The sequence below is a fragment of the Podarcis pityusensis genome (genome assembly GCF_964106645.2).
Source record: "Podarcis pityusensis genome assembly, chromosome: 8".
NCBI lineage: Eukaryota > Metazoa > Chordata > Lepidosauria > Squamata > Lacertidae > Podarcis > Podarcis pityusensis.
In genome coordinates this window covers 76738428-76807896 of record NC_138033.1, presented here as the reverse complement: position 1 = coordinate 76807896, position 69469 = coordinate 76738428, and the positions used below count along the sequence as shown (strand labels likewise).

Below are 69469 nucleotides of genomic sequence, written 5' to 3'. Positions count from 1 at the left end.
TTTTGGGGCTCAGCATTCGCCAGCAGCCCCTCTCCACAAGGTGAAGACACCCAATGCTTTGCGCCCAGGAGGGTGGGCTGCGTCATTCCTCCTGGGGTGAACGACACCCCCACCGTAGGAAAGAGGCAGTGCACCCGCACAAGCGAAGGCAGTCAAACGCACAGAGCCTGACAGGTTCCATGTGCTTGGCTATTGCTGCTAGGTTAGTCTTCGGGAGTGGGAGATGAGCGGGCAAGATAGCTCGCCTGCCCCCAATGCCAGCAAAGGCAGAGGCAGCTTGGGTCCTTGTGCTCCAGCACGAGCGACAGGCATGTCAGGGCTGGCTCCACCAGGGGCAGTTGTTCTCCCACCCCCAGCAGAGCCAGGTCAAGGGCCTCAGAGCTGGCTCCACTGCGGGCAGGAGTCGTTCCGCCCTCCAGCTGAGCAGCAGGTCAGGGCCAGCTGTATTGGCCCCAGCCCGCAAGGCGCTGTACTGAAAATGCCCGCGGTGCTTTGAATCCACTGCTTCTTTCACGTAGTGAAGCTGCATTGCTGTTGCCGGAGAGCGCTGACTTTTTCCTGTGGACAATTGGACTTTAAACATTTACTCATGAGTAAAACGGAAAATTGGATTCTTAAATACTTTAATTCGGCACTGAAACGGGAAGGTTATAAACAGGAAGTCCGCCTCCCGTTTTTGTAAATAGATTGAAGCAAAGACGTTACAAGTTAAAGCCTTTGAAAGCTTTTGGCAAAGGATCAAATTTCCACCGGTTTAAAATACAAAACCCCCCTTGGAAGCAGGAGAAGAAGGGGGAATTTTGGATCTAGTGAGCCTGCAGGAGAGAGTGAAAAAATCATTACCACTGCTCTGAACCTGGGAACGGGCTGCCAGATGACGTTTGGAGAGAGTGCTTTTGACAGAACGGATTTGACAGCTAGCTAAATAGGAGTAAGATACTGTTTCCATTGTCCTTTTCTGCGTTTAAAAAAGAGGAAAAGTAACTGAAAATTTATCTTTAATGCTTGAGTTGCGCTTGAAAAAACTGATACAAGTGGAGACTGTTTCCCTCTAGAGGGAGCTTTTGAAACTGTTACAGGAGTATAACTGGGGGATTTCCAGTTGCAGATAAGGATTCTGAGAACCAGAGAGCGACCTTGGACTATTTAAAAATGTTGACAGGAGAGGCCATTGTGACTGTTTTATGCAAGATAAGCTGTTCGCTGGGACAGCTTCACAAGAAGATGGATGACATGACTTTCAAAGTTGATAATTTGGAGCAGAAAGTGACCAACTTGAGTCAAAAAGCAAACACCAACACAGAAATAATTCAGGACTTGGTACAGGAACCCATTTTGGCAGGACAAATGGTGGAGGAGGAGGAGAATGCTGCTGTTGTTGAACATAAAATAATACAAGTGAGATCTGTGGTTTTACAGAAGCAAATTGAGGACTATAAGTTGAGGCCTTCTATGATTGAATCTAGGAAAAGTCAGACTCCGAGGAATGGATCCCGGCTTGGATTAAAGAAGGAAAGCTGGAAAGAGCCCTCTATGCAGGGATTAACTGACTTTTGGGACATGGACTCGGGCCTGGAGGAGATTGAAGTTTTGGGGGCCTTTGGAATTGGAGGAATTTTGAAATATACCCGGAAATACTTTATGGACTGTAGCTTTAACTATGGAAATTTAGCTGATCTGTTCAGAAGGAGGAAAAGGATTGACAGGCTGGAGTTTCCCCGAGATTTGCTCTTTAGCATTAAAGAAAATGAAGAAGACCTGCAGAAGGGACTTGGAAAAGAGTTAAGAGCCTCGGACATAAGATCACCAGGTTGATGGACTTTATGGAATTGACGGAAAGGACTGGCAGAATCCGAAACCTGGGAGGGGAGATGGTGGAAGAAGATTGGAAAATTTAAAGTTTATATATAGACTTATGGTAAAACTAATGAGTGATGGAAAAATGGTGGAATGATTTTTTTTGTTGTTTTTTATGGGCTTAACAGAAATGTTATAAGGAGTTAAGCACATATAAGTATTTTAGTTTTAATGGAAAATAAGGTTAAAAAATACGTTATTTACAACATCACAGAAAATGGAGAAAGATGGAAAGGATTTGCTGAAACAATTAATAGAAGTGGAACACAAAAAGGGAGGTGTGAGGAGGTCGAGGAAATAAGGGAATGAAAGATAGAGTATGGAAAAGAGACGATGTATGTTTTTAAATTGTTTTTGTTTTGTTCTATTCAGGGTTAAGGTTAGGGAGTGGGGTTTGTTTAGTTTAATGTGTTTAGGTTGTGTTTTGTATTGTTTATATATTGCATTGTATTGTTTTTTCTTTTTGTTTTTCTCCTTTGTTTTTTCTTCTGTTTTTTTCTTTTTTGCTTTCTTCTCTCTTTTTGTAATCTATAAAAGTAATAAATATTATTTTTTAAAAAAAGAAAATGCCTCAGCTCCCGCAATGAGATCTGTGGTGTTTTCACCCGGCACCTCACCGGCTGGGCCGATGCAGCTTTTTTCAACATTGCGGTATATCGCCAAACCTCGATGTTTGGCTGGCGATGCACCGCGATGTCGAAAACCCAGCATTGCTCGGCCTTGTTCCCCATCATTCACAGCAAAGTGCCTTCCAAAAAAGGTAAAGGACCCCTGACAGTTAAGTCCAGTCACAGACAACTCTGGGGCTGCGGCGCTCATCTCCCTTTACAGGCCGAGGGAGCTGGCGTTTGTCTGCAGACAGTTTTTCCGGGTCATGTGGCCAGCATGACTAAGCTGCTTCTGGCGCAACGGAACACTGAGACCAGAGCAGCGCACAGAAATGCCATTTACCTTCCCACCGCAGCGGTACCTATTTATCTACTTGCACTTTTTGGCGTGCTTTCGAACTGCTAGGTTGGCAGGAGCAGGGACTGAGCAACGGGAGCTCACCCCGTCAGGATTTGAACCACCGACCTTCTAATTGGGAAGCCCAAGAGGCTCAGTGGTTTAGACCACAGCGCCACCCGCCTTCCAAACGGGTCATACAAATCATTTGTCGGACTGCGACCATTTCCCTTTCCTTATTTATTAAATTTTTATACTGCCCTTCGTCTGTAGATCATGGGGATGTAAAAATGCAAGGTAACGAATACAAAATACATAATAAAAACAAAGAACAGAAACCAAGCAATAACCCCCTCCTCCCCATTTCTCCCCCAGCTGAACAGGGATGCACCTTTGCCGCAAGGATTCTTGATTAAGTTCTTCTCCCTGTGGGAGTAAATGAAGAAGGCCTTCGACTCTTGGGTCTCGGGTCCGCTCTTTCGCTGGAACTTAATTTTCCACAGCTTGGGGTCGTCCACCAGGCGTCGCCACTGGGAGCAAACCAGCCGGCAGTTGCAAAGCAGGTTCCTGGCTGGTACCCGGGCCAGCACCTCCAGCAGGACATGTTCAGGCAAGTCTCCGATAGTCAGCATCTTTCTTCAAAGTGGTCTTTTGGCCGCTTCCAGGGAAGAACCACAAGAGGGCGAGAATGAGAGAGAGAAACCCCACAAGAACGGCAGCAGTGGGAAATAGTTGTAAAGAGGAACGCTGCAACAAAATGTTGTAGCCACGTGCTTCATTCCTTTCCTGCTTCTTCCCCCTGGTTTCTTTCTCTGCTCTAAGAGCCAGTTAAACATTCTGTGCTCTATCTACATCTATCTGTTGCCCCCTTTCATTCTTAGCTTTCCTTCTGAGTTTTGTGCTGGCCGTCAGGCAATGGCCTTTTCTACCTGCCCTGGCCCACCCTCCAGACCTAGGAGGAGCCTTTCCCAGACCATGCAGAAGCAGCTGGGAAGAGAGGAGTTCAGGGATATTTTTTATTTTTTATTTATAAATTGTGTGTCTTTGCTTCTCAGTTTGTATTGTGTTATTTTATGCACTGTTATTTTTATTGATTATAGTTTAGAAACTGTTTATTGTAATTGTTAAGAGTGAATTTGTGCTTAATTCTTATTTGCTGATATTTAATTTCACTGTGCACTACTATATCCCAATGGGTTATCGAAGAACGCTTTATTGGATATAAGTTGTTCATTTTAAAGATGTGTTTTTATTATGACATAACTTTTGTATGTCATAATTCTGGATTGGATCAGATTGTTCGAAGGTGCACGATCTTTTGTCATTTCTTCAGCCTGTGTATAGTGATACAGAAAGGTGGGATACAAATTAAAAGTGAACTGAAATTAAATGAAGTGAAATGAAATCCAAAAATCCAAAATTAGCATATTACATTTAGAAACCATTTAAATCAGCCCCACTCCCCAAATAAAACAGCACCCACCCAAGTTAAAACCCCATCCCCCGTTAAAATGTTAATTTGTTGTTGTTGTTTAGTCGTTTCTGACTCTTCATGACCCCATGGACCAGAGCACGCCAGGCACTTTAAGCAGGGTTATTATCGGGTTATATCCAACATCAGTTGCCTTCAGAGATGACCCATTAAAATGAGTGAAACTGGCTAACGTAGGCCCATTCATTTCAATGGGCCTATTCTGAGCAGCCCATTACTAACTATTGCATTTCACTGTTCTGTACTGACATGCAGAACCCATTGGCTGTGGGTCTAACAGGGATCCTCTGGATAGCCCAATAAATTTAATTCTGAGCATGCCCACGGACCCCAAAACGCAATTACTCCATGCACGTGGCAACACTTCATAGCGAGGGGAGGGACTCCCATCACAAGTTCACACATATCTGAAACCCTGGAAAAAAACACACGAACTTATACTTAGAGGGAAGAAAAGAAGGAGGGGTCGCTCTGCACATGCCCAGAGGCCATGCCATCACTTCTCCTACCGCAAACAGGTCCGGAGGGCAGGAGAGGGCGGACCCCCCTCATACAAACTGAACCTCGCAGGCTCCACAACGTCCCCTCCCTCCAAAACAAACAAACAGGCTTACCGGGGCTGGAAAATGCGCAACAGCCACGCGGGAGCCACGCGGTACCCCAAGACACTCAACAGCCTCGCAGGAAAAAGAAACCGAATGTGAACATGGGCGAGGGCGCAGGAAACTCTCGGGGAGGGTCCCCCAAGGGAGCACCACCCCTTGGAGGCCGGGCGAGCAGGGGATTCGTGCCTTTGCGCACGATGATGCGCTTCTCGGATTGAGCTCGCCCCGGTCAAGGGCACAGGCTCTTCTCCAAAGAGCAACTGCAATTCCCAAGTCCCCTTTTTCCTGAGTTTCCCGGAAAGGAAGCCTATCTGCCTGAGCTCAAGGAGGCTGACTTCCAGAGCACAGTTGCAGGAGGACCCTATACAGCCTTCGCTACCAGGATGGAGAGCCCCGGTTTAAAAAAGAAGCACTATTATCATAAATACTGTAGCTTCCAAAAAATCCATGCACGCGTCCAAGGCGCGATCCCCAAGTCAGGCTCATTTGCATAATATGACGAGATTGTCCTGTCGCCCCGCCCCGGATTAAATGAAGCCCTGGTGGCCAGAATCAGCTTGGAACCGAAGCGTTGCGCGCGTCTCTGAGCTTTGCATCTGGAGGCGCCTTAAACTATCAAACGATTAAAGGGAGAGGGGAGGGACGGGGTTCCTTTGAAGGAGCCAGCTGACGTCGAAGGGGTGTCATCGTATGCAAATGAGCCAGGATTCCCCTCCTCTAGGCGGAGATTGGGTGGTGTTATCTGATATCATAGCAGTTTCACTTCCTCCTTGCCTTCTGGGCACAGACGACTCTTTTCCCCACGGAGGTGAGGTGGGGCTTCCAGGTACCGTAAGCTGGAACCAGGTACCGTGTTGTGGTAGATCCGTGGGAGGGTTTAATTAACAACACTTTAAAAAAAAAAAAAGGAATGGGGAAAAAATAAGTAAAATTTATAATTTCTCTTAAAAACAATTGTAAACAGTTACAATCGTTAGTAGCATTGCAATAACACTTGTAGCTTAATGGTGAATTTGGGATATAATGGAGATGTAAATGATCTGGATTATTATAAAAGATGCAGGGGGAAATGACTAAAGATAGGACCCACAAGGGAGAGAAGAGAAGTCCAGGAGATTCTTTGTAATCTTGTCTTTATGATGTATGTTGGATAAAAAGGTAAAGGGACCCCTGACCATTAGGTCCAGTCGTGGCCGACTCTGGGCTTGTGGCGCTCATCTCACTTTATTGGCCGAGAGAGCAGGAGTACAGCTTTCGGGTCATGTGGCCAGCATGACTAAGCCGCTTCTGGCGAACCAGAGCAGCACACAGAAACACTGTTTACCTTCCCGCTGGAGCAGTAACTATTTATCTACTTGCACTTTGACGTGCTTTCGAACTGCTAGGTTGGCAGGAGCAGGGACCGAGCAATGGGAGCTCACCCCGTCGTGGGGATTCGAACCGCAGACCTTCTGATTGGCAAGTTCTAGGCTCTGTGGTTTAACCCACAACGCCTCCTGCGTCCCGTATGTTGGATATGTGAGTGTAAAATGTTAATTCGAAAAACCAAATAAATAAATTTACAAAAATAATAATAAAGCACTTTTATTGGGGGGGGGGGGGAAACCAACCAAAATGTTATTGTTATCTAAGTAAGCAAGCTTGCATTTCTGAGGGCAAGCTGAAAATAACTATTTAGGATAAGTCAGTAATAAGCACCCGCATCAGAAATGGTCTCCGAGAGCACAAGTGGCCACAGTGTCTCTGAGCAGGGAAAGAAGGAACTTCCCCCATGATCAGAAAATGAGAAGCAGTGATGGCCACCAACAGTGGAAGGCTGTGGACTCTCCTTCCTTGGAGGTTTTTAAGCAGAGCTTGGATGGCCATGGATGCTTTCGCTGCGATTCATTCCTGCCTTGCAGGGGGTTGAACTCGATGACCCTCAGGGTCCCTTCCAGCTCTAGGTAAAGATAAAGGGACCAGAGGTACCTATTTATCTACTTGCACTTTGACGTGCTTTTGAACTGCTAGGTTGGCAGGAGCAGGGACCGAACAACGGGAGCTCACCCCGTCACGGGGATTCGAACCGCCGACCTTCTGATCAGCAAGTCCTAGGCTCTGTGGTTTAACCCTCAACGCCAATCGCGTTCCCAGCATCTTCCAGCTCTATGATTCCATAATAACTTGGATGGCTTTAAAAGAGGATTGGGGAAACTCGAGGAAGAAGATGAGGAGATCCGTGGCTGCTAGCCCGGATCGCTGTGCTTTGCCTTCACAGCTGGAGGCAGCTATACTTCTGCATGTCAGTTGCTGGATGTGCTGGGCCCGGGGGTAACCCGAGAACCGTGGTCTAGGTCCGGTCCAGAATCTGTAGGTTCCACTAGGAGTCAGTCCAACAGGGTCAAGGCAGGACACGAGACAGGAACCCAGGCAAGGACAGGTACAGGATCTCAGGCAGGGTCTGGCATACAGCAATGTTGCTCCCGCAACCTGGGGCAGGATCCGACAGCCTTTTATCTTTGTCAGGGTAGCAGCCGGTCCTGATCCCCTGGTGACTCACCTCCCTGTCTCGCCCGAAGGTGACCACTCCTCCTGCGAGTACTCAGGTCTCTCCTTCTCTCAGACCTGAGTCTCTGCAGCTCGGGAGATGTTGGTGGGTTACTAGACCCAGAGGCTGCCTCAGCCTCCCCTGACCCAACCAGTAGTGGAGCAGCTGTAAGTGATGGCCCAGCTGAAGGCAACGAGGTCATCCCCGCATCTGGAGCCAGGGCAGGCTCAGGCCCCTGACTCGGCCCAGCTGGTGTTTGTTGCAGGGGAACCTGTGCAGACTGGGACCCTTCAGGATCAGGACTTATTTCAGATGATGCCTGAGGCAAAGGATCCAGTGCAGACTGAGACTCCTCTGGTTCCAGGTCTGAGCCCGAGTCCCAGGCCATCACATTGGAAACCACAGATGGTTCTCTGGCTTGTGGGCTTCTTTTGGAGGCATCTGTGAGAACAGGATGCTGGACTAGATGGACCATTGGCCTGATCCAACAGGCTCTTCTCATGTCTCCATTACCTTGTTTAATCCTTATTTATTTATTTTTAAATTTATTTATTTGGTTTTTCAAATTAAAAATTCACAGTCACATATCCAACGTACAACATAAAAACAAAATTCCAAGGAATCTCTTGGACTTCCCTCCTCCCCTTTGTGGGTCCTATTGTTAATCATTTCCTCCAGCATCTCTTACGATAATCCAAAATCTTTTTTACCTCTCCACTGTGTCCAAAATTCACCATTAAACTACAAGTGATATTCCAATCCTACTAATGACTGTTTACAATGGTTTTTATGGTAAGTTATAAGTTTTACCCATTCCCTATTAAAATTTTGGTCTTCCTGATTTCTGACTCTTCTGGTCATTTTGGCCATTTCGGCATCAACTGGATCTGCCATTCTTCTCTGGCGGGGACTTTATCTTCTTTCCATCTCTGTCTAATCCTCTTTTAAAGCCATCCGAATCAGTGGTCGGTTGTTGCTGCTTCTCGCGGGAGCGAATCCCAGAGTTTGAGATGCTTTCTCTTCCATTTCTTCCCCCGCCTCGTGGCCGCCCTCAGACATTTCCCGAAAGAAGATGGTGAATATTGAGGACCTTCCCAAGGAGATGCTGCTGGAGGTCTTCCTTCGGCTCCCTTCCTGGTTCCTCCTTCGCAGTTGCCGTCTGGTTTGCTCTGGGTGGCGAGACATGGTGGACACTCTGAACATGGGATGGAAAGAGAAGTGTGAGCAGGCCGGCTACCCACTTGGGGTGTTGACTGGCGCTCTCCCTGACTGGAAGACTTTCTACTTTCTCTGCAGAATGAAGAAGAACCTCATCAGGAATCCCTGCGGCGAAGGTGGGGAGCAAGAACTTATTTCAGACTTCTCCCGCACCATAAATCTTAATAATATAATAATAATTTATACCCCGCCCTTCCCGGTTCAAAAACCGGGCTCAGGGCGGCTAACAACAAATTTAAAACATTTAATTATAAAAGCAGCATAAAATACAGTATAAAAACATGAATAACCATAAAATTCAAAATTCAAAAAATAAGCATTAGATAGGGACGCGGGTGGTGCTGTGGGTTAAACCACAGAGCCTAGGACTTGCTGATCAGAAGGTCGGCGGTTCGAATCCCCGGGACGGGGTGAGCTCCCGTTGCTCGGTCCCTGCTCCTGCCAACCTAGCAGTTTGAAAGCACGTCAAAGTGCAAGTAGATAAATAGGTACCACTCTGGCAGGAAGGAAATAGTTTTGGTTGCCTCGGGTGATTACCTTTATCTGGAGACAGTGTTCGTGTGTAGGGAGTGCAGAAATCCCAGGTTCAATATCTGTATGTATCCTTTCCTTTCACTGTCCTTTTCTTTCTGGATTCGCCACAGAGGGCCTGAACTCCTGGCAAATTGGGCCAGATCAAGAAGAGGCCTGGGATGTAGCGAAGCTATCAAGGGATGACTCTCCCTTTGAGGATGGAACATGGTGCTTTGGTGCATTTAGCGGGTAAGGAGCACATTCCCAATCAAATGAATTTGGGGCGGTGGTGGTATGTGTTTAATAATAATAATAATAATAATAATAATAATAATTTTATATATATCCCGCCCACCCCAGCCGAAGCTGGGCTCAAGGCAGCTAACAACAATAAAATAATACAACATTCTAAAATCATTTCATTATAAAATTAATTCAAATCAAATTAATGGCAACCACTGGGCTAGAGTTCTGTGAAGATTGCCAAAGGAGGAAGTCAGGCTGTGCCTTGGCCAAAGGCCTGGTGGAACAGCTCTGTCCAGCAGGCCCTGCAGAAAGATGTCAAGTCCCACAGGGCCCTAGTCTCTTGTGACAGAGCATTCCACCAGATCGGAGCCACAGCCGAAAAAGCCCTGGCTCTGGTTGAGGCCAGCCTAACCTCTCTGTGGCCTGGGACCTCCAAGATGTTTTTGTTTGAAGACCGTAAGTTCCTCTGTGGGACATACCAGGAGAGGTGGTCCCGTAGGTACGAGGGTCCTAGGCCGCATAGGGCTTTAAAGGTCAAAACCAGCACCTTAAACCTGATCCTGTACTCCACCGGGAGCCAGTGCAGCTGGTATAGCACCGGGTGAATGTGATCCCGCAGCGAGGACCCCGTAAGGAGTCTCGCTGCGGCATTCTGCACCCGCTGGAGTTTCTGGGTCAGTTTCAAGGGCAGCCCCACGTAGAGCGAGTTACAATAATCCAGTCTGGAGGTGACCGTCGCGTGGATCACGTAGCTAGGTCAGGGCGAGAGAGGTAAGGAGCTTAGCAGTTACTTAATTGTCCAGTGGGAGTTTGCTATGGGGAGTTGAAACTTTGCATGCTTTCGTGGAGGGTAAAAGCTTCTGAGTTGGGTCGTTGAGTTTGTCAAAGTCAGTAGGGCATGGGGTCGGGAAGGGGTTGCAGCCTGGGCCAGACAGAGAGGTTGGGAGGGCTGCAGTAGGTGCTGGGGCCTGAGATTTCCCACCAGTGCTCTCCAACCCAATATCAATGGGTCCACGTGGGTGATGGTGATAATGGCTTTGATCTCTTTTTCAGGCCCTCACCCAAAAGCCAGGTCATCGTCTTAAAGGATCATGGCTACTGGGATGAGCTGATGGATGAAGTCAAGCCTGATATTGTTGTGAAAGACTGGTGAGTGCCGGAGCCGACGAAACCAGGGGTTGCGGGCTGGGTAGTCCTCCTTGATAGCAGAAGCAAAACGAACCCCTACCGTTGGGGTTCCTCGTCTGCCATGATTTCTGGGCAAAGTGAGGAACGCAATAGATAGCGAGGAACGCAATAGATAGCAGAACTCAGCTTAATTTGGAATCAACAAGTTCCTAGTCCTCAGGGCTTCGAAGATCTCAGGGCTTCACCTCCTTCCCCTGAATTGTGCCAGCTGGTCCCTATAGGTACAACTGTTTAGAAACTGGTGCCCATGTTTTGATTTTCCTCTTCCTTCCTTGTCCCTTTTCTCTCCTGTGTGGTGCAGATTGCAAGCAAGTGCTGCAGATTGCAAGCCTGTGAGAAGGGGTGGTCTAGTTTTCAGTTTCAGTTCTGTGTAAGCTGATCTGGGGGCCTTTTTGGCTTAAAAGCAGGGGACAGATACCCTTTGTTGTTGTTTAGTCGTTACTCGTGTCTGACTCTTCGTGACCCCATGGACCAGAGCACGCCAGGCACTCCTATCTTCCACTGCCTCCTGCAGTTTGATCAAACTCATGCTGGTAGCTTCGAGAACACTGTCCAGCCATCTCGTCCTCTGTCCTCCCCTTCTCCTTGTGCCCTCCATCTTTCCCAACATCAGGGTCTTATCCAGGGAGTCTTCTCTTCTCATGAGGTGGCCAAAGTATTGGAGCCTCAGCTTCACGATCTGTCCTTCCAGTGAGCACTCAGGGCTGATTTCCTTCAGAATGAAGAGGTTTGATCTTCTTGCAGTCCATGGGACTCTCAAGAGTCTCCTCCAGCACCATAATTCAAAAGCATCAATTCTTCAGCGATCAGCCTTCTTTATGGTCCAGCTCTCACTTCCATACAGATACCCTAAATAAATGCATAATAAGCAGGCAGCTGCAAATTCTCCAAATGTGATCAGCTCTTTTTTGCAGGACCGGTTCCTCCTCAGAAATCGCTCTTGTGTCGTTTTGTGCCCCAAAATAGGTGCGACGTCCTTGACGAGGACCCCTACAACTACACTCTGCACGTGAAACTGTTGTCTGCTGATTCTGAAGTCCTCTGCGAATGTCGCGCTGAAGAGTTGGTCTTAAGTGAGCCCGGAGAGACAGAATGGAGAGAGGTTAGCAGGAAAAAGGCATTGAATCAGCTCTGGGATATTAATGTGGGCCTTGAGTAAACAGTTCTTGAAATCATCAGTTCCTTCCTCTTCCTTTTGTTGAAATGACTCCTAACCATTCCTCCTCCTCTTTGCTCTCTAGGGCTCGTATACATTCCATAACTACCCTGCCGGAGTCCGTTACATCTATTTTGAACATGGAGTGACCGGTGTGGACTCTGGGGGCCTAACTAACAGCAGCATCACTGTGGGACCCAGATTTCCCTAGAAAGAGGAGGAACCACCAGAAGGGGAAACGGTTCCACTCATCTGCTTGAGCAACAGGGCGGGAAGACACACAAGGGCTCACTCTGTTGTGTCATTCCACACATGCGCGCGCGCACACACACACACACGCTTTCCAGCTAAATGTGTTGCAATCCTGGGTCCTACATCTGTTTCCCCGAAGTTGTGTTTTTGTGTAGTTTTCGGATGATCAGCATTTTTTTAAAAAAACAAATGGGTGTGGATGTTATTTTGTAAGAGAAGGTGGGGGACCCTGCAAACAATATTATACTGCAAAAAAGAAAATGCAACCAGCCACGGTACTGCAGTTGCGTTGAACAAATACATAACGTGGGACTCATCTACACAGCTGCAAATGAAACGTTTTAAATGTGTTGTAAAGTATACAAATGTGACACTAGATGGTGACAGTGAGCTATGCAAAATTCAATGTATTTTTAAAAACATGTCTGTTTGTTTTTAAAAAAGCATTTTCCCAGCATGGGGTGGTTGTTTTTTTTGGTGTGTGTGTATATCCCATCGTGGTTAAGTTAAAAGAAAGTCCTTCTTTACACAGCTCACAGTTAAGCTATGGATCTCTCTTCAATAGGAGGCAGCAATGGCTACCAATTTGGATGGCTTTAAATATGAGATCAACATGGAGGAGAGGTCCAGTGCCGAGGGCCTTCTGGCGGTTCCCTCGCTGCGAGAAGCCAAGTTACAGGGAACCAGGCAGAGGGCCTTCTCGGTGGTGGCACCCGCCCTGTGGAACGCCCTCCCACCAGATGTCAAAGAGGAAAACAACTACCAGACAACTACCAGACATCTGAAGGCGACCCTGTTTAGGGAAGCTTTTAATGTTTAATAAATTATTGTATTTTAATATTCTGTTGGAAGCCACCCAGAGTGGCTGGGGAAACCCAACCAGATGGGCAGGGTAATAATAATAATAATAATAATAATAATAATAATAATAATATGAGCCATGATGGCTCTCTTCTGGCTCTGCAGTTGGAGGCAGCAATGCTTCTGAAGACCAGGTGCTGGAGACAACAGCAGGAACAAGTTTGTTTTGTGCTTGAACCCTCTTTATGGGTTTCCCATTGAGGCATGGCCACTGTGAGAACAGGATGCTGGACTCGATGGGCCAGTGGCCTGGGCCAGCAGGCTCTTTTTACATTCTTATAAGTACCTGGGAGTGATACTAAAGGCAGATGATATACAGTATATACCCCCCCACCTGCCCCCGGTCAATTCAGCTGTGTCAAAATAATGAACTGAAGTCAATGAATCTCTCCAGAAAAAAAGTGATAAAATTGTGGTGTAAGTCAGGGTGGTATAACGGATACAGTGGCGGATTCGGAGCTGGGTTCAAATCCTCCGCTTGGATATGAAGCTGGGGCCGCTCGCTGCCTCTCAGCCTAAGCTGCCCTCGCAGGGCTGTTGGGATAAAATGAGGAGAACTCTGTATGCCACCTTGAGCTAGCTTGGATGAAAAGGTGGATTCATAGAATTGTAGCGTTGGAAGGGACCCTGTTTAGGGAAGTTTTTAATGTTTGATGTTTTATCGTGTTTTTAATATTCTGTTGAGAGCTTCCCAGAGTAGCTGGGGAAATGGAGCCAGATGGGTGGGGCATAAATAATAAATTATTATTAATTAATTCCCCTATGGATCATCTCGTCCAACTCCCTGCAATGCAGAAATATGCAGTTGTCCCATATGGGAATCGAACCTGTAACATTGGTGTTATCAGTGCCACGCTCTAGCCAACTGAACTATCCAGAATGGAAGCAGAATAAAGAAATGAAAGTGAGGAAGTAGTCAGATTTCTAGAGGAAATAAAGTGGTACTGCACTGATGAAAACTGCTCAGCCCGAGGACCTCATTCCCCTCTGGGGAACCTCATGCCTGTGATGGGAGGGGCCAGAGACAAAGGGGGCGGAACCATGAATGCAAAATTTACCTTTGTCCACACACTTGCACGCTGCTCTCTGTTCCTCATCTAGGCAAGCAAGAGGCATTATCAGAGTCCCCCCCCCCATATTAAATTAGTATCCCGCCTTCCCTGCAACAACCTCAGATATGCAGATGACACAACCTTGATGGCAGAAAGTGAGGAGGAATTAAAGAACCTTTTAATGAGGGTGAAAGAGGAGAGCGCAAAATATGGTCTGAAGCTCAACATCAAAAAAACGAAGATCATGGCCACCGGTCCCATCACCTCCTGGCAAATAGAAGGGGAAGAAATGGAGGCAGTGAGAGATTTTACTTTCTTGGGCTCTATGATCACTGCAGATGGTGACAGCAGTCACGAAATTAAAAGACGCCTGCTCCTTGGGAGAAAAGCAATGAAAACCTAGACAGCATCTTAAAAAGCAGAGAGATCACCTTGCCAACAAAGGTCCGTATAGTTAAAGCTGTGGCTTTCCCAGTAGTGATGTATAGAAGTGAGAGCTGGACCATAAAGAAGGCTGATCGCCGAAGACTTGATGCTTTTGAATTCTGGTGCTGGAGGAGACTCTTGAGAGTCCCATGGACTGCAAAAAGATCAAACCTCTCCATTCTGAAGGAAATCAGCCCTGAGTGCCCCCTGGAAGGACAGATTGTGAAGCTGAAGCTCCAGTACTTTGGCCACCTCATGAGAAGAGAAGACTCCCTGGAAAAGACCCTGATGTTGGGAAAGATGGAGGGCACAAGGAGAAGGGGAGGACAGAGGACGAGATGGTTGGACAGTGTTCTCGAAGCTACCAGCATGAGTCTGACCAAATTGCGGGAGGCAGTGGAAGACAGGAGTGCCTGGCGTGCTCTGGTCCATGGGGTCACGAAGAGTCGGACACGACTAAACAACAACAACTTCCCTGGAAGGAGCTGAATGGTGGTGCTCACAACTGTCCCTTTGTATTATCCTCACAATGACCCTGTGAGGTAGGTTTGGCTGAGAGGTGGTGACTGGCCCAAGGTTGACCTTTGTACCGGAATGGGGATTTGAACCCTGGGCTCCTAGGTCCACGTTCAGCAGCCTAACCACAATGCCACAGTGAAGACACCGTGACAGGGGAAGCTTACCTGGTTGAACATCTGCCTGCCACGCAGCAACTAAGTACGGCAAATCCCTACAAGAATTATAACCATTGCTAACTCCTCTTAACATAATTGTCTAACAGCAATGTACTAAAAAAAAAAATTAGTTGTGAGAAATAGATGGTGCGGTAACACTTTGGAACTCCCTGCCTGTTGACATCAACCAGTCGCCTTCTCTGTACTTTTTTGCGGGTGTGTGTGGCTTAAACACCTTTTGGGGTGGCAATGCACAAATTTATTTATTTATACTTTTCATATTTATACATTTCACTAATTTTACAATATTTTTTGACATTTCAAAATTTGACTTCCCCCTCTTTCAGCAGTTCCTTAAATTTGTTTTTAATATCTTCTGCATATCCAAATTAACAATTTGCTCATTTATTCATCTTATTTAAATATATACTCTTAAGGCTTAAACGATGCGGGTGCCAGTGTGGTCTAAACCACAGAGCCTAGGGCTTGCCGATCAGAAGATTGGTGGTTTGAATCCCCGCGACGGGGAGAGCTCCCGTTGTTCGGTCCCTGCTCCTGCCAGCCTAGCAGTTCGAAAGCACGCCAGTGCAAGTAGATAAATAGGTACCACTCCAGCGGGAAGGTAAACAGTGTTTCCATGCGCTGCTCTGGTTAACCAGAAGCGGCTTAGTCATGCCGGCCACATACCCGGAAGCTGCTGGCTCCCTTGGCCAGTAAAGCCACAACTCCGGAGTCGTCCGTGACTGGACCAAATGGTCCTTTACCTTTAAGGCTTAAACACCTTTTTGTTCACACAAGCCTATCCAGATAAACAGATGTTGACATCACTTTTGCTGTTGATTTTGCATGTTTTTAACTGATTAAAAAAACCAAAACTGGTCACATTTCTTGTAAACTGCTAGGCTTTCTTACAATCAAGTGATATGCACATTTTGTTAAATAAAAGAAACGTCATTAAAAACTCAGGGTAAAGTGCACAGAAAATCAAATCCATGTATGCGACCACAGTGGCTAGATTGTTACTTGCTCCCAAAATGGAAAGAAACAGAAGTCCCAGCAAAGGAAGAATAGATAAAAAAACTTATGGAATATGCAGAAATGGCGAAACTTACCGGAAGAATATGAATTCAAGATAACAAACTTTTTTTTATAAAAGAATGGAAATGTTTTATGGAATATTTACAGATAAATTGTAAACAGATAAGATCATTGGCAGGATTATAGCAATAACCTGCAGTTTTATAAGAGTATATATTTGAAGTAGATGAATAAATGAGCAAATTAAGTTAATTTGGATATGCAGGGGATATTCAAAATAAATTTAATGAACCGCAGAAAGAGGCGGAAGGAGGTCAAGTTCTGAAATGTTTTTTAAAAATGTAAAATTAGTGAAATGTATAAACTTGAAAAGTATACATAAAATTTAAAAAACTGAAAAAGGAAAAAGAAAATCCAACATATGGAAAATGCCTCTCACGTCACCTTGGTGGGAGACGCGATTGAACTCTCTATCATTGATTTGCCACTGGCATTGGAAACGTTCTTTTGGAAGGGGCGTGACGTTGCAGACGCGTCACTGAATGCAAATGAGCTGGGGTTCCCCTTCTCCGCCCTGCCTAGGAAGGAGGCAGCGCCTGGCCGCTGACGCCTCCCTGGGTTATCTTGCCCGCCTTCGGCTCCTGCATGCTGAGCGGGGCGGAGACGGAAACTTCCTTCGTTTTGTCTTTCCAGAGAGCTTGGGACACTGCCATTCCTTTTCTTAACCGAGGTAAGGCTGGGAGGTGTCCTCAGGGCTTACACTAGCTGCGAGGTTGAACCTCAAGGCAGCAACACTTTGGTGATAGGGTCTCTGAGCATGGAAAGAGTGCCTCTTCACTCCCTCCTTCGCTTGATAAAGCCAATTCTTACCTATCTCCAGGCAAGGCAAAATAGCTGGTGGCATTTAGGGCAACCTCTTGGAGCCTAGGCTTCTGTATTCTGTATTTGCCATCAGCATGGATGAATTTTTAGGGCTTATTTTATTTACCGCATTGATATTCCACCTTTTCAGCCACATGCTGGCTTGCATGCTCATTAACTTCATTAGTTCCACTCTGGGTAGGACTAATATTAGATGCAAGGCATTGTTAGCAAAAGACTTTTGCATTAAAACTTTTGTTCCCTCTAGCAATAAAATGAAGGTTGAGTGTGAAAAACAGGTTGGGGAGTCTAAGCTGTAGTGGAATATATTTAAAGGAGTATGTGTTTTTAGTTCCTATTTCCCTCCAGAGCACCAAATGAGTAAACTCCAAACTTTAAAACAGCTGCAATAGTCCCTGCATGAACGGTCATTAATTTGATCCTGTACAGAGAAGCTTGTTTTCATACCGTTAATATTCCCTTTGTGTGTGTTTGTTTATCTGAACCATTTTTACCCTGCTCACCAGAAAAAAAGGGGAGGGGCTTGTGAATGTAGCTCACAAATGTGAAGGCACGGTCCTCATGCTTAACAAGACTAAAAAATAAAAATACACACAGCACAAAAGGAAACAAGGTTGGGAGGGAGGAGGAAAAAAGCAAACTTGGGCCCTTACCAGGATCCTTGTTATGACCAGCTGGGGTGGAAAGATTTCAATTAGAGGAGGAGTCAAAGTTGCTGCTTTTTTGACAAAGATCTGAAAAAGAGGTTTTGCTGGCTTCCTGTCCTGTAGCCGTATTAATTATAATGTTTGACCAGGTCTGATAATACCAATCTGAGTCTGAAACCAAGCAGCAGCTTGAGGGCTGTTTTTGTTAGCACCAAAGCTGGAGAAGGAAGGGTTAAAACTCAGCTCCACCTTGCTGGGATCCTAATTAATCAGGTGATCCCCAGCTGGGGCTCCTGCTTTGCACTTAAAACAAAAAAAAATTCCTGCATCTAGTTTGTCCTTGTATCAGGCTAAGTGAGTTTAGAATGTGAGCCTAGCCTCTTGCACCCTAATTTATTCATTTGAGATGCTGATTTAAGAGGCCAACTAACATTATTGTTTTATGGGATTTCCCCCCCTGACTTGCTCAATGATAGAATTCTCTATTTATAAGATTCTAACCTTCACTGGAGGGACGCGGGTGGGTGGCGCTGTGGGTTAAAACACAGAGCCTAGGATTTGCCGATCAGAAGGTCGGCGGTTCGAATCCCCGCGACGGGGTGAGCTCGGTCCCTGCTCCTGCCAACCTAGCAGTTTGAAAGCACGTCAAAGTGCAAGTAGATAAATAGGTACCGCTCCGGCGGGAAGGTAAACGGCATTTCCGTGTGCTGCTCTGGTTCGTCAGAAGAGGCTTAGTCATGCTGGCCACATGACCCGGAATCTGTACACCGGCTTCCTTGGCCAGTAAAGCGAAATGAGCGCCGCAACCCCAGAGTCGTCCGTGATAGGACCTAACAGTTAGGGGTCCCTTTACCTTTACCTAACCTTCACTGGGCACAAGATTCCAAGAACTGGAAGGGACTCAAATGGATTGGTTTTTTGTTCTTGCCACGACAGGACCTAATGGTCAGGGGTCCCTTTACCTTTACCTATATTTTAACAATCCCAAAGGTTTGAGAGTCAGTAGCCCAGAGGTTGTGACAGTCTCACAGTAAGTTGTGCATATCATCTCCAGAAAAACGACATTGCAGGGAAGCTCTCATAGGATGAAACTGTATGTGAATAAGTTGCTAGAAAAACCAGAAAAGAGAATATTTTGTAAAATGTGCTTCGTGTAACAGGAGGTAATCCAGTACAGCAATTTTAATCAAAACTTGAGATATGGTAGTTGTTATTATTATGATTATGATTATGATTATGATTATGATTATGATTATGATTATGATTATTATTTATTTACTGTGGTGATTTGTTGTGGAACAACCCCACTGAAGAAGATTACCGTATTTTTTGCTCTATAAGACTCACTTTTTCCCTCCTAAAAAGTAAGGGGAAATGTGTGTGCGTCTTATGGAGTGAATGCAGGCTGCACAGCTATCCCAGAAGCCAGAACAGCAAGAGGGATTGCTGCTTTCACTGTGCAGCGATCCCTCTTGCTGTTCTGGCTTCTGAGATTCAGAATATTTTTTTTCTTGTTTTCCTCCTCCAAAAACTTTGTGCGTCTTGTGGTCTGGTGCGTCTTATAGAGCGAAAAATACGGTAACTTAAGTTACCCAGACGTCATTGCTGGTTGCGAAGAGGGCTTCATGACAGTGAAAGCTTCTAGGACCCCAAAATGTAGTGTGCCACTGATCCAGATTAACCCCAGAAACCCACAACAGTGTTGTAATTTTCCTACCACCACTGCAAGTTTCCTAACCCCCCCCCATGCCCACCCCCACACAGTGCTTTTTTCGGGGGGTACGCAGCGGTATACATACCCCTAAACATTTTGTGAATCTAAGTTTGGCCTCATTGAGGGGTAGTATTTCAATACAGGGTGTGGGTGGCGCTGTGGTCTAAACCTCAGAGCCTTGGCTTGCTGATCAGAAGGTTGGCGGTTCAAATCCCCGTGACGGGGTGAGCTCCCGTTTCTCAGTCCCTGCTCCTGCCAACCTAGCAGTTTGAAAGCACATCAAAGTGCAAGTAGATAAATAGGTACCGCTCCGGCAGGAAGGTAAACAGCGTTTCCGTGCGCTGCTCTGGTTTTGCCAGAAGCAGCTTAGTCATGCTGGCCACATGACCCGGAAAAACTGTCTGCGGACAAACGTCGGCTCCCTTGGCCTGTAAAGCGAGATGAGCTTGCAACCCCAGAGTCGTTTATGACTGGACTTAACTGTCGGGGTCCTTTACCTTTATTTCAATATGAGTAGGAAAATGAGAGTACCCCTAAACATTTTTTTTAAAGAAAAAAGCACTCGTGTGTGTGTGTGTGTGTGTAAATTTTGTTATTAAATTTTCTGTTTTGCAATTTAGAATATTCATTTAAACAACCTTAAAATATCCATGACTTCCCTTCTTCTCTTTCCATGGTTCATTTTGCATAGCATAAATCCCTGTATATTTTATATAAACTAAACAATCAGTATTCCATTATTACTTCCCTTAAAACTTATACACACTGTTGAATTTATCTTAATGCTGACCACGTTTTCAAGTGTACACAATTTCCCCCATATATTCAATAAACATTTTCCAATCTTCTCCAAACGAATGTTCTTCTTGTTCTCTTATTCTGTAAGTTAGATCCGTAAGCTGTGCATATTCCATCAGTTTAAGTTGCCATTCGCTCGTTTTCCATTTTGTGGCTAACAAACCATGGGCTGCTGTAGTGGTGTACATAAATAACCTTTTTTGACACCTGGGAATTTCCATCTGAATCATCCCCTACAAAAAGGGGTTTTTTTTTTGGAAAGGTGCTTTTAAACATATTTTCTTTCAATTCATTATGGCTTATTTCCCAATACCCTTTTACCCTTTTTCAAGTCCACATATGAAAGAAAGTACCCTCAACCTCATTGCATCTCCAGCACTGATCTGATTCAGTCTTACACATCTTAGCCAGTCTAAAGGTAAAGGGACCCCTGACCTTTAGGTCTAGTCGTGACCGACTCTGGGGTTGCGGTGCTCATCTTGCTTTATTGGCCGAGGGAGCCGGCGTACAGCTTTGGGGTCATGTGGCCAACCAGAGCAGCGCACAGAAACACCGTTTACCTTCCTGCCGGAGTGGTACCTATTTATCTACTTGCACTTTGACGTGCTTTCGAACTGCTAGGTTGGCAGGAGCAGGGACCGAGCAACGGGAGCTCACCCCATCGCGGGGATTCGAACCGCCGACCTACTGATCAGCAAGTCCTAGGCTCTGTGGTTTAACCCACAGCGCCACCCGCGTCTACTTGGAGTTAAATACCATCTATAAATCATATTCAAGTAGCTCTCCTTCAGGGAATAACATGCTGTAAACTTCAGGTCGCTCTGAAGGAGCGAGCCCTTTTGATTCCTAGGGAGAGTGGGTCTGAGTAGCCCGGGACTCCTGTCTTTGCATTTATTTTGCATCTCTAAAACCTCTCTCAGCCAATACTTCTCTTACAGAAGATGGTGTCCATCAATGACCTGCCACTGGAGATCCTGCTGGATGTGTTTGACTTCTTCCCCTCGTGGCACCTGCTCCGCTGCTTCCGTTGGGTGTGCTGCTGGTGGAGAGACCTGGTGGACTCCTTGAACGCTCAGTGGAAAGACAAGTGCAGACGGGCCGGCTACCCCATTGAGATGCTGACCAGTCCTTTCCCAGACTGGAAGGTCTTCTACCTTCTCTGCAAGCTGCAGAAGAACATCGTCCGGAATCCTTTCGGCAAAGGTGGGTCTCTGTTCGGTGGCAGAGGGCTACCTCTGGCTGCTAGCCTATGGTTACCAGATTTTTTTTCAATGAATCCAGGGACACTTTTTTTTTTTGAAGCTGAGCAGCAACAGGAAGTCAGTAGTGGGGATGGTGAGGCAAAAGACCCTGGGCCCAAGCACACATGCATACAGTAGTACCTTGGGTTACATATGCTTCATTTCTGGGTTAGACTCCGCTAACCCAGAAATATTACCTCAAGTTAAGAACTTTGCTTCAGGATAAGAACAGAAATCGTGCTCTGGCGGTGTGGCGGCAGCAGGAGGCCCCATTAGTTAAACTGGTGCTTCAGGTTAAGAACAGTTTCAGGACCTCTGGAACGAATTAAGTACTTAACCCGAGGTACCACTGTATTGTATAAAGGTGCAAAGCCCTTCTTTCGCACCCTGTGAAACATAAATGTGCAGGTGTTTTTTTTTTAAAAAAACTGGGCAACGCCCACCCACCCGAGCCTCCCCCGATCTGTCAAAACAAAGGAGGAAGGCGGGAGCTACAATGGATTGCTGCCTGCGCAGTTTTCTTTGATGGGGAGGGAATTTCAATGTGAGGTGGTGACAAAAAACAAGTTCCGCCCCAAGTACCACCTGACCATTCTACACCACTGTACCCATCCACCCCGTTTTCATGCTTTGCTCTGATATGACCTTGCTATAGCAATCGTCGGTCGCCATGTTGTTGGGGCCGGGCCGGAATTTTTTCCACTTGGCAAATTTGTACCGGCCATTTGGTTTTCGCCTGTCTCGTAGCAATTGTTGCAACTTTTGTGAGGTTAGGCCTCCGTTTGGTTGCAGGGGATGTTGTTGCCTTCGCCTGCCCCTCCTCAGTAAGGGTATCCTGGTAAAGGGATTCGTGAATACTGTCCAAAGCCTGGGCGTGGGCTTGGGCCATGTCACAGCCCCTGTGGGGACCCCTCAGAGTGGTGCCGCTATCTGACGTAAGTTATAAAGGTAAAGGGACCCCTGACCATTAGGTCCAGTCGTGGCCGACTCTGGGGTTGCAGCGCTCATCTTGCTCTATTGGCCGAGGGAGCCGGTGTACAGCTACCGGGTCATGTGGCCAGCATGACTAAGCCGCTTCTGGCGAACCAGAGCAGCGCACGGAAATGCCGTTTACCTTCCCGCCAGAGCGGTACATATTTATCTACTTGCACTTTGACGTGCTTTTGAACTGCTAGGTTGGCAGGAGCAGGGAGCTCACCCCGTCGCGGGGATTCGAATCGCCGACCCTCTGATCGGCAAGTCCTAGGCTCTGTGGTTTAACCCACAGCGCTACCCACGTCCCCGCCAATGTAAGTTATAGGGCACCCCATATTGGTGGTTTACCCTTCTGTGGACTCCCTGCAGATGGGCAGGAGTCAAGATATAGTCTGGCTTCACCCCAGTGCCTATGCCAGACAGCTCACGTTGGTAACCAATAAAGTTGTGGCCTATTTTGAACCCATAAACCAAAATACTCTGCGTCAGTGTTATGCACTGAGTTGAATAGGATCCAAAATGCAGCAGTCTGATTGGTCCTAGAACAATAGGATCCAAAATGCAGCAGTCTGATTGGTCCTAGAACAATAGGATCCAAAATGCAGCAGTCTGATTGGTCCTAGAACAATAGGATTCAGAATACAGCAGTCTGATTGGTCCTAGAACAATGCAGCAGTATGATTGGTCTGCAGGAGCCACCCAATCCAGCTCCAGATGGAAGTGAATCCACAACCTGATTGGCCTACAGGAGAATTCCGGAATTAGCCAATCACGTGCAGCCCATTGTGTAAATAATGTATATAAAGCAGATACTTTGGGGAAACATTCATTCCTCCTCACCACTATGAGCTGAATAAAGAGCATGAAATCCACTCTCGACTTTGAGTATATTTCAGTCAGTGTGTTTTATTGTTCTCCTGGGAACTTTGTGGCTCAGGTGCCTTGGCACGCAACAGGATACTGGACTTGATGGGCCATTGTCCTGACCTAGCAAGTCTCTCTTAAAGTTCTTACGCCCTCCTTTCTTCCTTCTCCCGCAGAGGAATTTCTCTACTGGGAAATCGACAAGCATCAGGAGCACTGCTGGGGTGTGGAGGAGCTGTTAGCAGACGAATACCCCCATGACAACATCACAAAATGTTTCTTTGCCTTCAATGGGTGAGGACCATGTTAGAGGTTCAGTAAATCCTCAAATGGATTTAGAAGATCGGTCACATGGTAGTGGAGGACCTGCATTGAATGCAGAAGGTCAACCTCCATCCATGGCATCTCTAGGTAGGGCAGGGAAAAGACTCTTCTAGGAATCCCTTGAGAGCTGCAGCCAGAGTCAGAGAGCGGACAATATAAAACTAGATGGACCAATAGTCTGACTCAGCAGGCAGCCCTTCTTTCATGAGGATTGGAACCTTAGAGAAAAGAACGTAGGTTAGATGGAGAACACCTGCTTTGCATGCAGAAAGTCCTGAATTTGATTCCCAGCATCTCCAGGTAGCTCTAGAAGAGACTCTTCTTGTGATAGGATAGATAGATGCTGCCATTCAGTGGTCTGACTCAGTGTAAGGCAAGAAGATCCAGTTTCCTTTTCTCCCCTCAAGGGCTATTTCAGTAGAAGCAGAGAGTAAAATTAAAGATGTCCATAGGTGGCAGAAGAAGGACCAGAGGAAGGCTTAAGGTACCGTATCTGGTTTTCCCGCTGCCCTCCTCTCCTGCAGTGCAGGCTGCCTTCTGAGGGCTGGATTGGACTCATTGGCTGCCAGTTGCCAGTCTCCAAGGGCACAAAAGGTTAACAAGCTGGGCTGGTGATGGTGGTACCTTGATTTTCAAACTTAATCTGTTCCATAAGTCCGTTCCAAAACCAAAGCATTCCAAAACCAAGGCACACTTTCCCATAGAAAGTAATGCAAAACAGACTTTTAAAAACAACCCCTAAAACAGCAATTTAACATGAATTTTACTATGTAACGAGACCATTGATCCATAAAATGAAAGCAATAATCAATGTACTGTTCTATAAAATAAGGAAAACAGTATTGTAGATGACACAAATTAAAATTATTATTTTTTCTTACCTGCATTGATGATAGTCATTGTTTGGATGGGGGGATTTTATCCATTTCCGCAGTCACACAATCAATCAATCAGTCAATCAATCAATCAATCAGCAGCTGAACCGGGTTGCACACAGGCACAAAAACAAATTAACCAAAAAGGCCTTAACCCCCCCCCCCAAAATAAATAGCAAAAACAAAAGCACCAAACTTAATCTTTTCCAGAAGTCCATTTGACTTCTGAAATGTTTGAAAACCAAGGTGCAGCTTCTGATAGGTGCAGGTGTTCGGGAAGCAATAGCCGACAGCCGCATCAGACATTCAGCTTCTGAAAAACGTTCAAAAACCAGAACAATTACTTCTGAGTTTTCGGCGTTTGAGAACCAAGGTACCACTGTCCTTGAAATGGCTTTGATTTCCTTCCTCACATCTCAGGCCCGACACAAAAATTCAACGCATCACCTTGAAGGACCACGGCTACACGGATGAGTTGATGGACTACGTGACACCCCATATCGTGGTGCAGGATTGGTGAGTGCTGGAACTGGCCTCAGAAAAGCTTGGAGGATCAAACCCCCATCTAGTCCTGTTATTACAGTTCCCAGCCAGATGGGTGGGTTTGGTAGGTCTTGAGTAGCAGGGGAAAAAACCCTACCAGGGTTGTTTAGGCGTGTTCGAGGATTTATCCTGAACTTCCAAGGGTTATTTAGCAAAATTTACAGCCCGCTTAAAGGTAAAGGTACCCCTGACCGTTAGGTCATCAGGAAACCCCTATGAGTTCATTCACGCTTTTGCATTTTAATCATTTTGTGCACTACAGTGTTTCTCAAACTTAAGTCTCTAGCTGTTTTGGGACTACAGTTCCCATCTTCCCTGACCACTGATCCTGCTAGCTAGGGATGATGGGAGTTGTAGTCCCAAAACAGCTGGAGACCCAAGTTTGGAAAACACTGGCATACAGGTTAATTTCTCCCCGGGTCTGAGAGCTTTTCCCATTGTTCCTTGTGGAAAACTGGATCTTACTCTCTTATCAGGTGCATGGAAAATCCAGAGAGAGATTTTGCTTTGCTTATCTTGCTCAGTTCAGTTCCGTGAGTAAGGCTAGATTTTTGGCAAGGCTGGAAAAGTGAGAAAAGCTCTCTGACCCGGGGTGGGTGGGAATTAACCGAAACACAAAACGTTCAAAATATGGGTTGGGAGAAAGTGTGGGTGGTTTGCAAAAGAACAATCTAACATATTCATTAGCAAATACCGATTTCAAACCAAACATCAGAAACAAATTGATGTGGTTTTTAAAATCAAGATATAAATCCAAGTGTTTTTAAATGACTGGTTTTACGTGGCCAGAAAGAAAACAACTGCCCTCCTGTAGCAGGCCTGAAATATAATAGAATTGTAGATTTGGGACCCCAAGGGTCATCTAGTCTAACCCCACCCTCGCAGTGCAATGTGTGATGAGCTGCCTGCTTTGGAGATGCCCCACTTTTGTTTCGAAGGTGCCGCAAGTGCCTCCAAAGCAGCTGGTTTTGCTTCAGCCTTTGGGCTTCATCTGCACACTTGCTGTTGTTTAGTCGTGTCCAACTCTTCATGACGCCATAGACCAGAGCACGCCAGGCACTCCTGTCTTCCACTGCCTCCCGCAGTTTGGTCAAACTCACATTTGTAGCTTCGAGAACACTGTCCAACCATCTCGTCCTCTGTCGTCCCCTTCTCCTTGTGCCCTCCATCTTTCCCAACATCAGGGTCTTTTCCAGGGAGTCTTCTCTTCTCATGAGGTGGCTAAAGTATTGGAGCCTCAGCTTCAGGATCTGTCCTTCCAGTGAGCACTCAGGGCTGATTTCCTTCAGAATGGATAGGTTTGCAGTCCACGGGACTCTCAAGAGTCTCCTCCAGCAGCATAATTCAAAAGCATCAATTCTTCGGCGATCAGCCTTTTTTATGGTCCAGCTCTCACTTCCATACATACTACTGGGAAAACCATAGCTTTAACTATACGGACCTTTGTTGGCAAGGTGATGTCTCTGCTTTTTAAGATGCTGTCTAGGTCTGTCATCTGCACACTATAAAGCAGCAATTACGATATTGTCTTTACTCTGCCAGTGACTGCGCAGCCGTGATACTTTTTACACTTGGCTTGATTTTGCCTTGTGACCTTCTCCCCAACAGGTCTGATGTCCTCTACCCAAATCCACGTTACAATTACAGACTGACCGTGAAGCTGCTGGCTGAAGATTTTAAAGCCCTCTATACCTGCTACATCTCGAATGGGGAGGTAATCAAGGACGGCACAAGGAACTGGAAAAAGGTAAACCCAGGATTTAAGGCAGGGGAAGTACTCAGCCAGGGCAGGATTTGGGTTTGATAAGGCCCTAAGCTACTGAAGGTAATGGGGCCCTTTACATGCCCAGCTGTCCTTTGTCAACAACAAATTGTCGCTGTTTTTTGTGTTGAATATTTGCTATAACGCTAGATAACAGGTACAACAGCTTGACCTACATTCAACTGTGCTGCACTGCAGTCTGCAGCTGCGTGCTGCATGTTGCCATGCAACCAGTCCATGCAGAATGTAGGCACCCTGTACAGTCATGACTCGGGTTACAGCCACTTCAGGTTCCTTTTTTTGGGTTACAGACCGCCGAAACCCGGAAGTACCAGAACGGGTTACTTCTGGGTTTTGGCAGTCACGCATGCATAGAAGCACTAAATCGCACTTTGCACATGTGCAGAAGTGCCGAATCGCAACCCGCCCGTGTGCAGATGCGGGTTGCAAACATGCATCCTGCACGGATCACGTTCGCAACCCAAGCGTCCACTGTATATAGAAATGAGCAAACCAGTGATATTTTAGGGAGCAGGCTAGTAGGCGAGGCCCATTACTTACATCATAGGAGCCCACACAACACAAAACACTGTTGCTGTATGTAGGTTTTATTTGTTTTTTATCTTATATTTTGGAAATGTACCTCCAGTTGTTGTTTTTCCTTTAATTTTTTGGGTGGGAACCCAAGAGAGTGGGGCCCTAAGCTATAGCTTATCTGTAAATCCGGCACTCTGTGCTCAGCAGTGGCCTAGCTTGAGGGTGGGGTGGGGGCAATAGGGGTAGTTGTCCCGGGTGCAAAGTTGTGAAGGAGGCACAAAAAGTCTGAAACCCAGTGCTACTTCAATACAGCTGCACCCGCCTGTTGCTGTGCTCTGGTGAAAACTCCTTCTCCCTCCCCATCCCAAATTTCCAGACTGTGTACATCTTCCGCAACTACCCCAGCGGAGTCCGCCACATCCATTTTGAGCACGGCGTGGACTATGGAAAGCTTGCCAACAGCAGCGTCATCGTGGGCCCGAACTTCCCGTAGAAGAAGAGGAAAACACCCCGAAGAGAAGGAAAAGGTTGCTGAGCTGCTTGAACCCACCTCACCTGGGGTTCTCTCGGTGTCCCTATGGATCTTGGATGCCGGTTGTGGTCCCTGCTTAAGAAACTTTACATCTGAAGCTGTATGTCTGCATTTTAAAAGTTAGCATTGGATTTTTATTTTTTAAGGGGAAGTTTTAAAGAATATCAATAAAGTACTCGACTCGCATGTATGTCCTGGGTATGAAACAGGATGGGAGAGCTGTGGCTCAGTGGTAAATGTCTGCCTCGTATGCAGAAAGGTCGTGGGTTTGATCCTCACATCTTCAGGTGGGAGAGCTGCTGCCGGCCAGTGTAAACCATGGGTAGGCAAACTAAGGCCCGGGGGCTGGATCCGGCCCAATCGCCTTCTAAATCTGGCCAACGGATGGTCTGGAAATTAGCGTGTTTTTACATGAGTAGAGGGACACGGGTGGCGCTGAGGGTTAAACCAGAGAGCTTAGGGCTTGCTAAGGTCGGCTGTTCAAATCCCCGCGACGGGGTGAGCTGCCATTGTTCGGTCCCTGCTCCTGCCAACCTAGCAGTTTGAAAACACGTTGAAGTGCAAGTAGATAAATAGGTACCGCTCCAGCGGGAAGGTAAACGGCGTTTCCGTGTGCTGCTCTGGTTCACCAGAAGTGGCTTAAGTCATGCTGGCCACATGACCCTGAAGCTGGACGCTGGCTCCCTCGGCCAATAAGAGAGATGAGCGCCACAACCCCAGAGTCAGTCACAACTGGACCTAATGGTCAGGGGTCCCTTTACCTTTACTTTATATGTAAAGGTACATGGGCTGCAAGCCAGGGCAGTGTGTCTGGAGATCCTGGGCTGCCCAGTTGACAAGACCTCCCCCCTCCCCAGCCTCTCTGATGTGGTCCAAAGGAAAGCAGAGCTCAGCATTGTTTACAGGGGTCAGCAAACTTTTTCAGCAGGAGGCCAGTCCACTGTCCCTCAGACCTTGTGGGGGGGCGGACTATATTTTTTGTGGGGGAATGAATGAATTTCTATGCCCCACAAATAACCCAGAGATGCATTCTAAATAAAAGTGCACATTCTACTCATGAAAAAACACCAGGCAGGCCCCACAAATAACCCATTCTACTCCAGAAAGATCATTTCAATGCTGTTAATACAGCAGTGGGCTTGAAGTGCCCTTGATTGACCATCGAGCCAGTCACTGTCTCTCCGCCCAACACACCTCGCAGGGTTTTTGTGAGGATAAAGAGCACACAGGGTGGGGAGACTCATATATGCCCACGTTGGAGGAAAGAGGGGATACAAATACAGTATAACAATAAATAAAACAGAAATGAAATGAATTACAAGGGCTAGAACAGGAATAATCCCTTTCTCTTATGGGGTATTCCTGAGTCTGTACAGAGTCCTTACGTGGGTTCCCTATTGGTAGGAGAAAATAACAGAGGCCAACCAGAGAATATTGAGAAGAAAAGCGGCTAGTAAGCCTGATTTTTATTCAACTGTTGCAACAGAGTCCTCACTCACCACACGCAGGAGGGAGGAGAGAATACTGAACAATGATGTGTAAGCCCTTATGTAAACTTTTGAATTTGCCCACCCTGTAGGCTAAGACCACCCCCTAAAACATCATACATACACCACAGAAGGAGGCGGTCTACAACAGAAATCCTACCTGCCGGGATACCAGATAATGGTCACTGATTGCATTACCTGGGCAGCCTGGCCATTCTTTTGTGATGGTTAATACTTTAGTTCCTGAATCCAGGTCACAGGCTCACCCTAGTATTACACAAATATGGCCTTAAGACAGGATTTGTAAGCAATAGACAATGGAGAGGCTTTCCCATTCCCTTCCTCCTTGCAGAGAAATATTTGAGGTCAATATGGGAGAGTCAAAATGGCTTCAGGATTGCTCTCCTGTACTATTTCAGACACGTGGTTTATATACTTATGTATTGGTTTGTCTTGTACATTTATGAACATTTAATTTATATTTGAGGGATGCGGGTGGTGCTGTGGGTTAAACCACAGAGCCTAGGTCTTGCTGATTAGAAGGTCGGCAGTTCGAATCCCCGTGATGGGGTGAGCTCCCGTTGCTCCTGCCAACCTAGCAGTTCGAAAGCACTTCAAAGTGCAAGTAGATAAATAGGTACCACTCCAGCGGGAAGGTAAATGGAGTTTCTGTGTGCTGCTCTGGTTTGCCAGAAGCGGCTTAGTCATGCTGGCCACATGACCCAGAAGCTGTACACCAGCTCCCTTGGCCAATAAAGCGAGATGAGCGCCGCAACCCCAGAGCCGGCCACGACTGGACCTAATAGTCAGGGGTCCCTTTACCTTTACTAATTTATATTTGAGACCCTAGAATTCTTATAACACTAACAAGGCAAATCTACACACATTTATCTGGATGGATACCACATCAACCTAAGATGGAGACGTATAGGCTGTGAGGGGGAGGGGCAGTGTTGTGTATGGTAAGTTTAGTGGATGCTGGAAGCTGGATAGACAGAAGACTGTCTTGCTCTGAGCTGGAGCCAGAGCTTTGGCTTGGGGCCTCCCAGGAAACCTAATAGGGAAGCAAGATCAATGGGAGGTTAATGCTGTGAAACCCTCCATCCTCATACATATGTGTAAACAAAGCCTAATAGCCTAAAGACACCACAGTCCTCATTCCAAGGAAACTGGAACCCTGGGTAAGCACAGATACCCCTGGAGTCTCCTGCCACCCAGAGATGTTCACAACAGCCCTTTTCCACCATCCCACACCACTTCCCCATGTGAAGAACAGAAGATGCTCCATCAGTTCTCTCCAAATGCATCTTACCTGCAGGAACCAGACTATTGGGACTGCTTAAAGGTAAAGGGACCTCTGACCATTAGGTCCAGTCATGGACGACTCTGGGGTTGCGGCGCTCACCTCGCTTTTTTGGCTGAGGGAGCTGGCGTACAGCTTCTGGGTCATGTGGCCAGCATGGCTAAGCTCCTTCTGGTGAACCAGAGCAGCGCACGGAAACACCGTTTACCTTCCTGCCGGAGCGGTACCTATTTATCTACTTGCACTTTGACGTGCTTTCGAACTGCTAGGTTGGCAGGAGCAACGGGAGCTCACCCCATTGCGGGGATTCAAACTTCCGACCTTCTAATCAGCAAGTCCTAGGCTCTCTGGTTTAGACCACAGCGCCACCCGCGTCCCTCTATTGGGACTGCTTAGCCAACGTAAATAATAAAGAGAGAGGTCTTTGCCAACGTTTTCCATCCTGTTCACACTGGAAAGCAGCACTGAAAAGGGTCTTCTTGCCTGTGGGAGATGGGGACAATAGAAAAGCTCAACTTGTTGTCCCTTCAGCACTTAACAGCCCCTGCTGAAAACACAGGGTTGTACCCAATGCTGCCTGCAGGGACTTCAGCAGGTGCTTTCTGTCTCCTCTGAGTTTGAGTCCACATCACAATGCAGCCAGTCATGCGCTAGGTGGATGTTGCCAGGGGCCGGCTGAGGTTTATATAAATCAGACCCTTTCCCTGTTTCCCCAGTGTCTGTTCCTGAGGCCTCAGTAAAGCCATTAAGCCTTGGATCTTGCTTGAACCCAAATTGACTTCACTTTCAATCTTGCAACTGTGTCTAAATGCAGGCAAGTTAGAAGGGATACTCTCAGTCTAGCATAGGGGACTATCAAGTACAAAATCCTGTGGAAGAAGTACCGTGTAGCTGGTATGGGTCAGCTTTTCACAACTAGTGGTTTATGGATCTGTTTATGGCATGCATATCCTGCCTTTCTTTCAAGGTGAGGTCCATATTTCTCCTCCCTGTCTTCTCCTCACAAGAATCTGGTGAGGCCAGCTAGGCTGAAAGTGAGTGACTAGCCCGAGGTCACCCAGGGAGTCTCCTGGCTGAGTGGGGCTTTTAACCCACCTTTCCCAGGTCCAAGTCTACTATGACACACTGTCTCTCCTAGAATCCTGACACGGTGGCCGTGCATTCCAGGGCACCAAGAGCTGTTGCCCAGCAACAAAGTGTGTGGCCATTTGAACGGAGGTTCTGGCATCCTCAGTGTGTAGAACCTTGCAGAGGTTTGCTGTAGTGACCCTTGCTTCGTCGGTATAGAATATGGCATCTGGAAAACTCCTGGCAGTAAGTGAATTGTTGTAAACAAAAACTGCTCCCTTTCCCTTCTGGGGTACACAAGAGCCCTTATAAAGTCCTTTGTAGGTTCTCCATCGGTAGGAGAAAATAACAGAGGCCAACCAGAGAATATTGAGAAGCAAAGCAGCTAGTAATCTTGATCTTTATTAAAGCTGTTGCAACAGGCTGCTCTCCCACACGCAGGAGAGACAAGGAGGACCCAGGACAAAGGTGTGCAAGCCCTTATATAGACTTTTGAGCTGCCCACCCTGGAGCCCAAGACCACCCCCCAATACATCATACATACATCACAGAAGGGGGGTAGCCCAAGACCACCCCCCGGAGCGGACTACAACAGAAATCTGAGTGCGTTTTTTTATCCTGTCTGCCAGGTTACCTGATTGGATTACCTGGGCATCCTGGCCACTCTTTTGTTATGATAACTACTCAACTCCTGAATCCAGGTAACAGGCTCACCCTATTCATACCTTAACTGCGCCCTTGAGATAGGATTTGTGAGCAAAGATACAATGGGGAGGCTCCTCATTTCCTTCGACCTTGCAGATAAATATTTGAGGTCAATTTGGAAGAGACAAATGGTTTCAGGACTTTTTCTGTGGGGTTTCAGACATGTGGTCTAAACATTTATGTATGTGAGACAAATTGAAATTGCAGAGTTTTGAAAAATTAAAAGATAAAGTGCGAGACTGGCTTCATTATTATCAGATAATGGAGGCATATAATTTGGACAAGAAAATTGGCTTCCAGGTGGAAAAATCAAAATTGGAAACAGAATTGTTAGAATCCAATACTAAGATTTTGTCAAAAATGTATAACTTGTTGTTGAAATGGAATACTCAGGATGAAACCGTGAAATCTGCTATGATTAAATGGGCACAAGATCTAGGATATAACATTATGTTTGCTGACTGGGAACAGTTGTGGACCACAGGCATGAAATTTACGGCATGTAATGCCCTAAGAGAGAATATTATGAAAATGATATACAGGTGGTACATGACACCAGTGAAGCTTGCAAAAATTTACCATGCGCCCGATAATAAATGTTGGAAATGTAAAGAAAATGAAGGTACTTTCTTTCACCTTTGGTGGACGTGCCCAAAGGTTAAGGCTTTCTGGGAGATGATATATAATGAATTGAAAAAGGTATTTAAATATACCTTCTTGAAGAAACCAGAGGCCTTTCTCCTGGGCATAGTCGGCCAATTGGTGCCAAAGAGGGACAGAACTTTCTTTATGTATGCCACAACAGCAGCAAGAATACTCATAGCAAAGTATTGGAAGACACAAGATCTACCCACCTTGGACGAATGGCAGATGAAGGTGATGGACTATATGGAATTGGCAGAAATGACTGGCAGAATCCGAGACCAGGGAGAAGAGTCGATGGAGGAAGATTGGAAAAAGTTTAAAGACTATCTGCAGAAATATTGTAAAATTAAGGAATGCTAGAATGATGTTGGATAGAAACTAAGTGAACTTTAGCTGAAAGGTTATAAGGAATATGAAAAAATGATTTAATATGTAAAAATCTAAAATTATAATACTTTATGATTAATGATTAGGATACATAAAGAGGGGAGGGATTTGCTGAACGAAATAACTGAACTGGAATACAAAAAAGGGAGGTGTGAGGAGGTCCTGGAACTAAGCAAATGAAGGTCAAGTAATGGAAGGAATGAATTGCTGCACGTGATTGGCTAATTCCGGAATTCTCCTGTAGGCCAATCAGGTTGTGGATTCACTTCCATCTGGAGCTGGATTGGGTGGCTCCTGCAGACCAGTCATACTGCTGCATTGTTCTAGGACCAATCAGACTGCTGCATTCTGAATCCTATTGTTCTAGGACCAATCAGACTGCTGCATTTTGGATCCTATTCAACTCAGTACATAACAAACACACAAACAGAAATTTGCTTTTAGGTGCTTCCTTGTCCCCATTTTGCAAAAAGGTCCTCTATCCCACGCCCCTCCCAGTGTAAATATTAGCATCTTTAGAAATCTGCTTAAAAAATGTGACATCCCTGCCTGGGGGCCTGATCCATTCCTCACATTCTGACATTCCTGTTTCTTTTCTCTCTATTCTCATGGATGGAGAATTGATTTAAACGAACACAAAATCTCAGAAATCAGCCTGGAAGAAGGGGAGGATCTTCCTCCAAGGTAATGCTGTGCTAACCCCACCCCCCATTATCAATCACTTTCAGAAGCCCCCTGATCCATTTCTGTGGTGCTGCTGCTTGGGTTCTTTGAAGGACAGGAGGCAATGGAAGCTGCTTGGGACTTCCAGAGAATTGAGGGACCACAACTGGGGGTTTGAGAAGGCAGCCATTTCCTTTCTGACACAAGCAGCCCTGTTTCAGTTCTACTATTCAGTGGGCCATGAATGCTGTAAATAACAGTTCGAAAGCATGTCAAAGTGCAAGTAGATAAATAGGTACTGCTCTGGTGGGAAGGTAAACGGCGTTTCCGTGCGCTGCTCTGGTTCACCAGAAGCGGCTTAGTCATGCTGGCCACATGACCCGGAAGCTGTACGCCGGCTCCCTCGGCCAATAAAGCGAGATGAGCGCCACAACCCCAGAGTCTGCCACAACTGGACCTAAAGGTCAGGGGTCCCTTTACCTTTACCTATTAACATACCGGTAAGTGTACTTTTTATATTCCCTTCCACTCTCCCTAGTAAAATAACATGTCTTTGGGGAAGCCTGATAGTGAATGCTGATTCCTGTCCTGCCCCTCCCCCGCACTTACTGGCAAATAAAGTGCATCCCTAGTGGGTGGGGCACACACTCGTAGGTACTATGTTGTGGACCCCAGGACTAGGTCAGACAAAATGTGCTTGGGAGGAGTCGCAAGGTTGGAAGGAGCAGGGACCGAGCAACGGGAGCTCACCCCATTGTGGGGATTTGAACCACCGACCTTCTGATAGGCAAGTCCTAGGCTACAGCCTCAAATATTTCCCTGCAAGGAGGAAGGAAATGCAGGGGTGGGGGGGTGGGGAATCCAGTTGGTCTTTGGATTGTAGGGGCTTACACCTCCCTTTTCAAATACAGTCTGGCAAGTTATCTGTTAAGCTGAGCACACTATCAATATGCTTCAGGATTGCTCTCCTGTACTATTTCAGACATGTGGCTTATATACTTATGTATGTGTTTGCCTAAACGGCCTCTGCCCAGTATATCTGAAGGAGTGCCTCCACCTCCATCATCCAGCCTGGACACTGAGGTCCAGCGCCGAGGGCCTTTTGGTGCTTCCCTCCCTGCGAGAAGTGAGGCTACAGGGAACCAGGCAGAGGGCCTTTTCGGTAGTGGCGCCTGCCCTGTGGAATGCCCTCCCATCAGATGTCAAGGAAATAAACAACTACCTGACTTTTAGAAGACATCTGAAGGCAATCCTGTATCAGGACGTTTTTAATGTTTGATGTTTTATTGTGTTTTTAATATTCTGTTGGGAGCTGTCCAGAGTGGCTGGGGAATAAACAATGGGCAGGGTATAAACAATAAATATGATGATGATGATGAACATTTAATTTATACTTGAGACGATGAACATTTAATTTATACTTGAGACCTTAGAATTCTTTTAACACCACCCTCTTCTGAGGGAGTCGGTTCAGCTCTGACCTTCAGATAGTTCTCCCTAAGGTTGAGTCAGAATCTCCTTTTTTGTACAGTGGTACCTCGGGTTAAGAACTTAATTCGTTCTGGAGGTCCATTCTTAACCTGAAACTGTTCTTAATCTGAAGCACCACTTTAGCTAACGGGGCCTCCTGCTGCCGCTGCGTCGCCACCGCACAATTTCTGTTCTTATCCTGAAGCAAAGTTCTTAACCGGAGGTACTATTTCTGGGTTAGCGGAGTCTGTAACCTGAAGCGTCTGTAACCCGAGGTACCACGGTAGTTTGAATCCGTTGGTTTGGGCCCCACCCAAACGAGCTTGCTCCATCTTCCGCGGGACTGCCCTTGGAAGTGTCAATGCAAAGGTTTTCCTCGCAGGGCACGTTTTCCTGGTTTGGAAATGTAAACTGCAAACATTCTTGTTATGTACTGAGTTGAATAGGATCCAAACTGTAGCAGTCTGATTGGTCCTAGAACAATAGGATCCAAAAGGCAGCAGTCTGATTGGTCCTAGAACAATAGGATTCAGAATGCAGCAGTCTGATTGGTCCTAGAACAATGCAGCAGTATGATTGGTTGGCAGGAACCACCCAATCCTGCTCCAGATAGAAGTGAATCCACAACCTGATTGGCTTACAGTAGAATTCCAGAATTAGCCAATCATGTGCAGCCCATTGTGTAAATAATGTATATAAAGCAGATACTGTGAGGGGACATTTATTCATTCCTCCTCACCACTATGAGCTGAATAAAGAGCATGAAATCACTTTGCGACTCTGAGTATATTTCACTGGCGACGAAGGTGGGATCCCGCTGAGCTGACTGCCACACACAGCACCGCAGCACCGCCAACTGCCGCACCGCTGCCTCGCACCGTGTATCCAGGCTTCAGCTCCGGGGCACAAGGAACTCAGAATGGCAGCCAACAGCAGCTTCTCGCCATTCAACCCAGCATCTGGAGACTGGGAAGCGTACGCCTCCCGTTTCACCTTCCTCCTAGAAGCCAAAGGGGTCACCGACGAAGAAGACGCCAAGAAGAGGGCGATATTCTTCAGCGTCTGCGGAGAGGAGACGTTTGAAATCGCCCGGGCTCTCCTTGCGCCTGAAGACGTCGCTACTGTTCCATACAAAACAATAATGGAACAGCTGAAGGGGCACTTTTCGCCGCAGCCCTCAGTGGTGGCTCGTCGAAATGCCTTCTACGCAAAGCGGCAAGCCCCTGGGGAAACCATAACTGGGTTTGTGACCTCTCTCCGCCAAGCCGCCCGGTTCTGCAACTTCTCAGAGCTGGAGAACATGCTTCGTGACCGCCTCGTCGGTGGCCTGAAGGATGAGAAGCTGCAACGGCGCCTCTACGCTAAGAAGGACCTAACGTTCCAGGTCGCTCTGGAGGAGGCCCTGGCAACAGAAGCTGCCGAGAGGTCGACCCAAGAGGCACGGCCGAGCCTGCCATCCCAACCGAGGGTCCACCATGAAGACCTCACCGACGACTCAGGATCCGACAGGGAGGAGGTGCACCGAGTACAGCAGCGCACTCAAGCAGCGCACAGACCACAGCTGCCTCGACGAGAAGGAGGGAACTGCGCAAGCTGCGGGGAGAGTCACGAGAGGAGGACCTGCCGTTTCCGCAACGCAGAGTGCAGGCAGTGCAGAAAATCGGGACACCTCGCCCGGGTGTGTCGGGCTCGGCCCACCCGACACCAGGCATCAGATGACCAATCCAAGAGCCCCAGGTCCCGGGGCCCAACGCACCAAGGCAACTCGACGGAGCTCACGGACTTCCAGGTATACCAGTTGCCCCACCCCAACGTAGAGAAAATTTATGTAGAGGTACAGATAGAGGGGGCCCCATGCCGCATGGAGCTTGACACGGGTTCAACTCTATCCATAATCTCGGCAAGGACCTTAAGGAAACTGTGTCCCACTGGGGGTCCCAAACTCAGGCCGGCCCCATTCACCCTCCGGGACTTCCAGAAACGTAAGGTCCCCACAATGGGGGTGGGGACCTTCAGGGTGCAATACCGAGGGCGGACGCGGCAACTGGACTTGCTTGTGGTCAAGGGCCCCTACATTAGCTTACTGGGATTGGCATGGTTTGGACCACTGGGGCTAGCTGTCACCGGGGTGAACCACACTAGCTTACAAGTGGACATGGACGCCATATGCAAGGAATTTCCAGGGGTTTTCGATGGGAAATTGGGACAGTATACGGGCCCCCCCATTGCGCTACAGCTTGACCCCGCAGTACGACCGGTCAGGCTCAAGGCCCGCCGGGTCCCGTTCGCCTTGAAACCCCGTATAGACGAGGAATTGGACCGACTCGTAGAGCAAGGAGTGCTGGAGCCGGTGCCTAATGCTCCCTGGGAAACCCCAATCGTCACACCCGTCAAGCCTAATGGTTCGGTCCGCATCTGCGCAGACTACAAATGTACCATAAACAAGGCCCTCACGGCCCACGCATACCCAGTGCCAGTGGTCAGCCATGTCCTTGCCACCCTGGCTGGGTCGAAAATTTTTGGCAAGCTGGACTTGGCCCAAGCATATCAACAGCTGCCAGTAGATGAGGCCACAGCAGAGGCACAGACGATTGTGACGCACAGAGGAGCGTTCAGGGTAAAGCGGCTGCAATTCGGTGTCAGCGTGGCACCAGGCATATTCCAGAATATAATGGACTCTCTCCTTAAAGGGATTCCTGGCGTCACCCCCTTCTTCGATGATGTGTTGATTGCCGGCCCCACACCAGAGGAGTTTGAGGACCGCCTCCGCACCGTTCTGCACCGTTTCCAGACGGCGGGTCTCAAGGTGAAGCGGGAAAAATGTCTACTAGGAGTGCCTCAGGTGGACTTTCTGGGATTTATGGTGGACGCAGAAGGGGTCCACCCGACTGGGGACAAGGTACGGGCCATTTGTGATGCCCCAGCGCCCAAGAGCAAGACTGAACTTCAGGCCTTCTTGGGACTATTGAACTTTTACCATTCCTTCCTTCCCCACAAGGCGGCGGTAGCGGAGCCCCTACACAGACTCCTGGACAAGCGGGCCCCTTGGGTGTGGGGCCAGCGCCAGGAGGCCGCATTCCAGGCAGTCAAGGACTTGCTTGTCTCAAACTCGGTCTTGGCACACTTCGACGAGAGGCTGCCGGTGGTGCTAGCATGCGACGCCTCACCCTATGGCATTGGAGCTGTCCTGGGGCACCAACTCCCGGATGGAAGAGAGGTACCGGTGGCGTACTTTTCCCAGACACTCAACACAACCGAGCGGAACTACTCGCAAATCGACAAGGAGGGTCTGGCAATCGTAAAGGGAGTAAAAAAATTCCATGATTTCTTGTACGGGCGGCCCTTCACCGTGGTGACTGACCACAAGCCGTTGCTTGGCTTGTTTGCCCCCGAAAAGCAGACCCCCCAAGTGCTGTCTCCTCGCGTCCTCAGGTGGTCAATTTTCCTTGCCAGCTACCAGTATGCACTGATTCACCGACCTGGGAAGGCGATGGGCCATGCGGACGCCCTCAGCAGGCTACCACTACCGGAAACAGGCCCTGACCCAGCACCTGCACAAGAGGTTATGAGCCTGGAGCTGCTTCCCGACCGCCCCATTCAGGCACAAGAAGTTGCACACCATTCCAAGAAAGATAGGGTCATCTCCCGGGTCCTGGACTGGGTGTGGAGGGGATGGCCCAGCAGCAGCCCCGGGCCAGAATTCGCCGGCTACACAACCCGCAAACATGAACTGTCGGCCCACAAGGGGTGCCTGTTATGGGGAAGCAGAGTCGTTGTTCCCCAGCCCCTCTGCAAAAGGGTCCTCACAGCCCTACACGAGACACATCCAGGGGTAGTAAGAATGAAGGCCCTTGCCAGGAGTTATGTGTGGTGGCCGGGGATCGATGGAGAGATAGAGGCCTGGGTCAAACACTGCCAGGCCTGCCAAGAATCCCGCCCAGATCCCCCAAGGGCCCCAGTCCAGTCCTGGGAGTCCGCCCGAGCACCATGGTCACGCCTGCATGTGGATTTCGCTGGCCCCTTTCAGGGGAAAACATTCTTCATAGTGGTGGACTCCTACACCAAATGGCTGGAAGTCGCACTGGTACCGTCCACTTCCACGTCCGCAGCCATCCGGGTACTACGCAGGCTGTTTGCAACCCACGGGCTCCCTGACACTCTCGTCTCAGACAACGGGACTGCATTTACGTCAGGAGAATTCCAAACCTTCACAGCGCAGAACGCCATCCGCCACATCCGTTCGGCGCCGTTCCACCCTGCCACCAATGGCCAAGCAGAACGCATGGTGCGGACCACCAAGGACACCCTTCGCCGCATGACGCAAGGGGACTGGGAGTACCGCCTTGCCACATTCCTTCTAGCACAGCACAGCACCCCCAGCTCAACGACTGGCCGGAGCCCCGCTGAACTACTAATGGGTCGGCGCCTTGCAATCAGATTGGACCGCCTTCACCCCGATAGAGCTCAGGATGAGGTAGTGGTGGGGGAAGGCAGGAACCCCCGGACCTTCGAGGCCCAGGACCCAGTGTACGCAAAGAATTTTGGGGCAGGCCCAGCATGGGTACCCGCCACAATCACCAGGGTCACTGGCCCCGTGTCGTACGAGGTGCTAACGGATGGGGGGCAATGCTGGCGCCGCCACTGCGACCAGATACGGCGACGATTCCCGGGAGAAAACCAGGAGGAGGACAGGTCAGAGGAGTCCCAAGGGAACAGCGGGGCAGTGAGGCCCATAGAGCAGGAGGGGCCAGCAGGAGAGGCAGAATCAGTAAATACAGAGAGGACCCGTGAGGCCGAAAGGACACCGGAACCAGAACCACGACTGAGCGAGCCGGTTGCACCAGACCAAACAGCCGCATCACAGCCAGCATCCCTGGAACACGAGCCAGAACCCGGAGCCCGGACCAGGGAACACCCCAGGCCACAACGCACACGTAGGCCGCCGGCATACCTTGAGGACTATGAATGCGACCTCCCGGGCAGGACTGGAACTTAGAGGGGAGGGGTGTTATGTACTGAGTTGAATAGGATCCAAACTGTAGCAGTCTGATTGGTCCTAGAACAATAGGATCCAAAAGGCAGCAGTCTGATTGGTCCTAGAACAATAGGATTCAGAATGCAGCAGTCTGATTGGTCCTAGAACAATGCAGCAGTATGATTGGTTGGCAGGAACCACCCAATCCTGCTCCAGATAGAAGTGAATCCACAACCTGATTGGCTTACAGTAGAATTCCAGAATTAGCCAATCATGTGCAGCCCATTGTGTAAATAATGTATATAAAGCAGATACTGTGAGGGGACATTTATTCATTCCTCCTCACCACTATGAGCTGAATAAAGAGCATGAAATCACTTTGCGACTCTGAGTATATTTCAATTCTCCTAGAGAAGGCGAACCTCGGTCTTGCAGGGCACGTTTTCCTGGTTTGATGCTTGCGTTGGTTCGTCTGCATGCTCTCTCTCTCTCTCTCTCTCTCTCTCTCTCTCTCTCTGCCAAAGGGAACAAGAGCCAAAATCTGAAGTTACTTGCCTGCGACAGACAAGATCAGACCAGTCCCGCTCCAGAGGCGGAGTCTGACGCCCCAGAAAAAATCTCTCCTCCTCCTCCTCTTCTCTAACCTTGCTGACGAGGCTGGGACACCAGAGACTTGCTGTGTCACGGAAAGGAAAGGGACCACTGCGATGCTGCGCTAGCAGGCACAAAGCACCAGCTCCTCTCTCTTTCCCACCCCCCTCCTGCAAAATCCACCTTTTCGCCCGCCTGCAGACTCCTTACCTCCCCAAGCTTGAAAGTCCGGACGTCTTGAAGGTACGTGAGCCCTTGCAAAAATTCCCTTCCTCTCCCAACTTTACCCCATTAAAAAATTAGAACGTGCAAGTTCGTTTCTAGAAACATAAATAAATCATTGATAGACGAGTCGACGGAGCCCGGATCAAATGATCCTGGTTTATGGATGAATGTATTGAGTTGACGTTGCATTTGATGGGTCATTGGATAAACGGACGTTGCTTTTGATGGATCATTTGTTTGGGATTATCTGTTCCAAAAAGGCAGACGTTTCCCAAGGTTTGGGGGCAGAGATCTTTCTCTAATCTTTTCATCAAGGTAATAATAATAATAATAATAATAATAATAATAATAATATACCCCACCTTTTCGCCTAATGGCACTCAAGGCAGCTTACAGATAGAAACAAGAATGGCTAAACACTAAAAAAAAAAACCCCTAACATTAACAGCATGGGTAGGCATACTAAGACCCCAGGGTCGGATCTGGCCCAATCGGCTTCTAAATTTGGCCCACGGACAATCTGGAAATCAGCGTGTTTTTACATGAGTAGAATGTGTGCTTTTATTTAAAATGCATCTCTGGGTTATTTATGGGGCATAGGAATTCGTTCATTTCTCCTCCAAAAAATATAGTCTGGGCCCCCACAGGGTCTGAGGGACAGTGGACCAGCCCCCTGCTGAAAAAGTTTGCTGACCTCTGATTAACAGAATTAAAACTTGAATGTGGGGAACTGACTCAAAGGGACAGCGGTGGAGGTGGTAGCAGTAAATACTGGAGTCATTGGAGAAGCACAGCCGGCCAACCTTGCAAGGCAGGCGTACAAAGAAGGGGGTTGTAAGAGGCTGGGCGGAGCCCCTCCACTTTGCTTTGTGACTGAGGGAGGGGGAAAGGTGTGTCTCACAGACAATTTCTTAGGACCTTTGGAAGCTGCCTTATGCTGAGTCAGACCATGGGTCCCTCTAGCTCAGTCTACACTGACTGGTAGCAGCACTCCAGGATTTTTGGCAGAAGTCTCTCCCAGCTGCACCTGGAGATAAATCTGGGGACCTTCTGCACGCCCAGATTCTTGAGAGATCCCTGCAGGATCTGATCAGATCGTTGGCAGCCAAACTCTGGCTTCTTCTCGTCAATTTTTAATAAAACTAGGTAATAATAATAATAATAATAATAATAATAATAATAATTTAGTATTTATACCCCGCCCATCTGGCTGGGCTTCACCAGCCACTCTGGGCAGCTTCCAAAAAAATATATTAAAATACCGTAATACATCAAACATTAAAAGCTTCCCTAAACAGGGCTGCCTTCAGATGTCTTCTAAAAGTCTGGTAGTTGTTTTTCTCTTTGACATCTGGTGGGAGGGCATTCCACAGGGCGGGCGCCACTACCGAGAAGGCCCTCTGCCTGGTTCCCTGTAACTTGGCTTCTCGCAGTGAGGGAACCGCCAAAAGGCCCCTGGAGCTGGGCCTCAGAGTCTGGGCAGAACGATGGGGGTGGAGACGCTCCTTCAGGTATATTGGACCAAGGCTGTTTAGGGCTTTAAAGGTCAGCACCAACACTTTGAATTGTGCTCAGAAATGTACCTGTAAAGGGGCTAGTAAATGCATTTTGGATCACAACATGCAAGCTTATCTCCAACCCTATATAGCAGGGGTCAGCAAACATTTTCATCAGGGGGCCGGTCCACTGTCCCTCAGACCTTGTGGGGGGCCGGACTATATTTTTTTTTGGGGAAAGAACAAATTCCTATGCCCCACAAATAACCCAGAGATGCATTTTAAATAAAAGGACACATTCTACTCATGTAAAAACACGCTGATTCCCGGACCGTCCTCGGGCCGGATTGAGAAGGCGATTGGGCTGGATCCGGCCCCTGGGCCTTAGTTTGCCTACCCATGCTATATAGATTTGGTGGTGCTGACCGTCATCTGTCTGGTTCCCTTCAACAGAGGCTGATTTTTAAATCCTTGAGATTGCAAATTGCTCATCCAGGGGGCTGGGTGTTAATTAAACACCCGCTTGCTAATTTGGTTGTTTTTGAAAATATTTGGCTTCTGTTACATTGGAAAGAGTAGGCTGATAGGCAGAAGGAGGTTCTTTCTATTTGATAATGAGCAGTGGCTTATACAATTGCTAAGTTTCTCTTGCATACCCCAGAGCTAAGTCTGTTTGTCTGTTTACTTTGTCGCATTCCCCATGGAGTCCAATAACATATCCATACAGTTGCGGTCTAATTATTGATTTATTTTAAAGGATCTCGCCCCTTTGCTCTTCATTTTTTAAAATAGTTCCCAACAACTGCTTACAGATCTGTTAAAAAGCTCCTGATCAGCTGCTTACTTATCAGTTTTTTTAAAAAAAATAAAAAGACTGTCCTCGCTTTTATGACCGAAAAAGAAATAGCATCAAAGGGAAAAGGGAGGGGGAGGGAGGAGGAAGTGAACAAACTCAGGCATTGACTCTTAGTTACATATTAGTGATAGCCAAACCTTCTCCCTTCAAATAAGCTATATGGGCTTATTTCTTATTCTTTTTTAAATCCTTAAATGTCCCTGTTAAGTAAATTGGCTGAATAACTGGTCCCACGGTCTCTCGAGGAGCTTGATGGCTGAATTGGCAGGGCTAGCGGGGTTTGAACCCAGGCGTTCCTAGTCTGAGGCCAGCCGCTCTGAACTAGCATAAACAAAGCACCACTATCGAGGTGTTGGCTGTGTCAGATTGATTTAAATTTGGTGCTATTTTTAAATATATATTTTCTCTGTATTTTTAATTAAATTTTCTGTTTTACCTTTTAGAATGTTCACTTAAGCAACCTTAAAATATCAATGACTTCCCTTCTTCTCTTTCCATGGTTCATTTTGCATAACCTAAATCCCTGCATATTTCACATAAACTAAACCATTCAGGACAGTCCTAACTTGGAAGTCGAATGGAATCCGTTCCGGAACTCCGTTCGACTTACAAAACGTTTGGAAACCAAAGCATGGCTTCTGATTGGCTGCAGGAAGCTCCTGCAGCCAATCAGAAGCCGCTGAAGCGCCATTGGACGTTCAGCTTCCAAAGAACGTTCGCAAACCCGAACACTCACTTCTGGGTTTAAGGCATTTGGGAGCTAAAATGTCCGAGTACCAAGGCGTTTGGGATCTAAGGTATGACTGTATTCCATTATTACATCCATCAAAACTTATTTACACTGCTGAATTTATTTTTTTATTTTTTTAAAAAAGTTTTAAATGCTTTATTGTTCATTTTCCATATATATACAACACATAATTTTCTTCATTTCAGTCAGTCCAATAAGAATGTCTATGTTCACAAAAAATGCATAGAAATCCAATTATGCGTTTTCTACACAAACCTATGACTTCCCATTCTCTCCATATTTCTTTTATAATCAACATCTTACTTTAATTTATCGTTACTATTTTGTAAAAATTGTCTTTTCTATTTTGATATAATTTTCTTTCATATACATTATTTACAGAAATCATTCAAAGGCAACTGTCGTGCTTAGATTTCAACTACTTTTCAAATAAACCTTGAAATTAAGATAAATTCAACAGTTGAATCTATCTTAATGCTGCCAATGTTTTCAAGTGTACACAATTCCCTCCCCCCATATATTCAATAAACCTTTTCCCATCTTCTTTAAACATATGTTCTTCTTGTTCTCTTATTCTATATGTTAGGTATGCAAGCTGCGCATATTCCTGTGTGTGTACTTTTAAATATTTTTTTAAAGTTAGGCATGTTCATTAACATAATGGCTCTGTTCTGAGTAAGACTAACATTGGAAACAGCTCATTGAAATGAATGGGTCTAAGTCAGGCATGTCTGTCGCCTTGAAAGGACCTACTCTGAGTAGGGCAACAACCCTAGTCCATTTTAGCATAAGGTTACCAGATTTTTTTCAATGAATCCGGGGACACTTTTCAACTTCAGTAAGAATGATAGGATAAGGTTACCAGATTTTTTTCAATGAATCCAGGGACACTTAAATAAATAAATACTACACGTTCGGGATGTTGATGCTGCAGTGATGGCGGTGGCAGAGGGGCGGCCGCCGCCTTGACCTCAACCGCCACATTTCCCCTTCGTCTGAGGCTTCTATCTCCTTTCTCCATGAGCCTGGGCAGCCCCTGAGTTGTTGGTTCTTCGGTGATGGTGGTGGTGGGGAAGCGGTGTGCAGTGAGTCAGGCATGGAAGGTGGAGAAGGGGGGCCCAGAGTGGCGGCGGTGAGGTGGGGATCCCTCAGCTGGGAAGCGAGGCTTCACACTGCCTTTTGGAGCAGCCCCATCCCAACTCCTACTTGCGTGCAAGCAGGAGGGGGCGGGGATCCCTCAGCTGGGAAGGGAGGCTTCCCGTTGCCTAACTGAGAGATCCCTGCCCCCTCCTGCTTGCACGCAAGCTCTGATAGGCAGCATGAAGCCTCCCTTCACAGCTGAGAGATTCCCGTCCCCTCCTGCTTGCACACAAGTAGGAGCTGGGAGGCTGCCCCAATAGGCAGCATGAAGCCTCCGTTCACAGCTTGGTTGCTGGGGTCAGCGAAGGTGGAGGCAGCCCGGAAGCTACATCTTAGAGCCTCTGCACCACCTTCATATGGGGACTTCTGAGCAGCTCCTGAAGCCAACCTGAGCCAACTGCTCCGGGCTGCTGAGACTGCCACTGCTGTGTTTCCCGGGGACATTAGATGAAATCGGGGGATGTAATTTGTCCGGGGACTTATTCGCAAATCCGGGGACTGTCCCCGGGAAATGGGGACGTCTGGTACCCTTATTTTTAGCAAGCTCTCTCCTCCAGAATGGAGACCCTCCCAGAGCCTCTTCTGGTCCGGATCTTCGCCTCCCTCCCTGCGGTCGAACTGGTCTTAGTGTGTCGCCTCGTCTGCTCCCAGTGGAAAAACCTGATTGACGGAGCTGCCCTCTGGTTGTTGAAATGTCAGCAGGAGGGTTTCGCTGGGGAAGATGCAGAAGAGGAAAGCGCCGACAGCTGGCAGACGCTCTACTTCCTGAACAAGAGGAAGCGGAATTTAATCAAGAACCCGGACGGCGAAGGCAAGTGGCTAGAGAACATTCCGGAAAAATAATAGGAGTTGGCAGTAGAGTGGCCCTCTCCACACACCCACCGTGTGTGGCTTTTGGCACCCTCACACCAGGGTGCTTGCGATCTGGCAGCTGAAACTTTTTGCCCATCGCTGTGCTTTTAGGCTGGAAAAGACTGCGCCTGTTGAATTTCTGTCTGACCCGTTCAAGGCATGCCGGGGTGGGGTGGGGTGCTGGTAAATCTACAGGATGAGAATAAAAATAATACACTGTGAGTGTGTGTGGCTAATTTGTGGCCCTCCGGATAATACTGTATTTTTTGCTCTATAAGACGCACCTGACCATAAGACGCACTTAGTTTTTAGAGGAGGAAAACAAGAAAAGCCAGCAAGAGCAACAGACATACTCGCTCGGCGCGGCTCTTTAAAGATAGAGTGGCTCTTGCTGGCTTTTACAGGAGGTGGGAGAAGGGACTGATGGGCTGCCCTCCGTCCCTTCCCCCACCTCCCTAAAAAGCCAGAGCAAGCTGTGCAGCTATCGCTGAAGGCAGCAGAGCAAGAGAGAGAGCTGTGCAGTGCCTCTTGGTCTTCTGGCTTCCCAGTGAAGCAGGATAAGGGATGGAAAGGAGCCCTTACGGAGCCCCTTCTGTCTCTCATCCTGCTTCGCTGGGAAGCCAGCAACCCAGAAACGCTGTGCAGCTCTCCCTCTTGCTGTGCTGGCTGCGCAGCCTGCATTCGCTCCATAACACACACACACATTTCCCCTTACTGTCTTATGGAGCAAAAAATACGGTACTTTTTTTAAAAAAAAAAAACACAACAATTTTTATTTGATTTTACAAATATAAATTTATAACAATCCAAATGCGTATCCATATACAGTGGTACCTCGGTTTAAGAAGAGCCCTGTTTACGAACTATTTGGTATACGAACTTCACAAAATCGGAAGTAGTGTTCCGGTTAGTGAACTTTACCTCAGTCTATGAACGGAATCCGAACAGCGGAAGGGCACTGGCAGCGGGAGGCCTCATTAAGGAAAATGCACCTTAGTTTGGGTTTTGGTTTAAGAATGGACTTCTGGAATGGATTAACTTCGTAAACCGAGGTACCGCTGTATAGAGATTACTCTGGACCTCGAGACTTCTTCATCCCATCCCCTCCATGGGTCCTAACGTCAACATTTACAACTGCATATTATTCCATAATCTATATTTTGTATCCATCCACATTATAGATTACATTCACATTACAAGTGAAATTAAAATCCTGCGAATGTTTTCATCTGCTTGCAGTTGTCTCTTAAATAAAGTATACATTTTACCCATTCCTTTATAAAGTTTTTCCCCCTCTTGGTTTCTGGATTTTCCAGTCAGCTTTGTCATTTTAGCGTATTCCATCAGCTTAGCTTGCCATTCTGGCCCTCCAGATATTACTGAAGTACGACTCCCATCAGGCATTGGTGACGTCAAGGCTAGATTACTACAATGTGCTTTTTGTGGGGCTTGCCTTGCACTTAATCCTTCAGTTGGTGCTGTGGCAGGGCTACTGGCAAGCCCTGTCAGCATAAAAACTCCTCCCATCAGAGCTGTGCCCTGGTTGCCAATTTGTTACCAGGCCAAGTTCAAGAAGTTGCTGCTGGTATAGAAAGCTCTCAACAGCCAGCTTGGGATCAGTTTACTTGGGAGATCACCTTACCAAATATATGCCCGTTTCCATCTGTAGAACTGGCAAATACCCATTCTGCACTGGTAAGCAATCGATCCTATAGTGTGGCAGCATCTACCCTTCGGAACCCCCTGCCTTTTGAAATCAGGCAGGTATGTTTGCTGTACTCTCTTTAGTGCCCGCTTAAAACATTTTTTTCTTTAGCCAAGGCCGTTCAGACATGTAGAAGTTGTGTGTGTGTTTTATCGCTTAGCTCCCACTGACTTTTACCACCTTCAGATTATTATTTTTAAAGCAGCTTTAAAACTTTAAAACCGATAATTTTAATGTTTTATTTTGTATTCTTGTAAACCGCCAGAAATCAAGCGCTATATCAATTTTGTTAAAACAGATAAACAAAATCAGCCCTGGGCAGCATGTTCAATGGTCAGGGATGATGGGAGTTGTAGTCCAACAATATCTGATTTGGCACAATTGCGTACAAAAATGGGTGTGTTAGGCAAAAACTCACACTAACATGCCATTGAGCTTTCATAAGGACTAGTTTTCTTTTCCTTTTTTGCAAAGTGATGTGTAGCTTTGGAGAAATGAACGATAAGACTGTGAAAATGAGAAACTGAGGAAGCACCAAATTGATAGATTTCCCTCTAGGAAGAACAGTATTCTGTGTACATGCATATGTGTGTGTGTATGCATGTGTATTTAAGGAACTGCAGAAAGAGGGAGAAGAAAGTCAAGTTTTGAAATGTCAAAATTGTAAAATTAATGAAATGTATAAAATTTGTGAAATGTATAAACTTGAAAAGTATAAATATATATTTTTAATGTTGCTGTTGTCATTCTGCCATCCCACAGAGGGTCTTGAACATTGGCAGGATGTGGAAAATGGAGGTGACGGCTGGGCAATTGAGGACCTGCCTGGAAATTTTGGGCAAGAATTCCCCAGCGAGGATGTCCATAAATACTTTGTCTCATCTTTTGAGTAAGTCAAAAGCCCTTTAAGGTGGCCTGGTTTGAGCCAAGATGCCTCTGTGGAACATCTGAAATTTGGAGTTCTTTTTATACCTCTGAATGGGAGCAACAATGGAGAGGGTTAATGTCAGTCACCCCCTGCTTATGGGCTGCTTGGTGGCTTCTGGGGTCAGGATGTACGACCCTAGGGACCTCTGCGGCTCTTCTTGGGTTTTCTTATCCAGCTGCAGTATGCCACTTTTAACAGGGACACGGGTGGCGCTGTGGTCTAAACCACTGAGCCTCTTGGGCGTGCTGATGGGAAGGTTGGCAGTTTGAATCCCCATGACGGAGTGAGCTCCCATTGCTCTGTCCCAGCTCCTGCCAACCTAGCAGTTCGAAAGCACACCAGTGCAAGTAGATAAATAGGTAGCACTGCGGCGGGAAGGTCAACGGTGTTTCCGTGCACTCTGGTTTCCATCACAGTGTCCCGTTGCACCAGAAGCAGTTTAGTCCTGCTGGCCACAGGACCCAGAAAGCTGTCTGTGGACAAACGGCATCTCCCTCGGCCTGAAAGCGAGATGAGCATCGCAACCCCACAGTAGCCTTTGACTGGACTTCTTCTCCTTCTCTTTCTTCTCCTTCTTCTCCTTCACCTTCTTCTTCACCTTCTTCTTCTTCTTTATTCATTTATTTATACCCTGCCCATCTAGCTGAGTTTCCCCAGCCACTCTAGGCAGCTCCCAACAGAATTAAAAGCACAATAGAACATCATTGGAAACTCAAGGCAGTAGAGACATAAGATGATCAGAGCCTCACCAAACTTGAAGCATGGGAAGTCCCAATAAAAATTTATAATTTGGCAGAATATTCGGACTATATGATATGTATTTGTATAATTTGGAATATTTAATGTGATTTGATTGGATTGTTAAAATGGAAAATTTAATAAAAAATATTTTTTTAAAAAAAGCACAATAGAACATCAAACATAAAAACTTCCCTAAACAGGGCTGCCTTCAGATGTCTTCTAAAAGTCAGATAGTTGTTTATTTCCTTGACATCTGATGGGAGGGCGTTCCACAGGGCAGGTACCACTACTGAGAAGGCCCTCTGCCTGGTTCCCTGTAACCTCACTTTTCACAGTGAGGGAACCGCCAGAAGGCCCTTGGAGCTGGATCTCAGTGTCCGGGCAGAACGATGGGAGTGGAGACGCTCCTTCAGGTATATAGGACCGACTTAACCATCCAGGGGTCCTTTACCTTTTACCTTTACCTTAAAGTTCCCTGGATTGTTTGGGGGAGGGGGAAGTAATGTGCATGCAACCTAAGTGTTGTAGCACAAAGTGCTGCAACTCAGGGTTCCAGTCACTCCATCCGATTCCTCTGCCCTCCCCCTTCTGGCTTCTGAGCATGCTCAATTCTCGTTGGGCTGTTTTTGGCACGTCCCTTTGGATACTCCTCCAACCGTATACATTTTTGTGGTTAGGTGTGATGGGACGATGAGCTGCTTGTGTGTAAAATCCTAGTCCCTCAGAGTTTGGTCAAGTTTGCAAACCTCTGTCTGTAACGGAGCCCCTTAAACATGGCTCCGTCAGTCGCTGGCAGATTCCGACAGTGGTTGCTTTCGGAATCGCTTCCAACATAAAAGCTCCTTAACGGAAACACGTCTTCTGGACTCTCTGCGTGACAGTTTCCGGCGAGGAGTGGGTGTCCCTACAGGAGGTCCTGAAACCTCCCCACTGTTTTCGCTGGAAGTGTCTCTGAGCCATCCCTCCAGCTCCCTTTCCCTCAGCTCAGCTCCTCTCCCCCTACTGGTTCCCTCTTCAGCTGCTGAGTCTCTCCCAACCTGTGTGAGCCCTTTCACTTCCCTTCCTTCCGATGGCAGTTCCCTGACATCCACCTCCCCTCCAGGGCCCCCTTCATCCCCTCTCGCCCCCTCCTCTACGGGCGGTGAGGAGGCAAAACCCCGGAAGGAACTTCCTTCATCTTCCGATGTCCCGAACACTTCTCTCCACCTGTTGCGGTTCCTGGTCTCGAAGTACTCCTCCTCCTCAGAGTCCATCTCCCCTTCCCCTTCCGAGTCCGAGAATCCTTCCAACTCCTCCTCCTCATCGGTGGTCCCAAAGTATTCCCTCCGGAACCTCTCCACAGGCTGAGGTTTCCTTGGGAACCTTTGATGGAACGTTTCTATCAATACCTCGTCATTGATATCTTCTGCCATTACCCAAGTGTTTTCTGACTCCGGTTCTCCTTCCCACGCTACCAAATACTCCACCTGATCCCCCTTCCACCTGGCGTCGAGGATTTCTGCCACATGGCTGCTGCATTCCCTTTCTTCTATGACCAGTCCCCGAGTGGCCATCCCTTCTCATCCCCCCTCATACGGTGACAGTAACGACCTGTGAAATACTGGGTGCAGTTTCATGTGGTTGGGTAACCGGAGCCTGAAAGCCACTGGGTTGACCTGTTGAATGACCTCAAAGGGACCCAATCTCCTGGGTCTTAATTTCTTACAACCTCCTTTGAACGGCAACCCTTGGGTTGACAGCCACACCCTATCTCCCACCCTTATGGTTTCACCTTCCCTTCGGTTCTTGTCTGCCTGCCTCTTGTATTCTTCCTTCGCCCTTTCTAAGTTGAGTTGGAGCTGACGATGGATTGCTTCCATTTCTTCTACAAAATGCTCGGCTGCCGGGACGCTCCATCTCTCCCCTTCTCCCCCTGGGAAAGCCCTGGGATGACACCCATAATTAGCCAAGAAGGGGCTCATCCCTGTGGACACATTCTCGGCATTGTTGTAGGCAAATTCCGCCAGCGCCAACTTTTCTACCCAGTCATTCTCTCTGTCATTGACATAACACCTCAGGTATTGCTGGAGGACACCGTTTGCTCTTTCCGCCTGCCCGTTGGTTTCAGGGTGCCGGGCAGTCGAAAAGTTGACCTCCACCTGCAGTAAGCTCATGAGCTTCCTCCAGAACCTGGAAGTAAATTGTTTTCCTCGGTCTGAGACCACCCTCAATGGCACCCCGTGCAACCTAAAAATGTGTTCTACAAATAACTTCGCTGTCTCTTCCGCCGTGACTGCATGCGAGCAGGCTACAAAGTGGCACATCTTTGTTAGTAGGTCTACCACCACCATGATGGCTGTTTTCCCCTTGGACTTCGGCAGATCAGTCATAAAATCTATCGACACTGCCTCCCAAGGTCGTTCTGGGGTTGGTAAGGGTTCTAATAGCCCCGCCGGTGCCCGCCTCTCCCCTTTGGCTCGCTGGCATTGCTCACACCCTCTTACATACTCCCGTACATCTTCCCTCACCTTAGGCCACCAAAATTCCCTGGTGACCAACCACATGGTTTTGTGTTGTCCAAAATGCCCCGCCGTGGGGCTGTCGTGCAACTGCTTGAGTACCCTCCCCCTTAAGTCTCCTTCAGGGATATACAGTGCCCCTTTGTAATACAAAGCTCCATTTCTTTCCTCGAAACCCCCTGGTTCCTCTCCCTCACCCCTAAGACCTCTGAGCTTATTCTGGGCGTATTCATCATTCTCTGTTTCCTCTACCAGTTCTCTTTGTCCCACCAATGCCGCCCCACACACCCAGCGGTCCTCTGGAATGACATGTCTCTCTTCGGGTGCTCCCTCCCCCTCCAAATATTCAGGTTTGCGTGAGAGAGCGTCCGCCCTAATGTTCTCTGGGCCTGGCACGTAACAAATCTCAAAGTTAAATTTGGAGAACTCCTGGGCCCATCTCACTTGCCGTTGGTTGAGCACTCGTGCCGTCCTCCAATACTCTAGGTTCTTGTGGTCAGTGCACACTTGCACCTTATGTTGTGCGCCAATTAGCAGGTGCCTCCATCTCCGGAACGCCTCATGAATGGCTAGTAGTTCTCGGTCATACACCGTGTAGTTCCTCTCGGATTTGTTCAGCTTTCGCGAAAAAAAGGCACACGGTCTCCACTCTGACTCCTCCTTCCCTGGCTGCAGAAGCACCGCCCCAATCGCTCTGTCTGATGCGTCAGTTTCCACTCTCATCGGTTTTTGTAAATCCACATGCAGGAGTTGTTGTTCCGAGGCGAAGGCCCTTTTTAGTTCCTCAAATGCTCGCTCCGCCTCCTCAGTCCAAACGAACTTCTTCTTACTGCTGAGACAGTCCGTAATGGGCGCCGTCAGGTGGGCAAAGTTTCGGATGAACTTACGATAGAAGTTCCCAAATCCTAGGAGCCTCTGCACATCCTTCCTTGTTTTGGGTGTTTTCCATTCCAGCACCGCCTGGACCTTGCCGGGATCCATGGCCAATCCCTTGTCTGACAGGCGATACCCCAGGAATTCCACCTCCTTGGTATGAAACTGACACTTCTCCAGTTTCACCCACAGCTGGTTGGCTTGCAGCCTGCTCAACACTTCTCTGACGTCTCTCACATGCTGCTCCTCATTCTCAGAATACACCAACACGTCGTCTAAGAAGGCCACACAATTCTTGTAAAGCAAAGGCCCCAGGACGTGGTTCATAAACGATTGAAAGCACGCGGAGCCTCCTTGTAGGCCGAAGGGCATAACTAAATATTCAAATGCCCCCAAAGGGGTGAACATGGTGGTTTTCCATTCATCCCCCTTCCTTATTCGTATCAGGTTGTACGCCCCCCTTAGGTCCAGTTTAGTAAAAATCTTTCCCTTCCTGACCCTTGTCAAAATGTCGTCAATCCTGGGCATAGGGAAAGCCACTGGTTCTGACACTGCATTTAAGGCCCTGAAGTCACACACAAGCCTCGGCTTGTTCGTGTTTTTTTTATCCACAAAAAACACTGGGCTGCCCCCCACCGCCCTGGACTCTCTGATGAACCCTCTCTTCAGGTTCTTGTCAATGAACTCTCTTAGCTCCTGCATCTCTCTGTCTGACATGGCGTACAGCTTGCCTACAGGGAGCTGTGCCCCAGGGAGTAAATTGATTTGACAGTCAAAGGGTCTATGCGGGGGTAGTTGGTCAGCTTCCCTTTCGCTGAAGACGTCGCGGAGATCTGCGTATTGTCGTGGTACCTTCACGTTCTCCGTTACTTCAGTCCCTGCTAGGGTGGCTTGGGCCCCTGCCAAACCCTTTCCCTCTTTGCAGTGTTCTAAGCAATGTGCTGAACCAAAAGAAACCACTCTCTGATGCCAGCCCACCAGCGGATCATGTAACGCTAGCCAGCTCATCCCCAATATAATGGGAGCTCCTCCCAAGGTGGCCACATTAAACGCTATCAGTTCGGTGTGCCTTGCCACCTTCATTATCATTGGGACGGTCTGCAAGCTGACTTCTCCTCCCAACAGCTCCCTGCCATCTATCGTGGTCACCTGCAGGGGGTTGCTTAAAGGGATCGTCTGTATCTGGTGTTCAGCTGCAAACTCTTTGCTCATGAAATTGCAGGAGCTGCCTGAGTCCAACAGCGCCTTTATCTTTAGAGGGTGTCCGTTTGGCAGCTCTAGCGCCACTTCTATCACTAGGGCGGGTTTAGGAGGTTCTGGCGTGGGCACTTTCACTGCTCTTTGGCCTGGCTGCTGTGCCCCGACGGTGGCAGCCAGGCGTTGGCTTTTACTTGCTTCGGTATTTCTTCCTCTCTTCCCTCCACAGCTCCTACCATCCCTTGCCATTCCTTCCTCTGGGGGCAGACTCTGGCAAAGTGACCTGGCTGTTGGCAGAGATAGCATTTCCGGGCGCCTTTTCCCTCCTTCTTTCCCCCCTCACTGGGCTTTGAAACTGCGCGCGCGCGCGCTGTTCCGATTTCCATCGGCTCTGCCGGCGGGAAAGTTGGCTCTGGAATGTCTGGAATGCGGAACTCCTTCCAACGTTCCCCCTTCCCTTCCCGCCTCTCCAATGCTCTCGCCTCCTGGCGCGCTCCTATGGTCAGCGCTGATTTGGTCAGCTGGTCCATAGACTCCGCCCTGGGCGCCCGGGAAAGTTCGTCTTTCACAGCCGAAGAAAGCCCTTCTTCAAAGAGCATTTGAATGGGTTCCGCCGATAGATCCCACCCCAATTTATGGATCAACATGGTGAACTCAGTCCAGTACTCACGGACAGATCGGCTCCCCTGTTTGCAAGCCATTAACTGTCTGCGGACCACTCCCTGTTCAATATCGCTGGAAAACATCAGATCCATGGCGCGAAAGAACTTCATCGTGTCCTTTAGGACGTCACTATTCGCTGCCATCAGGGGTCTAACCCAGTCTCTCGCCCCCTTTTCAAGATGCCCAATCACGAAAGCCACTCGTGATTCCTCGTCAGGGAATTCATCAAACTGCAGATTGAGGGCATATTGCATCTCTGTCCGAAAGCCATGATAGTCTTTGGGCTCCCCCCCAAACTTCTGCACCAATCCTGGTACCTTTCTGACGAGCTGGGTGTCTTTCCCCTTTTTGTCTGCATCCTGAGCCCTCCTCTCCTCAAGCCTCGCCGTCTGCAGCGCTAGCTGGACCTCCAACACCCGGTACCTTTCTTCCAGGCTTGGACCCGCTCCAGCTCCTGCTTCTCCGGTTCCGGCTGGGTTGCTCATGATGCCTTCTCCTGCACAAGCTGCTCACGGAGACTGTCGGAATGCTGTGATGGGACGATGAGCTGCTTGTGTGTAAAATCCTAGTCCCTCAGAGTTTGGTCAAGTTTGCAAACCTCTGTCTGTAACGGAGCCCCTTAAACATGGCTCCGTCAGTCGCTGGCAGATTCCGACAGTGGTTGCTTTCGGAATCGCTTCCAACATAAAAGCTCCTTAACGGAAACACGTCTTCTGGACTCTCTGCGTGACAGTTTCCGGCGAGGAGTGGGTGTCCCTACAGGAGGTCCTGAAACCTCCCCACTGTTTTCGCTGGAAGTGTCTCTGAGCCATCCCTCCAGCTCACTTTCCCTCAGCTCAGCTCCTCTCCCCCTACTGGTTCCCTCTTCAGCTGCTGAGTCTCTCCCAACCTGTGTGAGCCCTTTCACTTCCCTTCCTTCCGATGGCAGTTCCCTGACATTAGGTAACATCATTGTTGTGGACGGGTGGTGCTGTTTGGGCACCAATGACCTGTTGGTGACACAGCAGCACAGATCCTCCAGTGGGGGCTGTGTGATGACAACCTTACATTTTTATGCATAGAGAGAATTTAAAAAATGACAAACTGCTTAATCAAAGAGACTCCTCTAAACGACCTACATTAAAAAAAATCTGTGGGTGGTACCATTTTTGGCTAAAATAGAAATGGCGCCAGTAACCTGAGCATCAGAAATAGAAATAGAGGGAATAGGATGAACTCCTTCCCATATTATGGGCTGTATTCAAGCCCATATTCACCATTTGATTGAGTGCAGATAGCAAATAGCTTGAGGCAGTTTCATACCCTCCAAGTATCCCTATTTTCCAGGATCAGTCCCAGATTTACAGAAGCCATCCCAGTTTCTGATTTGATCCCAGAATGTCCCACTTTTCCTTAAAAAGGTAAAGGGACCCCTGGTCATTAGGTCCAGTCGTGGCCGACTCTGGGGTTGCGGCGCTCATCTCACTTTATTGGTCGAGGGAGCCAGCATACAGCTTTCGGGTCATGTGGTCAGCATGACTAAGCCGCTTCTGGGTAACCAGAACGAGAAGTTTCCAGTGCATGGAAACGCCGTACCTTCCCACGGGAGTGGTACCTATTTATCTACTTGCACTTGACGTGCTTTTGAACTGCTAGGTTGGCAGGAGCAGGGACCGAGCAACAGGAGCTCACCCCATCGCGGGGATTTGAACCGTCAACCTTCTGATCGGCAAGTCCTAGGCTCTGTGGTTTAACCCACAGCGCCACCCGCTTTTTGTTAGGATGTCCCTATTTTCATCGGATAAATGTTGGAAGGTAGGGAGTTATCCGACCCCCCAGCCATCTAAAGGTTTCCCTGTATAGGGAGGTTTTTTGGTGTTTAATGTTTTATTATGTTTTTATAGAAGTTGGAAGCTGCCCAGAGTGGCTGGGGCAACCCAGTCAGATGGGTGGGGTATTGATAGTAAAATTATTATTATGGAATAGGATGTCCCTATTCCATCGGAGAAAAGTTGGAGGTTATGCAATTGCTGTCAAATGAGGAAGAGGAATTGCACCGAGAATGCTACTAGCAGCGAGTGGCCTGAGAGGGAGGATGTTTTATTCTGTTTTTATATATGTTGGAAACTGCCCAGAGTGGCAACCCAGCCAGGTGGGTGGGGTGTAAATAGTAAAATTCTTATTACAGTGGTACCTCGGGTTACAGACACTTCAGGTTACAGACGCTTCAGGTTATAGACTCCGCTAACCCAGAAATAGTATCTTGGGTTAAGAACTTTGCTTCAGGATGAGAACAGAAATCGTGCTCCGGCGGTGTAGCGGCAGCGGGAGGCCCCATTAGCTAAAGTGGTGCTTCAGGTTAAGAACAGTTTCAGGTTAAGAACGGACCTCCAGAATGAATTAAGTTCTTAACCAGAGGTACCACTGTATTATTATTGAATAGGACGTCCCTATTTTCATCAGAGACATGTTGGAGGGTATGCAATACAGTGGTACCTCGGGTTACATACGCTTCAGGTTACAGACTCCGCTATCCGAGAAATAGTGCTTCAGGTTAAGAACTTTGCTTCAGGATGAGAACAGAAATTGCGCGGCAGCAGCAGGAGGCCCCATTAGCTAAAGTGGTGCTTCATATTAAGAACAGTTTCAGGTTAAGAACGGACCTCCAGAACGAATTAAGTAATTAACCAGAGGTACCACTGTATTATACATTCTTCTCGCTTGTTAACCTTATCAAAATGTTACAGGTGGTGCTGTAAGTCACAAGTCATTGATCTCCGCGCCGAAGGATACTGGGAGGAGCTTATGGACACCACCCAGCCTAAAATTGTGGTGAAAGACTGGTAAGAGTGGGTGGGGTGGAGAGACTGTGGAACCTGTTGGAATCTGGCAGGGAAATTGGCAAACACGGCCAATGTAGAATTGAACCCTGCCTCCACCACTGCCTATTGGCTGATGCTACGCCTGTGGGAATGTTGTAGATACTAAAAGAGGATCTCAAGACTTCCCCCCATCCCCTCCATGGGTCCTAATGTCAATATTTACAACTGCATATTATTCCATAATCTATATTTTTTTAATCGATCCATATTATCCGTAGTATTTGTTACATTACAAGTGAAATTAAAATCCTGCTAATGTTTTCATCTGCTTGCAGTGGTCTCTTAAATTTATATTTTTTCCCCATTCTTTTATAAAGTTTTTTCCTCATTGTTTCTTTGTTTTCCAGTCAGCTTTGCCATCTTAGCGTATTCCATCAGCTTAGTTTGCCATTTTTCTCTGGTACTTTGTCTTCTTTCCAACTCTGGGCTAATAACATCTGGGCAACTGTTGTTCCATACATAAAGAGTATTTTCTGCTCCTTGGGTATGTCAGTACCTGTAATTCCTAATAAAAACGCTTCTGGTTTATTAACAAAAGTTATTTTAAGCCTTTCCCCCCCGTTTCATTATATATCATCTCCCAGAAAGCTTTTATTACCTTACAAGTCCACCACATATGATAAAAGGTACCTTCTTTTTCTTTACATTTCCAGCAGATCTTTGTACTTGTCTTATACATTTTTGCTAACTTAGAAGGAATCAAATACCACCATTGAGATTAAAGTCTATATTAAGTCCTATATCTATTGCCCAGTGCGTCATAGACAGCCTCAAGCTGCGTTTGGCTCTTCTGCTGCCAGCTTCACATGACTGGCTCATGCTCAAGTTATATAGTCACAGATGTTGTGGTCTCATCCTGCAGGTATGCGGCCCGATGTGATGCTGGTTGCCTCTACAACTTGAAAGTGCAGCTCCTGTCTTCGACAGAGGAGGTGCTGGCTGAGTTTGTGAGCGACACCATTGCCGTCCCGCAAGGCAACGAGGGCGAATGGACCGAGGTGGGTGCTGATGGAGGGACGCATTGCCTTTTTCCAGCATCGGCTTGGCTTGTGGACATTAGTAACTGATCCCGTATACAGTGGTACCTCGCAAGACGAATGCCTCGCAAGACGAAAAACTCGCAAGACGAAAGAGTTTTTGGTTTTTTGAGTTGCTTCGCAAGACGAATTTCCCTATGGGCTTGCTTCGCAAGACGAAAACGTCTTGCAAGTTTGTTTCCTTTTTCTTAAAACCGTTACAGTAATACAGGGTGCATTGCTTGAAGAGGTGCAGTTGCGACTTGACTTCGAGGAGCAACTCATAGCACGCAGTGTGGTAGCCTTTTTTGAGGTTTTTGAAGACTTTTTTTGAAAAAATGGAAACCGTGCTTTGCAAGATGAAAAAACTCGCAAGACGAAAAAACTCGCAGAACGAATTAATTTCGTCTTGCGAGGCACCACTGTATAATAATAAATAATAATAATACATTTTATTTATACCCCGCCCTCCCCGGCCAAAGCTGGGCTCAGGGCAGCTAACACCAATAAAATTACAATAAAAACATAATAGAAAATAAATAAATAAAGGAATTTAAAATACAGGTTAAAATGCAATTTAAAATGCAGCCTCATTTTAAAAGTAGCCCATATATTGTGTACATCTGTAAATCATAGCTGTCAACCGTCCCTTATTTGGCGGGAAACTCCCTTATCCCAGTGCCATTTCCTGCTGCTGTCCCTTATTGATGATGTCCCGTAAATTTCCCGGGTTTCAAAGGAAGCAGCTCCTTTCCCTCCCTGCCTGCCGGCCAAGGAGAAGGGAGGCTCCAACTGTGTTGTTTGGCTGCGTTGCTCACCCAATAAGGAGTCTAAGAACGACAGGGGGGTGGAGCTTGCATGCCTTGTGCCGATCAAATTGGCCGTGTTGCCTGGGGACTCGCCTTTGCTCAGCGCTTCCCAGCAGAGAGGTGCCAGTGGTTTCCCTTGCTGCATCCCCTTTGCTGGGTTGCTGCGCTGTGGGAACCACCGCTTGAGGCTTCGTTTGGCTGCTGGTTGACTAAAATCCCTTATTTTGGCTGCTGGTCCCTTATTTTCAAATCTAAGTTGACAGCTATGCTGTAAATCTCAGGCCTGGAGCCTGAAAGTGGCCCTTCAGGCATCTCTGCCAGGCCACCAGGATAGGGCATGACCCCTCTCTAAGCCGCATCTCTCACCTGGAGCACACCTGGAGTGCTTTTGCCTGGCTGTGATGATGCCTCTTGCTTCCTTGAACTACATCTCCCATCAGCCTCAGCAAGTGTGGTCAGTGGCCAAGGGTGATGGGAGTTGTAGTCCAGCAACATCCGGAGGCCCAACGCTTCCCCACACCTGATGCAGATCCTGCCTTGAGCAGGGAGGCAAATCATGCAACCTCCTTGGTACCCCATCCCCAAATACTCTGATTCTAGGCTTCCACTGTTAGCCAATATTGCTGAATGGATTTTTAGCTGCTTCAGTTGGTTGGATCGGGGCTTCCCAAACATGGGTTTCTAGCTCTTTTTGGACTACACTCCCATCATCCCTAGCTAGTGGTCAGGGATGATGGGAATTGTAGTCCCAAACCAGCTGGAGACCCAAGTTTGGGAAACCCTGATGTAGATCGGGAGTGAGGAACCTTGGGCCCTCCAGATGTAGCGGGACTCCAACTCCCATCAGCCCCTGATGCATGATGGGAGTTGTAGTCCAGCAACATTTCGGAGAGCCAAAGGTTCTCCACACCTGCGTGGGCCAGATGTCCTCTTACGTGCCGTCCAATTCTTTTTTTAAGAAATATTTTATTGATTTTCCATTTTCAAAACAAATATCCTAAATCAATACTAAACATTAATTTTTCACTCCCACCCCCATTGACTTCCCTCAGCTTCCATTTCTGGTTTATTACATCAAATGATACGTTCTGCTGTTTATATACAATACTATATTATCACAGTGTTATATTCCTTGTTTTATGTAAAAAAAATGGTAAATGTTTATTTAAATCCTGCCAATGATTCCATTTTTTTGGGAGGTGTTTCTGCAAATATATTGTAAAAGCCTCCCATTCTTTTTCAAAGTCCCTGTTGTCCTTTTCTCGCAGTTTGTCCGCTAAGTTTGCTAACTCTGCGTAGCTCATCAGTTTTTCTTGCCATTGTTCTTTAGATGGTACTTCTCCAGTTTTGCGGTTTTGTGCTATTAGAATTCTTGCTGCTGTTGCAGCATACATAAATAATGTCCGTTTTCTTTCGACAGCAGGTGCCTTCCAATTCTATGCTTCACTTTTTTGGGGGGGTCAGATATTTCCCTCTAACCCTCTTGCCTTTTTCTCTTCCTCCTGCACCCAAGATCACCCACACCTTTGCCGACTACGGTCCCGGGGTCTGCTTCGTTCGCTTCGAACACGGCGGTCAGGACACGGTCTACTGGAAGGGCTGGTACGGAGCAAGGGTGACGCACAGCAGTGTGACTGTGGAGCCGTAGTGGTGGAATTGGAGAGCCCTGGAGCCGCTTAGCCTGCGCATCATGCCATCCCTCAGCGAGGCCAGAGTGAACTTTGCATGGTTGTCCTCAGGGCTGGATGAAACCTGGCGCTAAATGCCCAACAGGACTTTTGCACTTCCTGCGATCTATTTCTCTAGAATTTCCCTAAGCGAGAGAGAAAATAGAGTGCTTTCTTACGTTAAAAGTATTTCCCTGGGTCTTCCAGCAATGTAGAATAATATAATGCTGGCTTGTGTGTAAAAAAAAATATACGATAGCAGTAACCACTTCACCAAGGGTGTAAAATGTTTTAAAATACTGAGAGTTAATTAGACATCACCCCAGAACTGGTTCTACTAAACATATTCCAAGACAACAATGCCCATTTACACCACAAAGCACTCATAACTCACCTACTTTCAGCAGCCAGAAACACCATAACCAGACACTGGAGAGACCTGTCAGGAGTAAACATGGACCAATGGTACCAAATAGTATGGGAAACAGCCCTACTAGAAAAATTAACCAATAAACTGAAACTGACACAGGGACAAACAGAAGAAGACGCCTTCACCCCGGTATGGCTCCCCTTTATCACATACACAGCCCAACAAGACAATGACAATAATCCACCAACAGCATACAAATCAATATGGCTAACCTTGCCCAAAACACCCACCCACCCCACTCACACATGAAAACAAAGATCACCACAGCCAATCACAAACAAACAACCACACCCTAGGCCAACCCCAAACTCTCTCACCACCAAAGAAACACAAATGAACAGCAGAGAACCTGCACGAGCACCTACATACGTTAAGCAAAATATAAACATCGCCACCCAACCCCCCATCTCCCCCCCCCCATGTCTCAACAAATGAAACTGATTTGTAAAAATGTTACACGGAAAAAATGTGAGAGACATTACACATGCTTCTGTAAAACAAGACAATCTTTAATTAAAAAAATAATACAAAAAAAATAATACTGAGAGTTAGGAACAGATCTGCCTTATACAGACGGTATTAGGGAAGGATGAAGCCATTGAAGTCTGGTCCATTCTCAAAAGAGATAGGATCGGGTCCGCCTGTCATATTTCCAGGTAGATTTTTTAAAAGGAGAAAACATTAAAAAACAAAACCCCAGCCTTATAAACTTGCCTTTATTTGAGGACAAGGCTATTAGTGGCTGCTGTCAGAGGCAGTGTGACAGTTTCTGTTCTGCTCAGGTCCTTTTTGTGGGCTCATGGTTGGCCATGGTGAGTACAAGATGCTGGGCTAGATACCTTCAGGGTAGCTAACATGATGCTCTCTGGATGTTTTTGCACTGCAGCTCCCACCAGCTAGAACCACCAAGGTTCAGGGATGATAGGAGGTGGAGTATTTCAACAGCTGGAGAGCTGCAGGTTCCCCAGTGCCTGCATTAAAAGAAGGGAGAGCTGTGATGGAGGCATCTGTGGGCAGTAAAGGCAAGTGATGGTCTAGTTCAGGATTTCCGACTGTTTTTGGACTACAACTCCCATCATCCCTGGCTAGCAGGACCTGAACAAATGTGATTCCGCTGAAGATCACTTTGTTTTGTTTTGTTATGTTATGTTATGTTTTGTTTTGTTTTGAGCAGTGGTTCCCACTGAGAGCCAGCGTGGTGTAGTGGTTAAGAGCGGTAGACTCGTCACACTTCTTTGAAGTCTCTCAGCCCCACTCACCTCACAGAGTGTTTGTTGTGGGGGAGAAAGGGAAAGGAGAATGTTAGCCGCTTTGAGACTCCTTCGGGTAGTGATAAAACGGGATATCAGATCCAGACTCCTCCTCCTCCTCCTCCTCCTCCTCCTCCTTCTTCTTCCCAACCTTTTTTCGGCCATGCCCCACCTAAGCATCTTTAAAATCCTGACCCGCTCCCCTGGTGACATATAATTCTTATTATTCAAAAAGTGAACTCCTATTCACATGGAGGAAGCCTAAAAGGCCATTAACTGTTAATAACTCATTTTTGAATTGCCCCCCTTAAAAACCAAATTGCCCCCAAATTTAGAGTGTTTGTATGTTTGTATCCAGCTCTTCAAAGGGACGCGGGTGGCGCTGTGGGTTAAATCACAGAGCCTAGGACTTGCTGATCAGAAGGTCGGCGGTTCGAATCCCCGGGACGGGGTGAGCTCCCGTTGCTCGGTCCCTGCTCCTGCCCACCTAGCAGTTCGAAAGCACGTCAAAGTGCAAGTAGATAAATAGGTACCGCTCCGGCGGGAAGGTAAACGGCGTTTCTGTGTGCTGCTCTGGTTCGCCAGAAGTGGCTTAGTCATGCTGGCCACATGACCCGGAAGCTGTACGCCGGCTCCCTTGGCCAATAAAGCGAGATGAGCGCTGCAACCCCAAAGTCGGCCACGACTGGACCTAATGGTCAGGGGTCCCTTTACCTTTATCCAACTCTTCAGCCAAAACGGCTCCTAGAGGTGGCTTGCATACAATCAACTAAAGCAGGACAGTTCCTACCTGCGGGCTTACGATATGAGAGACACAACATGAAAGGAAAAAGGGACAGGGAGGGAAGAGGGGAAGAAAAATCAAGCCAAGACACCAGTTCTTAAACGGTTGTAGTTATAAGGACTAGCTGGCACAGATGGAGCTGGTCCTTTAGCAAAGCTGATACAGTGGGCTCCGCTTTCCATCTCTCCCACCAAGGCAGCCTGATGGACTGGTTGCTTCCAGGTGGCTGTTGAGGGAAAGGAAGATGGGTGGGGCTGGCCTATCATAGCTGAGCTGATGGAGCGAACCCTGCTTCCCATCATTTAAAATTATTGCCAAGTTATAGCTGGCCTGCAGCGTCTCCCCCATGTTTCAGTGCAAGGATTGGTGGTTGGGGTGGAATCTGATAATAAACTTTATTCGTTTTCAATTACAACAATTCAATAATAGCCTCATTATAACAATGCCAAATTATAATACAGTTCCTATTACAAATCATTCAAATACCAAATTATATAATTTAGGTGCCCCCCTGCATGCTAGAATTGATGGTTTGATTTACTTTGTTTCTGCATTCCAAAATCTTATAGATTTCAATCACGTTTCCTGCTTGGCAGGGGGTTGGACTCGATGGCCCTTGTGGTCTCTTCCAACTCTATGATTCTATGATTCTACGTTCCTGTCATAATAGTAATCCCTTATACTATACAACAGCTGCAATATTTATAACCTCTATTTGTGTTGACAGATAAGACTGCAAGTGACGATCTCTTTCTATGTCATTGTTTTTCCTGCGTGTGACATTTATTCTGTCCATGATGTTTCTTCCCACTCTTATCTGTCAATCCTCTCCCTGCTTTTGCTGCAATCCCTCATGCCTTGAGCAGATCTGATATCCCAATGGTGTTCCGAAAGTTTCTCCCTCACTCAGTCCCGTGCTCTTTGTTTTTGCAACTTTAACAATAGCTGCAAAGGTCCCTCTACCCCAGTCAGTAGCCTGTTTTTCGCCATTCCCCCCGCCCAGCCTCAGAAGAAGAGTGATATTTTATCCCGCCAGTACAGGATGGGGGGAAATCTGACACTTTGAATGTTGCTGGACTCCCCACTCTCATCTCCCCCAGCAATCGAGGCCAATTTGGTTTGGTGGCGATGGGAATTGTAGTCCTGCGGAACTGGGAGAGCTCCAGGTTTGCCTTCCCTCTTTCAATGCCTTGTGATGCCAAAGTTCAGAGTCTCACGAGCTGCCTTCTCTTCCTGTTAAAAAAAGCGCCTTGCCTCTGCTTCCCGAAACATGCCTGAAAGGGTATGTGTGAGCTTATATGCACTTGTCCTGCCCTGTAGCCGCCCTGCTGAAGGTTGGCAAAAATAAATAAATAGGCACTGTGTTTTATATTCCTTACTCAGCTGGTATGATGGGGCCACCCCACTCCAGAGGTTTTTCTCCTGCCTTAGGTTTTGGCTCCCCGGGGCTCATCACAAAATTGTGTATATCAATAAACGTTGAATTGAAAGCAACAGCATCTCCATGTGGTGAGTTTCTTTTTTATAATAATTTTTATTTGATTTTACAATATAGTCATACTCGGGATGAATACGCTTGAGGAGATTTCACCCCTCCCATACCCAAGAATCTCCTGATCATCTCCTGATGGTCTCTGCTGACTCTCCAGAGAAGAGGAGGCGTGTCCTGCCTATCTACTTATTCTGCCCAGCAACATATCTGTGTGTGTGAGAGAGAGTCAGTCAGTGTATCGGAGAGAGTGAGAGTGTTGGAGATCCTAGAGATAAGATTGCTGTTAGAGCAGCTGCAGACTCTCAGTGTAGCATTGATTTATGCTTAGAATATTCAGCTCTGTATATAGCTTTGTATCATAGTTGTAGTTATAGAATAAAAGGAAAATATTCTACAGAGCTGCTCTCCGAGTGGTTTATACTCTGCAAGACTCTGCAAAACTCTGCTGCGCAACGACTGTATTATTGAGACAGTGAATCCGGTGCTCTCAGCTCTAAGCTGTGAGTCCACAGCACTGTGACCTGTTCCTGTGAGAAAGGAGGTCTCTGGCGGTGCTACCCAGCTCGCCTAGCCCAGTCGGGGTTGAGGTACATGAGTCCAGTCGGCGCACTGGCTCTAGGGCGATGCTGACAACGCTTCAGCTTAAATATTTTCAGGTTGCGCTCCGTGGCGCCCGGAAGTAATGGAGTGCGTTACTTCCGGGTTTTGTCGCTTGCGCAGACGCTCAAAATGACGTCATGTGCATGTGTGGAAGCGGCGAAACGTGACACACGCAGACGCGTCTTATGTTCGCTTCAGGATGCGAATGGGGCTCCGGAACGGATCCCGTTCACATCCAGAGGTACCACCATACAGCGGACGCTCGGGTTGTGAACGTGATCCGTGCAGGAGGCACGTTCGCAACCTGCAGTGCCGCATCTGCGCACGCGCAGGTTGTGATTTGGCGCTTCTGCCCATGCGCAAAATGCGATTTAGTGTTTCTGCGCATTTGCGAGCACCAAAACCCGGAAGTAGCCCGTTCCGGTACTTCCGGGTTTCAGTGCGTCCGTAACCTGAAAACGCGCAGCCTGAAGCGTCTGTAACCAGAGGTATGACTGTAATAAAAAAGTTTCTGGTTTTTGTTTTTTTAAAAACTTACTTTAAACATTTTTTTCCAGTTCATTATATATCATTTCCCAGAATTCTTTTACAACCTTGCACTTCCACCACATATGGTAAAAGGTGCCTTCTTTTTCTTTACATTTCCAGCAAATATTTGAACTTGTCAACTGTGTGATGAGCCTCTCTGTGCATTCAAGGCTATTCCATGTTCTGTTCTGATCTATTCTGTTCTGTTCTGTTTTGAGCAATGGCCTCAGCAGTTTGAATGCTTCAACAACAAAAATATACCCCACAACCTTGAACGAATGAGATTAGGCAAAATCAACTGTCCACTTTCAATGAACTCATTTACCTACATGATTGCCCACTCGACTGTTTTGAGTCCCACATAATGCCTGTTTCACATTTGTAAGGACTTTATCTTCTTGTGTGGCAGCATCAACACTTTGGAACTTCCTGCCTATTGATACCAGGCAGGAGCCTTTGCTGTTCTCTTTTCAGCACCTGCAAAAGCATCTTTGTTTAGACAGGCCTACCCAGGTACACAGGTGGCATTGTGGTCTAAACCACTGAGCCTCTTCAGCTTGCCGATCAATCGGAAGGTCAGCAGTTCGAATCCCCGGGATGGGGTGAGCTCCCATTTCTCTGTCCCAGCTCCTGCCAACATAGCAGTTTGAAAGCATGCCAGTGCAAGTAGATAAATAGGTACAATTTCCTCCAATATATTCAATAAACTTTTCCCAATCTTCTTTAAATGTACTGTATTTTTCGCTCTATAAGACACACCAGACCATAAAATGCACCTAGTTTTTGGAGGAGGAAAACAAGAAAAAAAATATTCTGAATCTCAGAAGCCAGAACAGCAAGAGGGATCGCTGCGCAGTGAAAGCAGCAATCCCTCTTGCTGTTCTGGCTTCTGGGATAGCTGTGCAGCCTGCATTCGCTCCATAAGACGCACACACATTTCCCCTTACTTGTTAGGAGGGGAAAAATGAGTCTTATAGAGCAAAAAATACGGTATGTTCTACTTGTTCTCTTATTCTCTATGTTAAGTCCACAAGCTGTGCATATTCCATCAGCTTAAGTTGCCATTCTTCTTTAGTTGGGACCTTGCTTGTTTTCCATTTTTGGGCTAACAAAACACGGGCTGCCGTTGTGGCATACATAAATAAGCTTTTTTGACACCTGGGAATTTTCAGCTGAATTATCCCCAACAAAAAGGACTCTGATTCCCCCCCCCCCCCGGAAATGTACTTTTAAACTTTTCCCCCCAGTTATTATAAATTAGTTCCCAATACTCTTTTACCCTTTTATCCACCACATATGATAGAATGTTCCCTCAGTCTCACTGCATCTCCAGCACTTATCTGATTCAGTCTTATACAGAGGAGCCTCTGAATTTAAAGAATTCCAGGCTGTTAGCAGCCATTGACTCTGATGGTGCAGGGGACGTGAGGGACATTGTGGTTGCACTACTGTATATCTGGAGTTTACACATTCAATGGTTACTACCCACAATGATTCTACCTCCACTGTCAGAGGCATCAGGCTCCAGAATGACAGTTCTTGGGAATCGCAGGTGGCCAGGGTGCTACTACTGAACTTAAAAATGGAAAGCGTAATGCTGGTTGTCAACAAAAACGGTTTAGAGACTATCTCAAGGCAAATCTAAAAAAATGTAGTATAAACACCAACAATTGAGAAACACTTGTCTGGGATCGCTCCAATTGTAGAACAGCCTTTACTAAAGGTGTCATGGGCTTTGAAGACACTCGAACTCAGAAAGGAAGGGAGAAGAGCAACAGGAGCTCACTTCATTGCGGAGATTCGAACTGCCAACCTTCTCCTCAGCAAGCCCAAGAGGCCTGATGGTTTTAGACCACAGTGCCAACAGCTCCCTTCACTTTGAAGTAAGCCCCATGGACAGAATACACATCCCAAGTTGGGCTTGCTAATCCCAGTCACAGCCACCAGGTGTCATGCTTGATCCACTGGTTAAAAACAACAGCCCAGTTCTGGAAATTAAAATGATGCTGTCCGGTCTGGTTGCATTCAAACTCTAGAGACCTGTACCAGAGTTAGTGGAGGTTTTTTTGGTCTTGATAAAAGGAAATAATGCAATGCATATAATTTATGGAATTCATTGCCAAACAGTGATGACTCAGTTTAGATGGCTGTAAGAAATGCTCCCATTCAATAGGCTGGTCATCAGCCATTAGATATGAGAGCAAAATTAGAGCCTCTGAGCACAGAGTGAGTGTTCCTGGCATGGATGTTTATATATGTATGCTCAGTCCCTGCTCTTGCCAACCTAGCAGTTCAAAAGCACGCAGTGCAAGTAGATAAATTAGTACCGCTCCGGCAGGAAGGTAAACGGCGTTTCCGTGCGCTGCTCTGGTTTGCCAGAAGCGGCTTAGTCATGCTGGCCACATGACCCGGAAGCTGTACGCTGGCTCCCTCGGCCAGTAAAGTGAGATGAGCGCCGCAACCACAGAGTTGTCCGCATCTGGACTTAACGGTCAGGGGTCCCTTTACCTTTTACCCTCCCTTTAAAAGCAAATTCAGGTGTGTGAGTGCCAATCATTTTGGAAGCCAAATGGGGCCACAATACCAAATATAGCCTGCGTTTGCAACAAGTGTGGCACAATGTGGACTAGCTGCTCCTATGCCATACACTTCAATATACAGTGGTACCTCGGGTTACAGACGCTTCAGGTTACAGATGCTTCAGGTTACAGACTCCGCTAACCCAGAAATAGTACCTCAAGTTAAGAACTTTGCTTCAGGATGAGCACAAAAATTGTGTGGTGGCAGCGGGAGGCCCTATTAGCTAAAGTGGTACCTCAGGTTAAGAACAGTTTCAGGTTAAGAACAGCCCTCCAGAACGAATCAAGTTCTTAACCCGAGGGATCATTGTACCTACCCACTTAAATAAGATCAGAAGGTTGGCGGTTCGAATCCCCACAACGGGGTGAGCTCCCATTGCTCTGTCCCAGCTCCTGCCAACCTAGCAATTTGAAAGCACACCAGTGCATGTAGATAAATAGGTACTGTTGCAGCGGGAAGGTAAATGGCGTTTTCATGCACTCTGGTTTC

At 47.3% G+C, this 69469-nt stretch overlaps 4 protein-coding genes across 9 annotated transcripts in view; 3 read left to right on the top strand and 1 right to left on the bottom strand.

The window, feature by feature from the left end:
• The window catches only part of LOC308483782 (F-box only protein 44-like), a 15889-nt gene extending 10592 nt beyond the window's left edge, over nt 1-5297 (bottom strand). Inside the window, exons 1-2 of the mRNA XM_081018004.1 lie at nt 4909-5297; nt 3194-3460 (exon numbers count right to left, since the gene is read on the bottom strand). Of these exons, the coding sequence (XP_080874130.1) occupies nt 3194-3434 (241 nt within the window). The 5' untranslated portion in view covers nt 3435-3460; nt 4909-5297. The remainder of the gene's footprint in view (nt 1-3193; nt 3461-4908) is intronic.
• A 387-nt stretch (nt 5298-5684) lies between these two features.
• LOC308483787 (F-box only protein 44-like) lies at nt 5685-12456 on the top strand. 2 transcript variants are annotated; one of them, XM_081018016.1, is made up of 6 exons: nt 5685-5707; nt 8482-8760; nt 9289-9406; nt 10457-10552; nt 11558-11693; nt 11833-12456. In XM_081018016.1, exons 2-6 carry the CDS (start codon nt 8499-8501, stop codon nt 11956-11958), a joined length of 738 nt encoding a protein of 245 aa, XP_080874142.1. In that variant the 5' UTR covers nt 5685-5707; nt 8482-8498; the 3' UTR covers nt 11959-12456. The 2 variants fall into 2 exon arrangements, with proteins under 2 accessions (XP_080874142.1, XP_080874143.1); XM_081018017.1 differs by having other exon boundaries at nt 5685-5725.
• A 2553-nt stretch (nt 12457-15009) lies between these two features.
• LOC308483789 (F-box only protein 44-like) lies at nt 15010-27934 on the top strand. 4 transcript variants are annotated; one of them, XM_081018021.1, is made up of 6 exons: nt 15010-15055; nt 21030-21294; nt 23348-23465; nt 24791-24886; nt 26522-26660; nt 27589-27934. In XM_081018021.1, the coding sequence occupies exons 2-6, from the start codon at nt 21033-21035 to the stop codon at nt 27703-27705; spliced, it is 732 nt and encodes a 243-aa protein (XP_080874147.1). In that variant the 5' UTR covers nt 15010-15055; nt 21030-21032; the 3' UTR covers nt 27706-27934. The 4 variants fall into 4 exon arrangements, with proteins under 4 accessions (XP_080874147.1, XP_080874146.1, XP_080874145.1 ...); XM_081018020.1 differs by lacking the exon at nt 15010-15055 and adding an exon at nt 16677-16780 and having other exon boundaries at nt 21033-21294; XM_081018019.1 differs by lacking the exon at nt 15010-15055 and adding an exon at nt 16681-16780.
• Nucleotides 27935-30897: 2963 nt separating this feature from the next.
• Nucleotides 30898-62155, top strand: FBXO2 (F-box protein 2). Of its 2 annotated transcripts, none has more exons than XM_081018015.1 (7): nt 30898-31848; nt 40972-41281; nt 46064-46317; nt 48826-48952; nt 57690-57785; nt 58687-58822; nt 61163-62155. In XM_081018015.1, exons 3-7 carry the CDS (start codon nt 46065-46067, stop codon nt 61295-61297), a joined length of 747 nt encoding a protein of 248 aa, XP_080874141.1. In that variant the 5' UTR covers nt 30898-31848; nt 40972-41281; nt 46064; the 3' UTR covers nt 61298-62155. The 2 variants fall into 2 exon arrangements, with proteins under 2 accessions (XP_080874141.1, XP_080874140.1); XM_081018014.1 differs by lacking the exon at nt 30898-31848 and adding an exon at nt 33589-34023.
• The last annotated feature ends 7314 nt before the right edge of the window (nt 62156-69469 follow it).

Excerpts from the sequence above, each read along its gene's own strand:
- LOC308483789 (XM_081018021.1), top strand. The coding sequence starts at position 21,033 with ATGGTGTCCATCAATGACCTGCCACTGGAGATCCTGCTGGATGTGTTT. Across the intron at positions 24,887-26,521 it reads CATATCGTGGTGCAGGATTG|GTCTGATGTCCTCTACCCAA; the intron begins GTGAGTGCTGGA and ends TCTCCCCAACAG. Across the intron at positions 26,661-27,588 it reads GCACAAGGAACTGGAAAAAG|ACTGTGTACATCTTCCGCAA; the intron begins GTAAACCCAGGA and ends CCAAATTTCCAG.
- FBXO2 (XM_081018015.1), top strand. The coding sequence starts at position 46,065 with ATGGAGACCCTCCCAGAGCCTCTTCTGGTCCGGATCTTCGCCTCCCTC. Across the intron at positions 46,318-48,825 it reads CAAGAACCCGGACGGCGAAG|AGGGTCTTGAACATTGGCAG; the intron begins GCAAGTGGCTAG and ends GCCATCCCACAG. Across the intron at positions 58,823-61,162 it reads ACGAGGGCGAATGGACCGAG|ATCACCCACACCTTTGCCGA; the intron begins GTGGGTGCTGAT and ends CCTGCACCCAAG.
- LOC308483787 (XM_081018016.1), top strand. The coding sequence starts at position 8,499 with ATGGTGAATATTGAGGACCTTCCCAAGGAGATGCTGCTGGAGGTCTTC. Across the intron at positions 8,761-9,288 it reads CAGGAATCCCTGCGGCGAAG|AGGGCCTGAACTCCTGGCAA; the intron begins GTGGGGAGCAAG and ends GATTCGCCACAG. Across the intron at positions 9,407-10,456 it reads TGCTTTGGTGCATTTAGCGG|GCCCTCACCCAAAAGCCAGG; the intron begins GTAAGGAGCACA and ends TCTCTTTTTCAG.